General features: G+C 45.9%; 1 long non-coding RNA gene and 1 pseudogene across 1 annotated transcript; both read left to right on the top strand.

Moving 5' to 3' along the window:
- Positions 1–1,929: 1,929 nt before the first annotated feature.
- On the top strand, positions 1,930–10,692 carry LOC139228196 (methyltransferase-like protein 27; annotated as a pseudogene).
- An 11,439-nt stretch (positions 10,693–22,131) lies between these two features.
- On the top strand, positions 22,132–31,523 carry LOC139227770 (uncharacterized). Its single transcript, XR_011587462.1, has 2 exons — positions 22,132–24,491; positions 30,131–31,523. It is a non-coding gene; the product is annotated as an uncharacterized lncRNA (long non-coding RNA).
- The last annotated feature ends 40,566 nt before the right edge of the window (positions 31,524–72,089 follow it).

Raw genomic sequence — 72,089 nt, forward strand, 5'->3', positions numbered from 1 at the left:
ATCACCAGTATGAGTTCTTTGGTTGTAAGTATGCAACTTGGCATTGACTGGACTCAGCTTAGGCTTCATAGCTTTGGTGTCCCACAACTTGTCGAATGTACTTTGGCTCATTATCGACTGACTCGCACCCTTGTCCAATTCTATCGATACCGCCACACCATTTAGTTTCACATTAACCATTATCGGTTTGCTCTTTGTCAGGAACAAACACAGTCCATGCACTTCCTCCCTGGGTATCTCGGGTTGCATATTCAGGTCCGCACTGGACTGGTCGTCATCATCCACGTGGTGAGTCGCAGCACGCTTGCTCAGTTGTGGACACATTTGCTGAAGATGCCCCACTTTCACAGAAACATAGAAACATAGAAAATAGGTGCAGGAGTAGGCCATTCGGCCCTTTGAGCATGCACTACCATTCAATAAGATCATGGCTGATCATTGCGGAAGAGGTTGACGGGACTGGCTCTACAAGGGCCGGGCGTGGAGGTCGTCCTCTCGGCTTACGCCGATGATGTGCTCCTCATGGTCGAGGATCCCGTTGACCTGCGGAGGATGCGTGAGTGCCAGGAGATTTACTTGGCCGCATCCTCCACCAGGATTAACTGGGAGAAATGTTCCGGACTCCTGGTGGGTCAGTGGCAGGTGGACTCCCTGCCGGAGGAGCTCAGGCCTTTTGCCTGGAGCACAACCTATCTCCTCTATCTGGGAGTCTACCTTAGCCCAGATGAGGAAGCCTGGCTGGCAAACTGGCAGGAGCTGGAGGCCAAGGTCGCCGCTCGCCTAGGGCGCTGGATAGGACTGCTCCGAGTGCTGTCCTACAGTGGTCGAGCGCTAGTCATAAACCAGCTGGTGGTCACTATGCTGTGGTACCGGCTGGCCACTTTGACCCCTCCCCCTGCGTTTGTCGCCAAGATACAGAAGAAGCTGGTGGACTTCTAGAACAACAGGAAGCACTGGGTCTCTGCTGCGGTTTTGAGTCTCCCGCTTAGGGAGGGCGGTCAGGCATTGGTGTGCGTCAGCACCCAGCATGCGACTTTCCGTCTTCAGACCCTGCAGGAACGCCTCTACGTCGGGCCCCTCCTAGGTGGCGTGCGCTAGCAACGTATTTCTTCCACCAGCAGTACTGCCTCAATTATGACACGCAGCTCCTGTTTGTGAGCCTGGGGGGCGTCAGGACCGCCCTGTGGGGGCTGCCTGTCTTTTACCAGGAACTCATCAGGGTCTGAAACAGAGTCGCCACCAAGCGCAGCTCTCCCCTGTCTAGAGTGGCGGCTGTCCTGCAGGAGCTGCTGCTCAGGAATCCGTACCTCCACAACCGCGGTTTTAAGTGGCAGGCGGACGAGAGGGCTGTGGCTGGCGAGGTGACCAGGGACCTCCTCGATGGTGGAGGAGCGGGCAGCCTTTACATATGTACTGGTTAAAACGACACTGATGATGACGATGATTGCCCCCACAATGCCAAAAGGCTGAAATCGGATTCGTACCCGTTGGCGGACTTTGAGCAGTTTTCGCATACGCAGTCGAGAAGGCCCTGCCATAAGCAGCTCTGTCATACGACGACACAATCTTATTTACAGTCCTTACCTGGCTCAACTTTATTCGGGCCCAAAGTGCCCACATTACATGGTGGCTTCCTTTATATACCTGGCCCGTGCACACGTGCGTACAGCCCAATGACCTCTGACAGTGGCGCCCCCTGGTGGCTAGTAACCACAAGCATACATACATGACACTGGCCAAGGACTGAAACCACCTCAATATTTGGACAAAGGGCATATCTGTCTCATTTCAATCCGTGTACAGTATTTGTAGGAAGGGTGTATCTGTCTCATTTCAATTCCTCGTAATTGGAATGAAAGGAAGTTTTTGCTGTAATATTTTATTCCAACCCTCCTATTACCGGCTCGTATTCTTTATTTCCATAGGATGGAACAGTCTGGAATAGATGTGGCTGCTGCCACCAAGAACCTCCGCACTTTGTACAGAGACATGGACACAGAAGAAAAAGTGAAATTTTACAATTCTTGGGCTGAGAACTATGAGAAGGTAGTGCCTGTCACCATCTCACAATACTAGCCATAGAACTGCCCTCTGGGGGAAAGAATCTCTCCACCCATCTGTGTAGCAACATGGTCACTGTTACACTACTTGGTGTCTCCACACATACTTTTTAAATGCATTTAAAATTTTGCTACAAATGCCAATTACACAAATGTCCTGCTTGTAGTTATGGAGCCATTACCCATAGCAACCAGAGCAAATTGTTCTCCATCAGATTGTAATGTTACCAATATTTATTTCTGTTTAATGATTAAAGGGGGAAAGTTGTTTCGTGCTGGAGGTTTCTAGACGGTTTTAGTCCAGTGTTGTCCAATAGAAATTGCCGACGTGCCACTACTGGTGTGGCTATGGCAACACCGTTTTAGACACATCTGCCAGCATTCCATAACCAAGGAAGAAAAACAGTCATAAAGATCAAAAAGCACTGTAGGTTAAAGTGCACATCTAATGTTTAACACGTCTCCAATGGTCGAACCCTTCACCGCTGTGAACAATTCCATTCAGACATCCTTGAAATTTATAATCTTGAAACTTAAACTCAACTTGAAGTCTCTTTACTAAAGGAAATAAATTCAATTTCCTTATCATTTTCTCATATCTGAAGTACCTGAAACCACAATCCCTTTTTGCCTTGCCTCTGAACCCTATCAAGGAAGATATCCTTCCGAAGAGTCGGTAACCAGAACAATGCACAGCATTCGTAAGGGGGTTTGATAAACAATGTCTTATAGGTCAGCATTATCGAATCTTTTGACTTGTTCTTTGCCCCTTTACTAATACAAACATGAAAGTGGTTTCATTGTTGTTTTACTGCAGCCCGGCACTATAGATTGATCTACCATCACCCCATGATCTATAGATTAATCTACCATGACCCCTGGATCTACAGATTAATCTACCATCACCCCAGGATCTATAGATTAATCTATCATCACTCCCAGATCTATAGATTAATCTACCATTACCCCCGGATCTATAGATTTTTCTACCATCACCCCCAGATCTATAGATTTATCTACCATCACCCCGGATCTATAGATTGCTCTACCATCACCCCATGATTTATAGATTAATCTATTATCACCCCATGATCTATAGATTAAGCTACCGTCATTAATTGGTAAAAATAGCAAGGTCCCCAAGACCTAACCATTGGGATCCTCTTATGTGACTCTGTAAAATTCCTATTGAAGATGACTGCTATTCCTCTCTTTAAGCTAGTTTCCATCTCCCACAGCACACTTTACCCCTTAACCTCAGTCATTATTGTTGCTAGATACAGTAAAAGACTCAAGTGGGTGTCCATTCGAGCAAAGTGGTGATGTGCTGCAAGAAGGGTAATGGGGTCGGTTAATAACAGGAACACTATGAGTAAAGGGGTCGCAGTGGGGACTGAAAGAGAGAAAAGATGGAATTAAAACTACCAACATAGACAAGGAGGGAGGTAAGATGTAAATAGCACAGGAGGTGGCATCAATATAGTCAGCGCCGTAAAAAATGACATAACCCGACCCAAACTTTTCATGGGGTTAACTTCTTCAGACTATGCTGGGGTTGGGTAACCTCGGCTGTGGTAGGTGTGTATCCGAAAATTCTCCATTTGTTAATTCAATGGGTGGCAAATTGCAGGCCATTCACCTGCGATAATACAATAGGGGCTGGCAGTCACCAGGCTACCCCAACTATTTACAATCTATATTAACGACTTGGAAGAATATACAAAGATGGGAGGAAAAGCAATGTGTGAGGAGGACACAAATAATCTGCAAAAGGACATAGACAGGCTAAGTGAGTGGGCAAAAGTTTAGCACTTGGAGTATCATGTTGGAAAGTGTGAGGTCATGCACTTTGGCAGAAAAAAATCAAATTTATTACTTAAATGGAGAAATATTGCAAAGTGCTGCAGTACAGCGGGACCTGGGGGTATTTGTGCATGAAACACAAAAGGATAATATGCAGGTACAGCAAGTTATCAGGAAGGCCAATGGTATCTTGGCCTTTATTGCGAAAGGGATGGAGTACAAAAGCAGGGAATTCTTGCTACAGCTATACAAGGTATTGGTGAGGCCACACCTGGAATACTGCGTGCAGTTTTGGTTTCCATATTTACGAAAGGATATACTTGCTGTGGAGGCAGTTCAGAGAAGGTTCACGAGGTTGATTCCGGGGATGAGGGAGTTGATTTATGAGGAAAGGTTGAGTAAGTTGGGCCTCTACTCATTGGAATTCAGAAGAATGAGAGGTGATCTTATTGAAACGTATAAGATTATGAGGGGGCTTGACAAGGTGGATGCAGAGAGGATGTTTCCACTGATGGGGGAGACTAGAATTAGGGGGCATGATCTTAGAATAAGGGACTGCCCATTTAAAACAGAGATGATGAGGAAGAATGTCTTCTCTCAGAGGGTTGTAAATCTGTGGAATTTGCTGCCTCAGAGAGCTGTGGAAGCTGGGACATTGAATAAATTTAAGACAGAAATAGACAGTTTCTTGTACGATAAGGGAATAAGGGGTTATGGAGAGCGGGCGGGGAAGTGGAGCTGAGTCCGTGATCAGATCAGCCATGATTTTATTGAATGGCGGAGCAGGCTCGAGGGGCTGTATGGCCTACTCCTGTTCCTATTTCTTATGTTCTTATGTACCCGGTTTAGCGCGTACTCCGTGCTCTAAGATAAGGATTCTATATCAAAACTCTTCCAGGAGCCAGACCGTGTGAATGCAATTTCTTTCTGCCCTCAGCATATGAGTGCGATGGAGTACTAGTCTCCCAGATTCGATGTAGAGACCGTGGACTCTGTGTATCCAGAAGATCGAGGGAGCGCGCTCGTCCTTGATGTGCCCTGTGGAACAGGAATGGTGGCTGAAGGGGTAAGAGACGATGAAACCGTAATCGAATGCCATAGAGATAGTGATATAAACCAGTGCAAATTTCCCTCAGGATTCATCGCTCTGTGCAATAGTGAGACGGTTTTAGAATGTCTCCGTTGCTTATTATTGAACATTGCTGCTATTGTGGGTATGAGTGGAGGAAGAGAAACTGTGAAATGATAACTTTTATTTATATAGCACCTTTTAACGTATTAAAACGTCCCAAGGCGCTTGTGTGAAATGAGTGAAAGTACTGACAATTTCCCCACAAGCATGTTCAAATATCCTGACAAAGATCACTGTATATTCCAGGAAGAATATATCTTTTTATATCTGTAAAACTTCCATTGGAACAAGACAGGCTGAGAAGGGCTTTCCAAAATTGTTTTTTTTTTTAATGACAATCCGGCAGCTTCCAAGATCACTTTTTCTGTTGCCAGCCCACAAATTACAAGATTTAATGAATTCAATTTCCCAACTTGCCCTGGTCGGATTTGAACTCACAACTTCTGGACAGTTAATCCAGCACCTAACCCGCTACTGTCCTGCACACAGGAAATCCAGCTCAGTTGGGCACAGACGCAGGGAAATCTCGGGGTATGAAAAGAAGCGAGCCCATTTTCTGTTCGTAACATTTTTCTATTTTTGGACCCATGAACCATGGTAGAAAGAGAAAAGTCCAGCACATGATACACGAGGCAGAAAAATACTTCTTTTTTTCAGTTAGCTGTAATTGGTGCAAGTGCCAAAAGTGATACCCTCCTGTCCAAATCATGAAGCAGTGTAGATGCTGGAACTCCAAACTGTGTGGCACAATTAACCCTTCATGTGGAGTGTTGTGCCTTTAGATGCTCTGATAATGACTCCTCGAGGCAATGTGTTGTACTTGAACTGTAGTGACCTTAATCCTTTATTGATAATGCCAGAGGATCACACCTGGTGGCTTGCCTTTTATACTAGGCACACCTTGTAACAGTGCAAGCAGTAACCATGTAGGATACATGACATCACTCTCCCCAAGCCTTTCGTGCAAATCGCCTCTGCATTGACTGTGCTCTGGGCTTAGCTCTATCTGGTTGACCCATGGCAGGTCGTTTTTATCTTGGGTGAGTGGTTGGTGTTTCGTTGGCAGTAGAGTGCTGGTGGTTTCTGTTTGTGTGTGTCCTTGACCACTCTATTATCTCTCCCCCACATATAGATTATGCCGGAGGCTCATTACATTCATAAACATTCAAGTCCAGAAAAAAAAGTTTGCATTACATTTGTGGTTCAGTTGTGAGGCAAGTACATTCGACTGGTGAGATACATTATTGATAGGTACTGGGGATCGGTAACCGGTGCGTAAGGACAAGCTAGTTCCAGAACTGCCGGATGGTGTCCAGGCAGTCTGGTGGTGGCGCGGTGCCCAGTGCTGGCAGTGGGAACCCAGTTGGCTTAAGTTGCCTGGTCTCGGGGCGGTTGCCGTTGCTCCTAGCGTCGGGCAGGTTCACAGATGCTGGTGACCTCCCTGTCCTTTCTTTGCACCCTGGGTCGCTGCTGCTCCCTGAGGAGCTGTTGTCTAGCAGTGCACAGGGAACTGCTTGCCTGGGCGATGTTTGGTTTGGGATCCTGGCTGGTCCCGGTCCCCTTTGGGAGAATTGTTGTGGGTGACGCTTCGTTCCCGGGTCTGGCCTTGGTGGCGATGGAGTCTGGGGGCTGCGCTTAGCACAGTTTGCTCTTTCAGGCTCGTGGCAGTGGGTGCCATTGAGTGCCTGAGAGGTGGAGCTGATCAGGGGCAGGATATCGATACCGGCGCCGTTGAGATACCTCCTGAGATCGCTTGTTCTGCAGCTCATATGTATTGGCTGTTTGGGGCCACATCCCATGGTGCATAACTCTGGTCCCAGGGATGCAGGCTACTACATTGGGGAGCTCGCTGGACCTGTGTGCTCCCGATAGGTGTCTGCCCACTGCATTGACTGAGTGCAGTTGAAATCCTACATTGCACAACGTTTTATTACTCATTGTAAATAACCTGTAGCTCCGACCACGATCACACGCCTTTTCTTTGCTTATTGCATGCTCACAATCTGATCATCAATTGCACATTTTACATCTAACTCACAGTTGCTCTTACATTGTTTGAAAATGTGGAACTGTCCCTTTAAGTGTGTTGGGTTGCAGGCCTCCTTTAAGAGAGCCTTGCTTTCTTTACCCCAATCCTCTTCTCCGTTTGGTGCCACGTGTTGCTCCATCAGCGCTGCACCTCCTGGTCTGGCCGCCACCATCTTTTTCTTCAGCGCATCACCTCGTGGTTTGGGGCCATCTTTCCTCCATTCACGATGTCGACTGTGGTGATCCTCTTCTCCCCGGGTTCTGCCACCGAAGCTGGGAAGTCGCCTTTGGATCCGATTTTCTTCCTCCGGAGTCCTGCTACTGGAGCATGGAAGGTGCGTTTGGGTCGTCTCAGCTGGATCATCTCCACGCAGTCGTGCTGAGCGGTCTGTGCCTCGGCTGCTGTGCTGATCTGCTCTCTGGTGCCGGGTCCACCCTCAGGTGAGTGCTTGCTTTGCCTCCGAGCGTGAAGGACGTCGATCGCTGGAGGGATAAAGTCTTCCCACTTCGAATGGATCTTCTCCATCCACCTTCTTCCAAGTAGCATTGGTCCATCACCTGCAACAATCCACAGAGGTAACTTGTGCACCTCGCCATCATGGAGTACATTTACATCCGCACTACCAACGACTGGGATAAGTTCATCGGTGTAGGTATGCAGCTTTGCCTGAACCGGGACCAACTTGGGTCGTTCAGCTTGATTGTCCCATAGCCTCTCAAAGGATTCTTGATTCATTACTGACTGGTTCACCCCGTGTCCACTTCCATGAAGACTGGAATGCCATCTATCTTGACTTCCATCCTCAACGGTGCAGGTAAATATGCTATATACTTTATCGTGGGGCTGAGCTGCCTCTCTGCCTATCGTTTCATAATTTACGCTGGATTCATGGCCATCTGCAGACTCTTCATCAACACAGTGAGTCAAATTTCTCTTACAATTCACTGGAGCTGGCCCTTTGTGCTGCAGCCTTTACACACATAGTTTTTAAAACGGCACTAGTGAGTCCTGTGATTCCCTCCACAATGGCAGCATGGAGCTACCCGACTAGCCCCCCTCGGCGGACTCTGAGTTAAGGGACTCGGGGGCCTGTTCTCTGTTCCCTGAAAAGGTTTGCATTCTACAGTCCAGCCTCTAAAAGGCGCCACTCTGTGCACAGTACTTGCCGAGTTTGAGTCCTGAGGATGAGTCATCTGCCTAGAGCCGTAGGTCGAGGTCATGAATGCTTGGCTCACAGAGATAGCCTTCTGCAGTGTGACTGTGGTGTCCGCAGACAGTAGCTTTTGAAGAAGGCCCTCATGGCTGATTCCAATGACAAAAATGTCCCGCAGTGCTTCGGTGAGGTGGTTGCCGAAATCACATGGTGCCGGCAGCCTCCTTAGGTCTGTAGCATATTTCGCGATTTCCTGGCCTTCTGTGCGTGTAGAACTGATGTCTGGCTGTGAGGATGCTCTCCTTGGGCTTGAGTTGCTCTTGGATCAGCGTTACGAGCTCCTTGTGCGTCTTGGTCGTTGTCTTCACTGGTGCCAGCAAATCCATGACGAGGCCATAGACGATGGGCCCAAAACTGGTTAGCAGGATAGCTCTGCGCTTATCAGCCAGTGTGGCCGGGTTGTCGCTTGCCAGGTCATTTGCTGTGAAGAAATAGTTGAGCCTCTCCTCAAAGGCGTCCCAATCATCACCATCGGTGAACTGCTCCAACGTACTAAGGATAGACATTTTCGCGTGAAGGTCCGTAATCTCGTCGCCAATTGTTGTGTCTTTAGATGCTCTGATAATGACTCCACGAGGCAATGTGTTGTACTTGAACTGTAGTGACCTTAGTCCTTCATTGATATCTCCAGAGTGAGGATCACACATGGTGGCCTGCCTTTTATATTAGGCCAGGCACACCTGTACAGGTAACCTGCAAGTCTCCCACTGCGGTGCCTTCTGGTGGCACACCTTGTAATAGTGCAAGCAGTAACCATGTAGGATACACGACATGGGGCTTGATAAAATACTATGGAGACAAGTGTAATAGACTAGAGGCTTGTTGGATAACACATAATGTAATAATCTGGTCTCTTTAGCTGCAGAAACTGGGATTTAAGAACTTCCATGGAATAGATGGCAGTGAACAAGTGGTGAAGATAGTTGAATCCAAAGGCCTGTATCAGAGTCTGACACATTGGATGGTAACAGCAGATAAGCCATTGCCTATAAAAGCAGATAAACCAGCTAAATAATACCCGTAACCCCCAGAGAACAGGCCCCTTCATTCTGTCCGACAATCTTTGAGGTTTGAGTCCTTGGAAGAGCTCTTGTCTGAATATTTCGGAGACCCTCAGAGTTCCTTTACTGGTAGAGGAGTGGTGTCTTTTTCGATCTGACTGGTTGGGTTTAAAGGGAACTCGACTTATTAAAAAAGGTCTTCTTTCATTTTGTTATATGAAGTCAGGTAACAGTTGGCCTGTGCAGTCTAACAAGCCTCTTTGTTGTTGGATTAAATTGCTGTAGGTACCTATGATTTAGTGACTATTGTTGGTGGACTGGCTCAACAACATCTGCTGTGGGACATCCTTCCAGAGATACTGAGAGTCACCAAATCAGGCGAGTAGAAAGGCCCATCCCCGTAAGTCAGTTCGGCCTGTCATTGTTCGGCATCCACAGGCCGTGCCACCCAAACAAGGTGACTGTCACAAGGCAACAGCTCCAGGGGCAGGTCTAATTCTACACAGAAAGTTCCTTTTACAGACATGTGTCGGCAAACAGAAATATCTAAGTGTAGGAGGGGGATGTTTCAATCATATTGTTCACCTTCAAAATCATACTGCTTGTAGAATAATTGCAGGTAAATGTTCAATCAGTTATACTGCAGGTCCCTGCTGTTAGAGCGGGGACAGAGTGCACTGAGCGATACTGCGGGGTCAGAGTGCACTGAGCAATACTGCGGGGTCAGAGTGCACTGAGCAATACTGCGGGGTCAGAGTGCACTGAGCAATACTGCGGGGTCAGAGTGTACTGAGTGATACTGCAGGTACCTACTGTTCGAATGGCCTGAATCCAATGTTCACTCTAAGCTCTGCTTTGTTGCGCGCTGCATGTTTATTTCAATGCGCGGTCCGTTTAAGTTCTGCATCTGCATGGTATTTCCAATGGAAAGCTTGTGAGCAGCCTTGGCGGTACATGATTACTGCGCGGACGCATACCCACGCAGCTTACATTAAACATTGCCTGAGACTGGTATACTACAAGCGGGTTGTGCAGTATAACTCCATTGTATAACAAGTGATTGTATTACATGGAGCTGTCTGACAGGTACTTGTCTCTCTCGCAGGAGGCTTGATCTGCTTTACATTGAGAGCTGAGGAGAGTGATCACAGAAGTAAACTGCTTGCTTCATTCCAAGAGCTGGTGTGCAAAGGGCAGTGGGAGAAGATTGGCAGAGGGAAATGCTGCCGACCCAGATAGCAGAAGAGTACGTTGATGGGGTTGCGGCTGTCTACAGGAAAAAAGTAATAATGCTATCACCAGTCCCTGGATATTCTGAGTTTTACATTCGCAAACTGTCAATTGAATGAATTTAATATGAGAAGAAATTAGTCAGAATTCACCTGGTGCAAATAATCCAGAGTGATCTTCTCTTTCCGTGTCTCTTTGCTCTTCATTTCTTAGTCTGACATTGCATTATGGGTACATTAAAGCGATGTACTCACATTTATGAGAAATCGTAACAGGCTTCATAAAGGCCAATTGTCTTGAAATTCGTTGGCATTTCATCTGTTTTTAAGGCGCAAAACAGGCGGCTAAACGTCGAATATACCCCACTTTTTACACTGGTGGTGCCGCTCCTGCTATATTGGTATAGGCATCAAAAGAGGCATCCAGAGCCCACACCTGAAACAGGCGCTAGGCTCTTTAATGATGGAAATAGGGCGCCAACTAAGTGGCTTGCTAGGCCATTTCAGTTTGGTGTGGGACTGGAGTCACATATAGGCCAGACATGTAGATCAGAAATAGTATGGGTCCCAGTATCAGTCCCTATGGCACGCCATTTGGTACAATTCTGCAGCCAACCAGCCCAGTTGAATGCAGAGTAAAACTCCCTTTCCTCTCTGCAATCTCATAAGAATTCACAGTATGATATGACGCCATATCCCACACCAGCCACCCGATTGCCCCCCCAACCGAGTGTGCTTTATTCATGCTGTGAGCCCACACCCATTTCACAAGGAACCCATACAAATACAGATTTGCAGCCCATTAGTCTGGGCTTTATTGGAACTTAAGTCTGAGACGTGAAAGGCCACTGCCTATCCTTTGCATCCAAGCAGCTGTTATAAACATACAAGTCTTTTCAGTAAGTATAAATGAGCCTGAACCTATTATAATTCAGTCTGCCAACCCCACCGTCTCATAAATCATGAGACAAACTCTTAAAAATCATGAGATTTGGCAAGAAATCATGTCTTGGTATTTTTTAAGCTTATAAACTTCATTAGTGGCTTAATTTAATCTCCAACAGGTTACAGCTCTTTACAAAAACAATATTACTGCAACTGAAAATGCTTTACAAAATCTTTTTTTAAAATCCTACCTGTTATTGATATGTCCTTACTATACAGTATAAATGCACACGAGGCCCATACTTGAGAGAAGGTCACTCTGTGACCAGTTACCTTTATTACCAAGACCTCAAGAGACAGACGGTGGGTGGAGCTTCCCCTTTTATACCTGAAAGTCCAGGTTAGGAATGTCTCCCACAAGTTCATCACCTTGTGGTCAATGTTCTCAAGGTGTACAACTTAGGTCAGCTTATACATGGGTTACAATGACAGTTGAATACATGACATCATCTCTCCGCAAAGTCTTATTGGGATCACAGGTTAAGTCTCTCTGGTGGTTTACACTCCCTTGTAGAGCGCCTGAGTTGGGGCTCCGGTTGTTGGGCGCTGGCCTGAGTGTCTGCTGTTTGCAGTGCCTCAGGCCTGTCCGGACTGCTCACAGTGACTGGGCTCTCCTCCACTTGGTTCCCTGTGTTCGGTCACCTGTGGTGGAGTGAATTCTATGTCGTGTTCTTCCTCTGCTTCTTCTATGGGGTTGCTGAACTTCCTTTTAGTTTGATCCACGTGTTTGTGGCAGATTTGTCCATTGGTAAGTTTAACTACCAAAACCCTATTTGCCTCTTTGGCAATCACAGTGCCTGCAAGCCATTTGGGCCCTGCAGCATAATTAAGGACAAAAACAGGGTCATTGGCATCAATACATCACGCCCTCGCATTCCTGTCATGGTAGTCACATTGCGACTGACGCCTGCTCTCAACAGTTTCTTTCACAGTAGGGTGTAAAAGGGATAACCTGGTTTTGAGCATCCTTTTCATTATCAGCTCTGCGGGTGGGACCCCTGTGAGCGAGTGTGGTCAGGATCTATTGGCCAACAGGAACAATGCTGTTCTGACATGGTTGATTCCATTGCCTGCCATGAAGTCCTGTAATTCAGTGCTTGTGAAGCACGGGCCATTATCACTGACCAAGACGTCCGGTAGACCATGGGTGGCGAACATTGCCCATAGACCTTCTACCGTGGCAGAGGATGTGCTTGAATTTAAAATGGCACACTCAATCCATTTGAAGTAGGCGTCTACTACAACCAAAAACATTTTTCCCATGAAAGGACCTGCGTAGTCCACATGGATCCGTGACCATGGCTTGGCGGGGCAGGACCAGCGGCTGCTGCTGCTGTTGGGGAGGAGTTTACCTAATATGGCAGGGGGATGGGAACCAATGCAGGGAGACAGAGGGAAACAAATTGGAAACAGAAGCAAAAGATAGAAAAGAGATGAGTAAAAGTGGAGGGCAGAGAAACCCAAGGCAAAAAACAAAAAGGGCCACTTTGCAGCAAAATGCTAAAGGGTCTAAGTGTGTTAAAAAGGCAAGCCTGAAGGCTCTGTGCCTCAATGCGAGGAGTATTCGGAATAAGGTGGACGAATTAACTGCAGATAGCAGTTAACGGATACGATGTGGTTGGCATCACGGAGACATGACTCCAGGGTGACCAAGGCTGGGAACTCAACATCCAAGGGTATTCAACATTTAGGAAGGATAGACAGAAAGGAAAAGGAGGCAAGGTGGCGTTGCTGGTTAAAGAGGAAATTAATGCAATTGTAAGGAAAGACATTAGCTTGGATGATGTGGAATCAGTATGGGTGGAGCTACGGAATACCAAGGGGCAGAAAACGCTAGTGGGAGTTGTGTACAGACCTCCAAATAGTAGTAGTGATGTTGGGGAGGGCATCAAACAGGAAATTAGGGGTACATGCAATAAATGTGCAGCAGTTATCATGGGTGACTTTAATATGCATATAGATTGAGCTAACCAAACTGGAAACAATACGGTGGAGGAGGATTTCCTGGAGTGCATAACGGATGGTTTTCTAGACCAATATATCGAGGAACCAACTAGGGTGGAGGCCATCTTAGACTGGGTGTTGTTTAATGAGAGAGGATTAATTAGCAATCTTGTTGTGCGAGGCCCCTTGGGGAAGAGTGACCATAATATGGTGGAATTCTACATTAGGATGGAGAATGAAAGTTAATTCAGAATCCATGGTCCAGAACTTAAAGAAGGGTAACTTTGAAGGTATGAGACATGAATTGATGGATAGATTGGCGAATGATACTGAAGGGGTTGACAGTGGATGGGCAATGGCAGACATTTAGAGACCGTATGGATGAACTACAACAATTGTACATTCCTGTCTGGCGTAAAAATAAAAAAGGGAAGGTGGCTCAACCGTGGCTATCAAGGGAAATCAGGGATAGTACTAAAGCCAAGGAAGTGGCATACAAATTGACCAGAAATCGCAGCGAACCCGGGGACTGGGAGAAATTTAGAACTCAGCAAAGGAGGATGAGAGGAAGCTTGCAAGGAACATTAAAATGGACTGCAAAAGCTTCTATAGATATATAAAGAGAAAAAGGTTAGTAAAAACGTAGGTCCCCTGCAGTCAGAATCAGGGGAAGTCATAACCGGGAACAAAGAAATGGCAGACCAATTGAACAAGTACTTTGGTTCGGTATTCACTAAGGAGAACACAAACAATCTTCTGGATATAAAAGGGGTCAGAGGGTCTAGTAAGAAGGAGGAAGTGAGGGAAATCCTTATTAGTCGGGAAATTGTGTTGGGGAAATTGATGGGATTGAAGGCCGATAAATCCCCAGGGCCTGATGGTCTGCATCCCAGAGTACTTAAGGAGGTGGCCTTGGAAATAGCGGATGCATTGACAGTCATTTTCCAACATTCAATTGACTCTGGATCAGTTCCGATGGAGTGGAGGGGAACCAATGTAGCCCCACTTTTTAAAAAAGGAGAGAGAGAGAAAACAGGGAATTATAGACCTGTCAGCCTGACATCGGCAGTGGGTAAAATGATGGAATCAATTATTAAGGATGTCAGCAGCGCATTTGGAAAGAGGTGACATGATAAGTCCAAGTCAGCATGGATTTGTGAAAGGGAAATCATGCTTGACAAATCTTCTGGAATTTCTTGAGGATGATTCCAGTAGAGTGGACAAGGAAGAACCAGTTGATGTGGTGTATTTGGACTTTCAGAAGGCTTTTGACAAGGTCCCACACAAGAGATTAGTGTGCAAAGTTAAAGCACATGGGATTAGGGGTAGTGTGCTGATGTGGATTGAGAACTGGTTGGCAGACAGGAAGCAAAGAGTAGGAGTAAATGGGGACTTTTCAGAATGGCAGGCAGTGACTAGTGGGGTACCGCAAGGTTCTATGCTGGGGCCCCAGCTGTTTACATTGTACATTAATGATTTCGACAAGGGGATTAAATGTAGTATCTCCAAATTTGCGGATGACACTAAGTTAGGTGGCAGTATGAGCTGCGAGGAGGATGCTATGAGGCTGCAGAGCGACTTGGATAGGTTAGGTGAGTGGGCAAATGCATGGCAGATTAAATATAATGTGGATAAATGTGAGGTTATCCACTTTGGTGGTAAAAACAGAGAGACAGACTATTATCTGAATGGTGACAGATCAGGAAAAGGGGAGGTGCAACAAGACCTGGGTGTCATGGTACATCAGTCATTGAAGGTTGGCATACAGGTACAGCAGGCGGTTATGAAAGCAAATGGTGGCCTTCATAGCGAGGGGATTTAACTACAGGAGCAAGGAGGTGTTACTACAGTTGTACAGGGCCTTGGTGAGGCCACACCTGGAGTATTGTGTACAGTTTTGGTCTCCTAACTTGAGGAAGGACGTTCTTGCCATTGAGTGAGTGCAGCGAAGGTTCACCAGAGTGATTCCCGGGATGGCGGGACTGACCTATCAAGAAAGACTGGATCTCAACTGGGCTTGTATTCACTGGAGTTCAGAAGAATGAGAGGGGTTCTCTAGAAACGTTTAAAATTCTGACGGGTTTAGACAGGTTAGATGCAGGAAGAATGTTCCCAATGTTGGGGAAGTCCAGAATCAGGGGTCACAGTCGAAGGATAAGGGGTAAGCCATTTCGGACCGAGATGAGGAGAAACTTCACCACCCAGAGAGTGGTGAACCTGTGGAATTCTCTACCACAGAAAGTTGTTGAGGCCAATTCACTAAATATATTCAAAAAGGAGTTAAATGTAGTCCTTACTACTAGGGGGATCAAGGGGTATGGCGAGAAAGCAGGAATGGGGTACTGAAGTTGCATGTTCAGCCATGAACTCATTGAATGGCGATGAAGGCTTGAAGGGCCGAATGGCCTACTCCTGCACCTATTTTCCATGTTTCTATGTTTCTAAGGGGGGCTTCCCTGGGTGCGATTCCTAGCTGAGCATACGTGTTGCAACTGCAAACACAAAGTTCCAGGTCTGCATCTATCCCTGGCCTCCAAATGTGTGACCTCGCAATTGCCTTCATCATGACAATGCCTGGGTACTCATTGTGATGTTCTCTGATAAACACCTCTCTGCCTTTCTGGGGCATGACTACTCAGTTTCCCCACAGTAGGCAATCAGCTTGAATCGAGAGTTCATCCTTGCGCCTATGAAACGGTTTAAACTCCTCAGGGCATGCCCTGTACGTGGCTGCCCAGTCCCCATTCAGGACACATTTCTTAATTGAAGACTTTGATCTGACGGGCTGTCACAGGTGAGCCTTCGCTTTCGAGAGTTTCAACAGCCATGACCATCTCAGAATCACGCTCAGCTTCCCTCTCAGTGGTGGCTAGTGGGAGCCTGCTGAGTGCATCGGCACAGTTTTCAGTGCCTGGTCTGTGCCGAATTGTGTCGTCATAGGCGGCTAACGTAAGTACCCACCTCTGTATGCGGGCCGATGCATTCACATTTATGGCCTTGTTGTCGGCCAAAAGGGACGTTAGGGGGTTGTGATCTGTCTCCAGCTCAAATTTCCTGCCAAACAGGTACTGGTGCATTTTTTTTTTACAACATATACACCTTTATTACCATCCCATAGCCCCTTTCTGCCTGGGACAGACTTCTGAAGGCATAAGCTACCTACTGTAACTGACCATGGTATTCACATGCTGCAACACACATCTGACCCCATAGGACGATACATCGCACGTTAAAACTAGTTTCTTACACGGGTCATATAACGTTAACAGTTTGTTGGAGCATAACAAATTGCGTGCTCTATCAAAAGCCCTTTCCTGGCTGCCCCCCCAGACCCAATCGCGACCTTTGCATAGGAGCACGTGTAGCGGCTCTAACAGTGTGCTCAATTTGGGAAGAAAGTTACCAAAATAGTTCAGCAGCCCCAGGTACGAACACAGCTCCGTCATGTTACGGGGTCTGGGTGCTCTCTGGATCGCTTCCGTTTTGGACGCAGTACGTCTGATCCTGTCTACTGCTACCCTCATCCCCAGGAATTCTACCTCTGGAGCTAAGAAGACGCACTTAGCCTTTTTCAGTCGCAGCCCTACCCGGTCCAGTCTGCATAGCACCTCCTCCAGGTTGTGGAGGTGTTCTTCAGTATCGCAACCCGTGATGAGGATGTCGTCTTGAAAAACCACCGTTCTTGGAATGGACTTGAGGAGGTTTTCCATATTTCGCTGAAAGATCGCGGCGGCAAAACGAATCCCGAACGAATACTCAAACAACCCCTTGTGTGTCGTGATGGTGGTCAGCTTCTTCGACTCACTCGCCAGCTCCTGGGTCATGTAAGCTGAGGTCAGGTCCAATTTTGAAAAAAGTTTGCCACCGGATAGTGTCGCAAAGAGATCCTTCGCTCTCGGTAGCGGGTACTGGTCTTGGAGTGACACCCGATTGATGGTGGCCTTGTAATCGCCACATATCCTGACCGACTCATCCGCCTTGAGCACCGGCACGATCGGGCTCGCCCAGTCACGGAATTCGACTGGCGAGATGATGCCTTCCCTCAGCAGGTGGTCCAATTTGCATTCTATCTTTTCCCGCATCATGTACGGCACCGCTCTGGCTTTGTGGTGTACTGGCCTGGCGTCCGGGTTTATGTGAATCACTACCTTGGTCCCCATGAAAGTGCCGATGCCGGGTTGAAATAATGAGTCAAATTTGTCCAGGACCTGTGAGCATGATACTCGCTGCACAGAAGAAATTGCTTTGACATCGCCCCATTTCCAGTTCATGACAGCAAGCCAACTCCTCCCCAGTAGTGCGGGACCGTCCCCCGGGACAATCCAGAGTGGCAAACTGTCCTCTGAATCTTTGTGGGTCACGACTACCGTGGCGCTGCCTAGCACCGGAATGATCTTCTTTGTATATGTCCATAGCAGTGCGTCAATCGGCAATAATTTTGGCCTCCTGGCCTTGGACACCCACAACCTTTCAAATTGTTTGATACTCATCAGGGACTGGCTGGCCCCCGTGACCAGCTCCATTCATACTGGGATGCCATTGAGGAGCACTTTCATCATCATCGGTGGCGTCCTGGTATATGAACTGTATATGTGCTCCACATGAACTCGCTGAACTTCAGCTTCCAGCGATTTCCCCCAGTATTCATTTGGCCTCGTAGGGCTTACATCGGGCCCGTCCTCCTCGTACATCAACCTGGCTGCAGGCTTCTTGCACATACGCGGCAAGTGACCGCTGACGTTGCAGTTTCTGCAGATATATTGCTGATACCTGCAAGCTCTGGCTGAGTGTTTGCTTCCACACCTCCAGCATAAGCTGGAGGCCCCATTGTTGGAAACAAAAGGTCCATTACTAGTCGATCGTCTCTGACTGTCTCTGTTACTGTCCTTAAGCGCACCATTAACAGGTGTTGATGGCCCCATTACTGGTCGCATTGTCCATTGCGATGGCATGAATCGCCGTTCAGCTAGCCATTGTCTCTGTTGAATTCCCTCTTTGGGTTCGACTGCTTGCTGGGGCATGTCCGATTGCCCTTGTTTGCCTCGAGAACTATGTGTCGCATTAATAATGTTGACTCCTTGGTCGTTTGCCGCATTTGAGCCAAGATTTTTGCCATAAATCATTCTGGTCTCTTCCTCCCCTGAGATAATTGTCTGGGCTATCAGAGCCGCCACTTCCAAGGTCAAGTCTTTGGTCTCAATCAGTTTCCTGAAAACCCCAGCGTGCCCGATGCCCTCAATAAAAATGTCTTGCAGCATCTCCGCTCTGCATGCATCTGGAAACTTACATAGGCTCACCAGTTGCCGAAGATCTGCCATGAAGTCTGGAACGCTTTGCCCTTCTCGCCGCCTGTGCGTGTAAAACCGGTGTCTCGCCATGTACATGCTGCTCGCTGGTTTACGGTCTTCCCCGATCAACTTACTGAGCTCTTCGAACGTCTTGTCCGCCAGCTTCTCTGGCACGAGAAGGTCCTTCATCAGGGAGTATGTTCTGGATCCACAAACCGTCAGATGAGCCCTGCATTTGTCGGCCGAATCCTGTCCCAACCATTCCTTAGTGACAAAACTTTGTTGTAGTCTCTCAATAAAGTCATCCCAATCATCACCAACACAGTACCTCTCTTCTGTGCTGCTAGTGGCCATGCTCACGTGGTTTGAATCCCAATTTCTCGTTGCCAATGATATGTCCTTAATATACAGTATAAATGCACACGAGGCCCATACTTGAGAGAAGGTCACTCTGTGACCAGTTAACTTTATTACCAAGACCTCAAGAGACAGACGGTGGGTGGAGCTTCCCCTTTTATACTGGAAAAGTCCAGGTTAGGAGTGTCTCCCACAAGTTCGCCCCTTGTGGTCAGTGTTCTCAAGGTGTACAACTTAGGTCAGCTTATACATGGGTTACAATGACAGTTATCACTACCCTTCATGAGTTGGGGTAAATTTTCATTAAAAATCACATGTCTTGCAATTAATTTATGAAAGTTAGCATTACTAAATGGAGCATGGAGTGTGGCACCATGTGCAGTGTGCACTGGGGTACGGAAGTGTCACTGAATTGTTTTGGTACAAGTTCATGGCCAATAAACCCCAGGCAACGGGTCCCAATCACATCCACAGGCAAGTACAAGACGAAGAGACAGAGTGAGAGAAAGAGAGACAGAGTGAGAGAAACACAGGGAGATAGAGTGAGAGAGAGACAGAGAGTAAGAGAGAAACACAGGGAGAGACAGAGAGTGAAACATGGGGAGAGTAAGAGAAACACAGGGAGAGAGAGACGGAGTGAAACACAGAGAGAGAAAGAGAATCACAGGGAGAGAGAGACAGGGAGTAAAACACGGGGAAAGAGAAACACAGAGAGACAGAGAGTGAAAGGATCCACCTCCCCCATCTCTGGCTAAATCTGGGCTGTGAGCGGGTAGTTCAATATTTGATGGCGCTGCTCCTCAAATTGTGATTGCACTTCAGTCCTGATCTTTGGGCATCCTGTGCGAGGGGAGCGGGCAGGTCGGAAGGCCTCCTCATAGGATTGCTCCTGGGCATGGCCAAGGTGGCCATCAGCCGGTCCAGGCAGCGGGCGGTCGAGTGGGTCATTCAGCCCAACTGCCTGCCTCTCTTCCGCGGTTGCATCCGAGCCAGGGTGTCCCTGGAGATGGAGCACGCGATGTCCTTCCGCGAGAGGTGGGTGCCAAAGGGACTGGAATGCATCATCGCCCCCGGTAACCAAATTTTAATTTGAACCAAATTTACTGTTAAAAGGTTGATTTGTTTAATTTGTCAGTTTTAGTGACCCCCCTTTAATCAGGGGGCACTAGAGTATTGTTTGCAACAAAATAGTTGTGAGTGGGTAGTTCTAGTTCACGGAGGTAGGTTTTTGACTTTGTGCGATGGTGTGAGTCAAGAGCACGTTTTACATCCCTCCCCACTGATCTCAATATAAATAAAAATGAGGAGATGTAAAATGGGCTGATAACTCGCTATCATCCGCTTCACACTGTGGCACAGAGTCAATATCTACCCCACTGCTTGAAAGGGCACAGGTAACGACGGAGAGAAAATAAAAAAGGGAGAGAGATAATGGCCGTTACACATATCACTTGTGTTTGCGAGCCTCCTCTCCCTTGTAAGCCGCTGGTGCCCAGGGTCGCACAGAAAGCCTTGCTATTGTAATAGCTTCGGGATCCCATTGAAGTCAACTAAAGTGATAATCGGGCGGGCAGTGTAACAGGCGACCGGTGGGATGGGCTTGGCTTGCACTGATTCCTCCCCTCCCCCCTTTCTCTGGTCCTCTCATATGCTAGGTATCTCGCAATGTACAAAATCCTTCCGTCTCGCCCAGCGCCCCATATCTTTCAGACGGCGTCTGTCGGGCAGCTGATAACGAGACGAGCCGCATTTACCCACTCGACTCCCAAGCTCGATCACTCCACGTTGCCCGCCTCAGCTCTGGCCTTCACTCTCCCGTGCCTGCAGAGATCTGATCCGCGCGCCCGCCCGCCCCGAACTCTATTTTTGATTGGCTAGCTTTCTTTTCGCGCCTTCCGCCTGTGGTTTCAGTGCTCGCGCGGGGTGGCTGGATTCAAATGTGCAGCCGTTTGCCGGGGCAGCGGGCGCCGCTCCAAGAGGAAAGTCAGCGCTTCGTGTAGATGACTCGCGAGATCAAGAATTGCGGCAAGTTTTCAATTGAAAAAATCACATGTCTCGCCAATAGTTGGCAAGGGTTGGCATCACTGCCAGAGTGTACTTACTCATTCAGCCATTATGATAGTGCCACGTCGACAAACCAGTTAAATTTTTTTAAATCTTTGAATATTTTGCAAGGTGGAGTGGCCAGCTGCAAATGCTTTAATCGGTTTGCTCCTGTACCTGACTGCAGTTCATCTTAGCTTTGGCAGATAACAGCACATACCAGCCTCCATTGAGCCGTGTTGGGGCCGATAACAGCCCATACACAAGAACATAAGACATAGGAGCAGGAGTAGGCCATTTGGCCTCTCGATCTTGGTTGATCTGATCTTGGCCTCAACTCCACTTCCAGTCCCAGTCCCCCTAACCCATAACAGTTCAAAAATCTGACTATCCACCTTAAATATATTCAATGACCCAGCCTCCACAGCTCTCTGGGGTAGAGAATTCCAAAGATTCACGACCCTCTGAGGGAAGAAATTCCTCCTCATCTCCTTTTTAAATGTGCAACCCTTTTTCCGAAACTATGGCTCCTAGTTCTAGATTCCCACACAAGGGGAAACATCCTCTCAGCATCTACCCTGTCAAGCCCCATCAGAATCTTATATGTTTTAATAAGATCACCTCTCATTCTTCTAAACTCCAATGAGTATAGGCTCAATCTTTCTTCATAAGACAACCCTTTCATCTCCGGAATCAACCTAGCGACCCTTCTCTGAACTGCCTCCAATACAAGTATATCCACCCTTAAATAAGGAGACCAAAACCAGGTGTGGTCTTACCAAAGTCCTGTACAGTTGTAGCAGGACTTCCCTGCTTTTAAACTCCGTATACTTTTTTAATTGTTTTCCTTCAGGGGAGGAGCATGGAATTTTGCTTGTGGATGGAAGCTTCACACATTCACCTTTTCATTTCTGGGCACAAGGTTTAAATCCAGCCCTCATTCATGAGATTGATCGTGCCAATTATCTGATTTTGAACCAAATACTCTGGATATTTCCAAAATATAAACTGCACCACAAAAGTCTACGGTTTCAATATATTTCCATTCTGTGCCTTTAGGTACAAAGGTAAAAAGCCATTAGTTTTGGGTTGACAATGTCTGAATGTATTGTAATCAGCAACAGAGAATGCTAAAGGCATGAACCAACCTTTGCCTACCTTAATTCCAGCCCTTGTTGGCTTTGAGAACACAAGAATTAGAATAAGGAGTTGGCAATACGGCCCCTCAAGCCTGCTCTGCCATTCAATCAGATCATAGAAACATAGAAACTAGGTGCAGGAGCAGGCCATTCAGCCCTTCGAGCCTGCACCTCCATTCAATAAGATCATGGTTGAGCATTCACCTCAGTACCTCTTTCCTGCTTTCTCTCCATACCCCTTGATCCCTTTAGCCGTAAGGGCCATATCTAACTCCCTCTTGAATATATCCAATGAACTGGCATCAACAACTCTCTGTGGTAGGGAATTCTACAGGTTAACAACTCTCTGAGTGAAGAAGTTTCTCCTCATCTCAGTCCTAAATGGCTTACCCCTTATCCTTAGACTATGTCCCCTGGTTCTGGACTTTCCCAACATCGGGAACTTTCTTCCTGCATCTAACCTCTCCAGTCCTGTCAGAATTTGATTTGTTTCAATGAGATCCTTCTCATCATTCTAAACTCCAGTGAATACAGGCCCAGTGGATCCAGTCTTTCCTCATATGATAGTCCTGCCATCCCGGGAATCAGTCTGGTGAACCTTCGCTGCACTCTCTCAATAGCAAGAACATTTTTCCTCAGATTAGGAGACCAAAACTGAACACAATATTCCAGGTGTGGCCTCACCAACTGTAGTAAGACCTCCCTGCTCCTATACTCGAATCTCCTAGCTATGAAGGCCAACATATCATTTGCCTTCTTCACCGCCTGCTGTACCTACATGCCAACTCAATGACTGATGTACCATGACACCCAGGTCTCGTTGCACCTCCCTTTTTCCTAATCTGCCGCCATTCAGCTAATATTCTGCCTTCGTGCTTTTGCCACCAAAGTGGATAACCTCACATTTATCCACATTATACTGCATCTGCCACGCGTTTGCCCAATCACCTAACCTGTCCAATTCCCCCTGCAGCCTTTTAACGTCCTCCTCACAGCTCACACTGCCACTCAGCTTCGTGTCATCTGCAAACTTGGAGATATTACACTCAATTCCCTCATCCAAATCATTAATGTATATTGTAAATAGCTGGGGTCCCAGCACTGAGCCCTGCGGCACCCCACTAGTCACTGCCTGCCATTCTGAAAAAAACCCGATTATCTCAACTCTCTGCTTCCTGTCTGCCAACCAGTTCTCTATCCATGTCAGTACATTACCCCCAATACCATGTGCTTTAATTTTGCACACCAATCTCTTGTGTGGGACCTTGTCAAAAGCGTTTTGAAAGTCCAAGTACACCATATCCACTGGTTCTCCCTTGTCCACTCTACCAGTTACATCCTCAAAAAATCCTAGAAGATTTGTCAAGCAGGATTTCCATTTCGTAAATCCATGCTGACTTGGACCGATTCCGTCACTGCTTTCCAAATGTGCTGCTATTTCATCTTTAATAATTGATTCCAACATTTTCCCCACTACTGATGTCAGGCGAACCAGTCTATAATTACCTGTTTTCTCTCTCCCTCCTTTCTTAAAAAGTGGTGTTAGATTTGCTACCCTCCAGTCCATAGGAACCGATCCAGAGTCGCTAGACTGTTGGAAAATGATCACCAATGCATCCACTATTTCTAGGGCCACTTCCTTAAGTACTCTTGTGAATGTTTAAAAATATATAGACACATTGAAGTTGAGAACGTGGGAATTGTATAGGGACAGTATAAGCTAACAAAGAATTCATGGAGGAATAGCCATGACATCTCAGACTCGAGACTGCGAAATGTTACAACACTAACATGTATTGAAACAAAACCCACAGCTTGCAGAAAAACCTCAAGGTCTTATTAAATCATGATATTAACCTGAAACATTAACAGAAGGTCTTTGTTGAAAATCAGACCATACTTAGGTCGGCTTATGAGTGGACAAAGGGAAAGAGGGATCTAAGAGGATAGGCTGAACTAGGATGTCACTCTAGCCCGATCTTGTTATCTTTTGCCGAAAATGTATAACCATCGTCCCTTTACAATGTAACGTCACTTTGTCCGTAGGAAGTGAGTGCGTTCGAAAAGACTTGCATTCCTTCTGTCTGATAACGTCCCCGATCGGGATTTGCTTTTTAAATAAAAGCTTGCTTTGTTTAAAGCACAAACGGTATTCGTTTCAGTAATTTTGCTGAACCAGATTGAGGTAAAAGAATCCAGGAATCAACATTTGGTGTCAGAAGTGGGATCTCAACGGACGACTGCCGAAAACTTGCGAATTAAGAGCCAGACTGGCCTTGGACGAGACGAGGGGAAAGTGGCCACTGGAGTGAGTATGATTTCAATACTGCTCCAGTTTCCCCCGGTTTCAAAAGTCTAATGAAAGTTTAGCCACTTGCTGGTTCTCAGGTAGTGTCTGAACAAGATCCAGGACAATCTGGTGAATACCTTTCAAACTTAGAATAGGAAAGAAAAGAGACTCTTGTGAACGTCTGTTTAAATGAGAAATGCTTCTGTGATTTTTACTGTAAAAAAAAAGCCGGGGAGTTGTGGTTTGTTTTATCTCCACCTACTTTTTCAAACAGAATGAAAGTTTTTCTCACCCTTCGTAGTGTTGTCCTGTATGTGGGAAGTTTAAGAGTGTGAACCTTATTGAATTACGTATATTCGGATGATAAGTTACGGAGCCAGGAAATGCACAAAGGATAGGTTTGTTGAGTAAAAAAAAAGAAAATATTACATGGTCCCGGTGGTTAAAAAAAAAGGATTTAACATGCTCACTTACTTGTCGAAAGAAAACATTCAGAGAAGGCACAGCAAAACAACTGAGATGGATTCAAAAGGATTAAAAAATATATATTATATTAAATAATACGACCTTGAGGCTGGAACAATTGAGATAACGAAAAGCAGTCCACAGCCTATGTGCCAGACTTCTCTCTAGTTATGGAAAAGACAAAAAAAAAAGTAACGTACTAAATAGGTGCTGGAAAAAAAAAATGTTCTGAGATTTTAAATTATGAGAAAAATTCCACTGCAGTCTAAAAAAAAAAATCACTCCTGTCCAGTTGGCAGAAAAACTCCATTAAATTAGGGCTTTCATTGACTGATTGGATTTAAACTGCGCAGTGACGTGAAAGGATAGGGAAATTTGGAGACTAAAAGAAATTAAATAAGGCTCATAAGAAATCAAATTTAGAAAATTAGGCTCACAGGGAATTAAGTAAGGCTTATGGGGAATTAAATAGAGGATAGGTGTTCAAGTCAGGTGTGACGTCAACCTCGTATATCACTTAGCCCGTCTAGGCACTGATTGAATTTAAATCACGCAGCAACTCGAAAGGTAGGGCTAGATAAGCGCGCGGCGTGGGACGTGCGGCGGCGCGAGCGTGCGGCCGAGTGAACGTGGGCTGATGCAGACGCGCAGCAGCGTGAAACGCGTAGCGACGTGCGGCGGCGCGAGCGCGCGGCCGAGTGAACGTGGGCCGACACGAACGCGCAGCAACGCGAACCACAGGGTGATATCAAAGTCAGTGCTGGTTTCAGTAAGTCTGTTTATTTTAAGTGTTTCAAATCGCGCGGCGACGCGAACCGCGGGGTGACGCGGAAATCAGTGTTAGATTTAGTAAAATTTGTTTATTTTAAGCGTTTCAAATCGCGCGGCGACACGAACCGCGGGGCGACGTGGAAATCAGTGTTAGATTTAGAAAAGTTTGTTTATTTTAAGTGTTTCAAATCGCGCGGCGACGCGGATTTTAAGTGTTTCAAATCACGCGGTGACGCAAACCGCGGGGCGACATGGAAATCAGTGTTAGTTTTAGTAAAGTCTGTTTATTTTGAGTTTGTTCAAAGTCAGTGTTAGTTTCAGTAAAGTCTGTTTGTTTTAAGTTTGTTCAAATCGCACGACGACATGAACGCGTAACGACACGGGACAGCGTGAAAATGGGTAATCAGTTGGATAAAACAACGGCTGCGGATAGTCCGCTACAAAAGTTATGTGAGGAATTCCCTGAAAGAGCTGAAGACTTTAGAAAATTATCAGGAGCCCTGAACAAATTATTAGGAGATGACCAGTGGCCTCTAGGTGGCACTAGAAGCATAGAGGTAGCAAAAAAAGCACAGGGATTAATTTGGAGAAGGGGACGAGGAAAAGGGGACGAAAATTTAATTGCAACATGGCGACACTATTGTCAAAAATTAAAAGATGCATCACTTCTGTCAAGTTGGCAAATAAATGCTATTAAATTAGGACTCTCATTGACAGAGGGAACTCATGTTAAAACTAGACGTCTTAAAAAAAGAATGTGCGCACGAGAAACTTACTAAGAGATCCTCTGGGACCTCTGAGAAAGGTATTGACAGACTACGTAGTCAAATGGCTGGCTTTGCGTTAACCGAGGCTGATGATGAAATTGATGAGTGGTCACTGACTCAGCGCTAAACGGCGCCTCCCGCACCCCCTGGCCCCTTGCTCCTGTCCTCTTCCCAACACCCTCCACCTTACACTCCGGCAAGAGGAGTTAAAAATAACCCCATACCACCAAAGCAACAAACCCAAACTGACTCCTCATCCTCTGATAGCGATTCGGATCCCCAGTTCACAAGCAATATAGCTGAAAGGACCAGATCTCACACTCGAAAGGGCAGAACTATATCTCGATTTCAGTTTATAATGCAGAATCAAGGGACCTGTGGGCCTTGGTAAAGCAAATCTTGAGCCCAACTGAACACACCCGATTTACTCATGATGCATTGTTGGTTGCTCACCCTAACAATATCCAGGATCGCCTAAATGCTATCTTCAATTCTCTCACCACGACCCTTCAGAAGCCCATCAGTATGGCCACAGTATTAGAAACTAAACACAAGCGTGAAGAAACTGCCGATTGAAATATACGGGAGTCAATCAGGAGATAATGCCTTCAGGGCAGGAGAGGATTCTCCTCAATTCTGCGCTATCCTACTTCAGTGCCTTCCCTATTCGGTTGCTCACGCTATCCGGACAAATAATTGGGCAGATAATAGTAAAGCCCAGATGGAAAGGGCGGTTAAATATTATTGGCAGGAAAAGAAAGGAGAGGGGGGAGGTGCGCCCCCAACCGGGTCAAGACTGAATACGTGACTAGAAAGGAAGAGCCGCCTCGGGTGGAAGGACCAAAACCCGACCCAAGGGGATACCAGATGGAACCGCAGTATTGCGTGCAGGATTGGGTGGATAAACAGGGATACGGTTATATCAAACACCCAAATGGCCCGGGCCCTGTTAATTACGGACTGCCCTACTGTCCCCGGCCTGATATGGGAAGAGGTCGGGGCTGGGAAAGACGAGATGGATGCTTTATTTGTGGGCAAGAAGGACATTGGAATAGAAATTGTCCCTCCCGTCAGCACGAAAAAGGAAGAGGAGGAAGAGGAGGGGGGCAAGGGGGGAGAGGACGGGGATCTTACACTAACTTCTCCCAGAACAACCCTTTGGCCAACCGTCCCCCGATTCGTATTGACTACACAGCTTGATTGTGCAGGGACTCTCCCCGGATGACGAACCGATGATATTGTTAAAAATTCGGAATGAGTGGCAACCCTTCTTGATAGATACGGGAGCCTTCATGTCTTCTGTACAATCAAAGCTTAAACTCCCCGCCTTCACTGAAACACAGGGACTGTCAGGATTCCTGGGACAAGTCTCTACATTCCCGGTGTCAGAACCGGTTAAAATGGGTTACCAGGAAGAATCGGTGGAACATCGATTTGTTATCACAACCAATCTGGACTGTAACTTGATGGCTAGAGACCTCCTCTGCAAATTCCAGTTGCATTTGGAGTGTGGAGATGATGGGATTATTGTAAAACAGGGAACCCTTAAGCGGCAGTATACCATTAGAACCCCTCAGTGGTGGTCTCTGGACCTGCCACAGGCACCCTATCACGTGACCCTAGCATACGATCCAAGTGGAAATGGGAAGACCTCTTCACTCCAGCAATCGATGTCCCCCATGCTCAGAGGCAGAGTAAAACCTCACCTTTTCTTAGGCCAGGCACCAGAGAACAGACCAGTGCAGCACCTGAGGCACAGACCATCCATCACGACTGCGTGGCAATGATCCGACTGGAACGATCTAAAAATACCTTCCCAGCTCCAGTGGCAGGACTCCTGGGGAAGAAGATCAAAGGATCAAGGCAGTCGACCTCGAGGACAGAGGCAAGATGGCGTTCCTGCTGCAGCGAGGGGCAGCGTGGTTGAAAAAAGAGCCCCACCACGCTAAAGATTTGGAAGTTATGGTGCGCCAGGCTATAGACGAGGCTGACCCTACCAGCCGGGATGTGCAAATACCTGACTATGTGGATCCTCATGTGTGGGCAGAGGACCACTCCCAAGTGGGTTATACTCCCATTGATCCGATTGAGATCCCAGTGCAGGGCAATGTGGACTGGCCCTCTATCCGACAGAACCCACTGAAATCACAGGCAATCGTAAACTGACCTTTCGGCACTGTACTGCAATTAATCCGGCCTATTTTCTTATTGAGCCACCCCAAGATGAGGAAGAACCCAGTCATGATTGTTTATCTTTAATTTAAGAGGCCACATCAGTCAGGGAAGATTTTGTTGATGTACCAATTGAAGATCCAGACTGTATTATGTATGTTGACGGAATTAATCCAGAAGGTACACGAATCTCAGGATATGCCATAGTAAACCAGGAGAATCAGGTCTTGGAATCTGCCGCTTTTGAAACTGCCTATTCTGCCCAACAAGCTGAACTATTCGCCCTCACCCGAGCCTGTATCTTGGCCAAAGATCTCAAAGTCAATATCTATACCGACTCTTGGTATGCCTTTGGGGTGGCCCATGATTTCGGACAATTATGGAAAAATAGGGGATTCCTAACCTCACAGGGGAATGAGATATCCCATAAACAGCTAGTATCTGATTTGTTGCAAGCCCTCATGTTCCCCAAACGCATTGCTATTGTCAAATGTACCGCCCACACTACCGGAAATTCTCTGGTTGATATAGGGAATCGTTGTGCTGACCAAGAGGCCAAACAGGCCTCTCGTGACCAACAGATGGTAGTGCCTAGAATGATGAGTCAGACTAAAAATCCTGCAAAGGATAAGTTAGCCTCGGAAAAACCAATGCCAACCATCCAAGATGTTATAAAAGCACAGGAGGACGCTCCTGAAAAAGATAAACTGTTGTGGAAATATTATGCATGTACTTATGACAATGTTTCTAAACTCTGGACCACTCCCGCGGAACAGACTTGCATGTCTGACGAGTTGGCTCTATGGGTTATTGATTGTATGCATTTTGCTACTCATTGTGGAGCAAGAACCACGAGTGATACACTTTTGGCTACTTGGTGGCACTCTGGACTCCAGGCGCTCGCCCAGAACATCAGTAGTCGTTGCCTGGTTTGCCAGCAACATAATCCAGGGAAGGGAGTCCCCTGTGATTGGGGTAAAACGCCCCTACCTGAAGGTCCCTTTGAGACATTTCAGTTGGACTACATTGAGTTGCAAAAAGTTCAGTGTTACAAATATGTGTTAATAATAATAGATGTGTTTAGCAGATGGATTGAAACCTACCCTACCCTGGACAATAAGGCTCAAACTGTTGTTAAGGTGTTAATGAGGGAAATTGTTCCTAGATATGGTATCTCAGCTCGACTGATGACCACCTATGTTCTTTCTCTGACTCAGGCTCTGCAACTAGCTCACAACCAGGTTCAAGATGCTCACCTCGACCTCCCAGTTTTACCCGAATTGTCCCTCGTGGCACCAGGGAAGTATGGATTCGGAAGGGATTAGAGCCACAATGGGAGGGGCCTTTTCAGGTGTTACTCACTACCCGCACTGCAGCCAAGATTGAGGGGAAAAGTGCCTAGGTTCACCTGCACCACTGCAAGCTCACCACCCTCTAACGAACCTATTTTACTGGTTATTCTAACTCCTGTTTCTGTTCCAGACTTCCTCTTCTCCATAGCTGAACAAGGCCGTTGGCATCCTAATTGGAACGTGGACCAGTTTGAACTTTTACCCGTAGTGATAGACAGCCAGCTACACCGACAGTGACCTGAGAAGAGAGACGGGAAAACTGAACTCTTTTAATCAGCAAAATAATTGGACTATTTATCTGAATCCTGAGCCATAAGATGAAACTGTCTGTATGCCACAGTCTGTATAATAGTGTTGATATATGACAGTTTCGGCGCATGGGAGGGGAGACAGAGACGAGAGCTCCATGTAAACACCTTTTTGTACATGTCTTATGTTTATGCGCAAAATGGGAACTTTTCTAGATGTTGGGTGTGTTCACATTCCCTATACATTCCCTATAGATTCCAAAGGGGGAGCTCCACAAACCCTAACTGAGACTGTCAGATGGATTCAGAGCCAAACTATCACGAGAGGAGGGGGGCCAATACAATACTGCTGAAGCTCTGGAGGGCATCACAGCTGAAATGGTAGCAATAAGGACCGTAGCATTACAAAACCGAATGGCCCTCAATTACCAGTTAGCTGAGAAAGGGGGAACGTGTGCCCTGATAGGATCTGAATGTTGCACTTACATTCCTGATAGTTCAGAAAACATAACCAATCTCGCTGATCACATAAGAAGGAAGGTGAAGAAGTTATCCACACCAGCAGAAGGATCTAGCTGGTTTGATTGTTGGTTGCCTTAACCTTTGTTGTAAAGTAATGATGGCAAGGTTAGCAAACCCTCTTGTGGTCAAGGGCTCCCGAGTTATGATCCAACGAACTAAAGAACTACTCGACACTAACAACAATGGAGTGTGAACGGATGAATGCGATACTCCTAGAATGATCCTAAGTGTTATCATGGAATGATAAAAGGGGGGAATGTGAATGTTTAAAAATGTATAGAGACATTGAAGTTGAGAACGTGGGAATTGTATAGGGACAGTATAAGCTAACAAAGAATTCATGGAGGAATAGCCATGACATCTCAGACTCGAGACTGCGAAATGTTACAACACTAACACATATTGAAACAAAACCCACAGCTTACAGAAAAACCTCAAGGTCTTATTAAATCATGTTATTAACCTGAAACATTAACAGAAGATCTTTGTTTAAAATCAGACCATACTTAGGTCGGCTTATGAGTGGACAAAGGGAAAGAGGGATCTAAGAGGATAGGCTGAACTAGGATGTCACTCTAGCCCTATCTTGTTATCTTTTGCCGAAAATGTATAACCATCGTCCCTTTACAATGTAACGTCACTTTGTCCATAGGAAGTGAGTGCGTTCGAACAGACTTGCATTCCTTCTGTCTGATGAAGTCCCCGATCGGGATTTGCTTTTTAAATAAAAGCTTGCTTTGTTTAAAGCACAAACGGTATTCGTTTCAGTAATTTTGCTGAACCAGATTGAGGTAAAAGAATCCAGGAATCAACACTCTGAGATGCAGACTATCAGGCCAAGGGAATTTATCGGCCTTCAATCCCATCAATTTCCTTAACACAAATTGCCGCCGAATAAGCATTTCCTTCAGTTCCTCCTTCTCACTAGACCCTTGGTCCCCTCGTACTTTCGGAAGGTTATTTGTGTCTTCCTTCGTGAAGACAGAACCAAAGTATTTGTTTAACTGGTCCGCCATTTCTTTGTTCCCCATTATAAATTCACCCGAATCTGACTGCAAGGGACCTACGTTTGTTTTCACTAATCTTTTTCTCTTCACATATCTATAGAAGCTTTTGTAGTCAGTTTTTATGTTCGCAGCAAGCTTCCTTTCATACTCTATTTCCCCCCTGCTAATTAAACCCCTTTGTCCTCCTCTGCTGTATTATTAAATTCTCCCAGTCCTCAGGTCTACTGCTTTTTCTGGCCAATTTATATGCCTTTTCCTTGGATTTAACACTATCCTTAATTTCCCTTGTTAGCCATGGTTGAGCCACCTTCCCCATTTTATTTTTACTCTAGACAGGGATATACAATTATTAAAGTTCATCCATGTGATATTTAAATGTTTGCCATTGCCTATCCACCGACAACCCTTTAAGTATCACTTGCCAGTCTATTCTAGCCAATTCATGTCTCATACCATCAAAGTTACCTTTCCTTAAGTTCAGGACCCGAGTCTCTGAATTAACTGTGTCACTCTCCATCTTAATAAAGAATTCTACCATATTATGATCACTCTTCCCTAAGAGGCCTCGCATAACAAGATTGCTAATTAGTCCTTTCTCATTACACATCATCCAGTCTAGGATGGCCTGCTCTCTAGTTGGTTCTTTGACATATTGGTCTAGAAAACCATCCCTAATACACTCCAGGAAATCCTCCTCCACCACATTGCTACCAGTTTGGTTAGCCCAATCAATATGTAGATTAAAGTCGCCCATGATAACTGCTGTACCTTTATTGCACGCATCCCTAATTTCTTGTTTGATGCTGTCCCCAATGTCACTACTGCTGTTTGGTGGTCTGTACACAACTCCCACTAACGTTTTCTGCCCTTTGGTATTCCGTAGCTTCACCCATACAGGTTCCACATCATCCAAGCTAATGTCTTTCCTTACTATTGCATTAATTTCCTCTTTAACCAGCAACGCCACCCCACCTCCTTTTCCTTTCTATTTATCCTTCCTAAATGTTGAATGATGTTGGCTGATCTTCAACCTCAACTCCACTTCTCCCACCGTTCTCCATATCCCTTGATTCCCCATGAGTCCAAAAATCTTTCTCTTCTCTTAGGCGGTCCCTCGTATCGAGGATGACTTGCTGCCACACCATAAAGGGATTTCGCAGGTGTTTCGATAAAGGACCTGATATTCCAGATCGCAAAGTACATATTGAAGGGTGGAAGATGCCTGTGCGTGGATTGTTTTAATGTGTTGTGGCCGTTGCACACCAGCCACCACACGGACTCGACAGAGCTAGGTCTTGGTCCAGTGGCAAAGATTTTACCCAAAACGACTGGAGACCAGCTCTGATGCACGGACCTAGTGCGCACGCATATTGCAATGTGGGCTGGCCCGTGCTGCCCCCGGGCCCTTGCCTCTTAGGTAGGAAGGATCTAATTACACATTCCAGAGAAACTAGTGGATGTGTCATGTCCTCCAAGGAAACCAATCAGAGCTTTTGGTGTTGCGAATAAACAGATCCATCACATAATCACTCCTGCCTGCCACCCTATCACAGACCTTCCCTTTTGTTCTTTCAGCCCCTCACCCCTTTTCCCTGCCTCTGTGCTTGCTTTAAACCTGTTACATCTCTAGCTATTGCCAGTTCTGACGAAAGGTCAATGACCTAAATGTTAACTTTGTTTCTCTCTTCACAGAGGCTGCCTTACCTGCTGAATATTTCCAGCATTTTCTGTTTTTATTTCGTATTTCTTGGATTTGCAGTATTTTGCTTTTGATTGGGGATTCCATGATGGTTTGTTGGAGACGGAGCCTTCCTCCACTCCCAAGCATCGAAGGGGATGGGGCCAAGGGCGGGGACTCCCTGCATTGGGATTTCCAGTTCCCTCGGCCTTCAGTGGGATCCAGGTATAGTTGATGAAGGCATGTCTGATTTTACCAAGCATACCTCACAACAGGGGCAGAAGTAGGGCCCATCTGTGGGGTCCTCAATCTGAGCAAGGAACCCTAAAGATTACTTTTTAATAATTTTGTTTGTTTACAAAGGGAAGCATGGGAGAAGTTATTTTTCTTGGGGGAGGCCCAACAACCCCCTCCCCCAGGCCAGGCCACCTCCGCCAGACTTTCCAGTATCAAGACAATGACAGGCATTCCAGTAACACAGGCACCTACTATCGGGATACGAGTCAGGGAACCTCCCTGAAAGTATTGAGGTTAGTGGCAGGCTCAATTCTTGAGTAATGGCCAACATCACAGACACGATGGACTTTTGTGCCCAACACTTATTGTCTGGACTTACTATCTGGCGTCATTTTTCCAGTGTGGAAGTAAAGTATTGCTTTTCCCTCAAAGCAGAAATAACTTCATTTTACACACATTCTTTTTTTCATTTGTCTCTAGTTCCTTGTTTCCTATGTTAAACCATTTTGGGTGAGGCAGCCTTCATTTACCTGGAGTATGACATTGGCTTGTTTGGGTAAGGGGGAAGGGGAGGATGAATCAGCCAGAGTTACTGCTATCCAGCGATGCCGTCTGAAAAATGTGTGTGAAACTTGGGTGAATAAAATTGGTTTTAGCTATGAAGCTTGGCTGGCCCAATAAATGTATGTATTGGTGGGCATAGTCTATAAGACCCCCAACAGTAGCTACACTGTTGGACGGAGTATAAATCAAGAAATAATGGAGGCTTATAATAAAGGAACAGCAATAATCATAGGTGATTTTAACCTTCATATTGATTGGACAAAGCAGATTGGCCAGGGTAGCCTTTAGGTGGATAGTTTACTTGAACAGTACATGGCGGAACCAACCAAGGAGCAGGCTATCTTAGGTCTAGTACTGTGTAATGAGGCAGGATTAATAAATGATCTCATATTAAAAGATCCTCTAGGAACGAATCACCATAATATGGTTGAATTTCAAATTCAGCTGGAGGATGAGAAAATTGATTCTCAAACCAGGGTCCTTAGCTTAACTAACGGAGACTACAAAGGTATGAGGGCAGAGATGGCTAAAGTGGACTGGGGAAAGAGTGGGACGGTTGATGAGCAGTAGCAGTCAATTAAGGAGATATTTCATAACTCGCAACAAAAATATATCCCAATGAGAAGGAAAGACTGTACGAGAAGGGATAACCATCCGTGGCTAACTAAGGAAATAAGGGAGGGTATCAAATTGAGAACAAAGGCATACAATGTGGCCAAGACTAGTGGGAGGCCAGAGGATTGGGACATTTTTAAAAGCCAGCAGAGAAGGATGTAAGGCCAGGAGACTTGTCTGCCTTTAGTCTCATTATTTTACCTAGTACTACTTCATTAGTGATAGTTATTGTATTAAATTCCTCCCTACCTATAGCCCCTTGATTATCCACTATTGGGATGTTTTTAGTGTCTTATACTAAAAAAATGATTGAGAGGGAAGATAGATTATGAAAGTAAACATGCACAAATTATAAAAAAAGAGTAAGAGTTTCTACAGGTACATGAAAAGGAAAAGAGTGGCTAAAGTAAATGTTGGTCGCCTAAGGATGAGACTGGTGAATTAAAAATGGAGAACAGGGAAATGGCAGAGATGTTGAACAAATATTTTGTATTCGTCTTCACGGTAGAAGACACTAAAAACATCCCAATAGTGGATAATCAAGGGGCTATAGGTAGGGAGGAACTTAATACAATAACTATCACTAATGAAGTAGTACTAGGTAAAATAATGAGACTAAAGGCAGACAAGTCCCCTGACCTTTCATCCTCGGGTCTTAAGAGAATTGACTGTAGAGATAGTGAATGCATTGGATATAATCTACCAAAATTCCCTGGATTCTGGGACGGTCCCAGCAAATTGGAAAACCGCAAATGTAACGTCCCTATTTAAAAAAGGAGGCAGACAAAAACAGGAAACTATAGACCAGTTAGTCTAACATCTGTCGTTGGGAAAATGCTGGAGTCCGTTATTAAGGAAGCAGTAGCGGGATAGTTGGAAAAGCATGATTCAATCAAGCAGAGTTGGCTTGGTTTTATGAAAGGGAAATCATGTTTGACAAATTTGCTGGAGTTCTTTGAGGATGTAACAAGAAGGGTGGATATGGGGAGACCAGTGGATGTGGTGTATTTGGATTTCCAGAAGGCATTCGATAAGATGCCACATAAGAGGTTACTCACAAGATAAAAGCTCACGGGGTTGGGGTAATATATTAGCATGGATAGAAGATTGGTTAGCTAACAGAGTCTGGATAAATGGGTCATTTTCCGGTTGGCAAGTAGTGACTAGTGGGGTGCTGCAGGGATCGGTGCTGGGTCCTCAACTATTTACAATCTATATTAATGACTTGAATGAAGGGACCGAGTGTAACAAAGCCAAATTTGTTGATGATGCAAAAATGGGTGGGAAAGCAAATTGTGAGGAGGACACAAGAAATCTGCAAAGAGATATCGACAGACTAAGTGAGTGGGCAAAAATTTGGCAGATGGAGTATAATGTGAGAAAATGTGTGGTTATCCACTTTGGCAGAAATAATAGAAAATCAAGTTATAATTTAAATGGAGAAAAATTACAAAGTGCTGCATTACAGAGAGACCTGGGGCTCCTTGTGCATGAAACACAAAAAGTTAGTGTGCAGGTACAGCAAGTAATCAGGAAGGCAAATGGAATGTTGGCCTTTATTGCAAGGGGGATAGAGTATAAAAGCAGAGAAGTCCTGCTACAACTGTACAGGGTATTGGTGAGGCCACACCTGGAGTACTGCATACAGTTTTGGCCTCCGTATTTAAGGAAGGATATACTTGCATTGGAGGCTGTTCATAGAAACAGAAATTTACAGCACAGAAGGAGGCCATTTCGGTCCATCGTGTCCACGCCGGCCGACAAAGAGCCGCACGGCCCTTGGTCAACAGCCCTGAAGGTTACAGATAAATCTATGAACAATACCGGAACGGCAAAGAGCACCCAGCCCAACCCATCCGCAACTGCGACACCCCTTATACTGAAACATTCTACACTCCATCCCAACCGGAGCCATGTGATCTCCTGGGAGATCTAAAAACCCAGGCCAATTTAGGGAGAAAAAAATCTGGGAAAATTTCTCTGACCCATCCAGGCGATCGAAACTAGTCCATATTCGATTCCCTGCAGTACTTACCATTAATACTGTGCTGGACAACAAAAGGTCATCCAGTCTAATCCCAATTACCAGCTCTAGGTCCATAACCCTACAGGTTATGGCAAATCAAGTGCCCATCCAAAAATCTCTTAAAAGTGGTGAGGGTTTCTGCATCCACCACTCTTACAAGCAGCGAGTTCCAGATCCTCACAACCCTCTGCGTAAAGAAGCACACCCTCAAATCCCCTCTAAACATTCCACCACTCACCTTAAAACTATGCCCCCTCATAATAGACACCTCCACCAATGGAAATAGGCCCTTACTATCCACTTTGTCCAGCCCCTCAATATTTTGTACACCTCAATGAGGTCTCCTCTCAACCTCCTCTGTTCCAATGAGAACAAACCCAGCCTATTCAATGTGTCCTCTTAACTAAGAATCTCCATTCCAGGCAACATCCTAGTAAATCTCCGCTGCACCCTCTCTAGTGCAATCACGTCCTTCCTATAATACGGCGATCAGAACTGCACGCAGTACTCCAGCTGTGGCCTAACTAAAGTCTTATACAATTGAAGCATAACCTCCTTGCTCTTATATTCTATGCCTTGGCCAATAAAGCCTTCTTAACCAACTTATCCACCTGACCTACTTGCAGAGATCTGTGGACAAGCACTCCAAGGTCCCTTTGTTCATCTGCACTATTAAGTGGCCCTTCCTTATTAGCCCTCCCAAAGTGCATCGCCTCACACTTCTCTGCATTAAATTCCATTTGCCACTGCTCTGCCCACCTGACCAGTAGATTGATATCCTCCTGCAGCCCATGACTTTCTTCTTCATTATCAACCACACAGCCAATTTTAGTGTTGTCTGCAAACTTCTTAATCATACTCCCTATATTCAAATCTAAATCGTTGCTATATACCACAAAAAGCAAGGGACCCAGTACTGAGCCCTGTAGAACCCCACTGGAAACATCCTTCCAGTCACAAAAACATCCATCAACCATTACCCTTTGCTTCCTACCTCCAAGCCAATTTTGAATCCAACTTGCCACTTTGGCCTGGATCTCATGGGCTTTAACCTTCTTGGTTCACTAGGTTGATTCCGGAGATGAGGGGGTTGACTTATGAGGATAGGTTGAGTAGGATGTGCATATACACATTGGAATTCAGAAGAATGAGAGGTGATCTTATTGAAACTTATAAGATAATGAGGGGGCTCAACATAGTGGATGCAGAGAGGATATTTCCACTCATAGGGGAAACTAAAACTAGGGGACATAGTTTTAGAATAAGGGGCCGCCCATTTAAAACTGATGAGAAATTTCTTCTCTCAGAGAGTTGTAAATCTATGGAATTCTTTGCCCCAGAGAACAGTGGAAGTCATTGAATATATTTAAGGTAGAGATAGACAGATTTTTGAGTGATAAGGGAGTAAAGGGTTATGGGGAACGGGCAAGGAAGTGGAGCTGATTCCATGATCAGATCAACCATGATCTTATTGAATGGCGGAGCAGGCTTGAGGGGCCAAATGGCCTACTCCTGCTCCTATTTCTTATGTTCTTATAGAATGAAAATATTTTTTCTGGGGGCGGGGGGAGCGGTTATATCTGTTCACTTGAAAAACGCTAAAATATCTATCTTAGCCTTGAATATACTCAACGACTTAGCATCCACAGCCCTTTGGGGTAAAGAATTCCAAAGATTCACAACTCTTGGAGTGAAGAAATTCCTCCTCATCTCAGTCTTAAAAGGCCGACCCCTTATCCTGAGACTATGCCCCCTAGTTCTAGACTTTCCAGACCCAGGGGAAACAACCTCTCAGCAACTATCCATCCTGTCAATCCCCCTCAAAATCTGATGTTTCAATGAGATCATCTCTCATTCTTCTAAACTCCAGAGAGTATAGGCCCAATCTACTCAATCTCTCCTCAAAGGACAACACTCTCATCCCAGGGATCAATCTGGTGAACCTTCGTTGCACCCCCTCTAACGATATGTCCTTTCTCAGATTGCTACCTTCCAATCCGCTGGGACCGTCCTAGATTCTAGGGAATTTTGGAAGATCACAACCAACACATCTACTATCTTTGCAGCCGCCTCTTTTAGAACCGTCAGATGCAGGCCATCAGATTCAGGTGAGTTGTAGGCTTTTAGTGTTATTAGTTTCTCAAGTACTTTTTCTCTACTGACCTTAATTACTTTAAGTTCTTCACTCTCAGCCCCTTGGTTCTGTTGTATATGCAGACTATAGATATACTGTCTGTGTAGTCACTTTTTATTGTTGCATAAGATGGAGACCTATTTACCTGATGTACTTTCAATAAGGTTTACACTGTGTATATACATGCTGGCACCATTAGAGGGTGCAACTGGTGGAGACTGGAGTTTCCTGTCCTGCCCTGGTAGCAGGGGCTGTATAAAAGGGGAGCCACCATGCAGTTGCCTCACTCTGGAGTTTGGACTAAAGAACCAAGGTCACTACAGTTTGAGTACAACACATTGCCTTGTGGAGACATTCATAAGTTCCCCATCATTTTTTGTATGCTTTTCTGTCTTCCACAGATGCAAAATATTTGTTCAAATTCTCTTCCATTTCTTTATTCCCCATTATCATGTCACCTGTCTCGGCCTCTATGGGACAATCACTTAGTTTGCTACTCTCTTCTTTTTTACATACTTGTCCAGACCGGACCTGGCAACGGGCCCTGTGTCAGGAAGTCTGACATGAAATAAATTTGGATATTTATCTCAGGATCAGTCCGAGTGACCTTGGGCCAGTACTTTAACAGCATCTTTAAAAGAGAAGAGGCTGATTTTTAATCAGTTCCTCTGCAACCTTTAATTGCAAGTTGAGATAATTAGCTATTATTTAGAATACAGTCTCACGAACAAACTGAGACAACAGAATGTGCATCTCTGTGTTTTTCAGAAGCTAGTTTTGTTTTACTGAAGGTAGAGTATAATGTCAGCCATGGCTCAGTTTGTAGCAGTCTCGTCTCTGAATCAGGAGGTTGTGGGTTCAGAACCCACTCCTAATCACATGATTTAGAGCACTCTAGATACTTGAGCACCTAATCTAAGCTGGTATTACAGTGCATTCTGAGGGTATGCTGCACTGTCAGAGGTGCCGTCTTTCACAAGGGACATTAAGCAGAAACCCCGTCTTCACTCTCAGATGGACCTAAAAGATCCCATTACACTCTTTGAAGAAGAGCAGGGGCATTCTCCACAGTGTCCTGAGCAACAAATTATCGAGACAAAACCAGTCAACATTGCTGTTTGTGGGACCATTCTATGTGCAAATTGGGTGCCATGTTTCGTACATTACAAGAGTGACCACACGTCAAAAGTACTTCATTGGTTTCAAAGTGCTTAGGTGACGTCCTGGGGTCATGAAAGACCCTATATAAATGCAAGTCTTTCTTTAATGATAACATTGTCATGATGCTCCTGTGGCCCTTTAGGAATTCCTTAGTATGCAGCCTTGAACTTTATTCCCTGCAACAAGGCTTTATTTCCTCATTCACTACCTCCAAAGCTTGTTAGCAATTGATTGTATCTACTATAAAATACTCTACTGAGACATTAAAAACAAATGAATCAGCACTGCTTGTTCCTGCAGTGCTGATTCATTCGTTTTTAATGCCTCAGTCTGAACATGGTGTTCCAGAATATTTCTTCACAATTTACAGTGGTTCATGTGATCCGTGCCTATCAATCAAACTTCAGCATGCGAGGCACAAGGTCACCTCTGAAAACAATATCCTATGTTACTTCATAGAAGATAAATATTGTAACCCCATGTTTACCCTCACGGATTCAGAAAGCCAGTGCACTGCAGGGCTCCTGCCTGCTGGAATGTTAATGATGTTGCCCAAGTCAAAGCTTTGTGCTTGTCTGGATACACATGTTGGTAGAAGTATTACTGTTTTAAATGTTATGGAGAGGAGAATTCACCATTATACTTTTATTTAGCATCAGGCAGAATCGAAAAGGGCCCAGAGGGTCTAACATACACCCCAAGCACTTTGTATCTGCCTTTGACATTACACTGCATGAGGTGTCAAACTCAAGAAGGAAAGAACTTGCACTTAAATTGCACCTTTCATGACCTCAAGTCATTCCAAAGTGCTTTGCTGGAAGTGAAGTACTTTTTTTGTGAAGTGTTGTCACTTTTGTAACATTCCAGCAGCAGCTAATTTATGCACACCAAGGCCCACCATCAGCAATGTGATAAATGACCAGATAATCTGCTTTAGTGAGATTGATTGAAGAATAAGTACTGGCCAGGATGTAATGTATGTACATAAGGTCTGACCACCACCAGGGGGCACTACCTTCAGAGGTCCTAGGGTCACAGGTACACCCGTGCTGGGCCCAATCTATAACGTGAACTTCACCTTTGTATCTTCACTTCTGGAAGCCATTAAAGACTGACCAGGTTACACCTAGTCACTGGCTCAAAGTACAGAGTTCATTGTATCATTTCATACACTACAACTGGCAACAAGGCAGATACAAACCCAGGCAAAAGTATGGCGAGCACAGCACGATCGAGTACTATTGGAATTCTCGAGAGATTCAATGAGGGAGAGGATTGGGGAGATTTCACGGATCGTCTTGACCAGTATTTCATGGCAAACGACCTAAACAAAGACGAGGATGCAGAGAAGCGCAGGGCAGTTCTACTCACCATCTGTGGCCCCACAATCTATGCACTCATCAAGAATCTGCTCTCACCCACTCTTCCTACAGAAAAGGATTACAAAGAACTATGTACTCTAGTTCGGGAACACCTTAAACCCATGGGAGGATGTGGAAGAAAGAATCCATGAATCTATGGCTTATGGAAAAGGAAAGGGTTAAATTCTGTTTTTGCTATGCTTAAAGAAATAATAGGACGAGAAAAATAGCCACGTTTTTTTAGCCTTGAAACTTAAAGATGCAATTAAATGACCATCTGGTATTAAAAGGGAGTCTCCTTTCATTCTGCTTATCAGACTGTGAACAGGGAGAAACTATACAAGGATAGATAGAGTGTGTACCTCCCGAGACGACCTTTGTACTCGCGGGACTAATGAATAAGATTCCTTTTATATTTCTGTATTCAATTTCTGTATAAAGATAGGGACAAGTTGCCTGTACGGCAGAGTTTTCTGCCTTGGTACGGTCCAAGCAGGCCCTCCGAGATATCTCGCTTTTTAAAATACAATTCTCTCGAAGTGCAGTTCTGAAAGTCTCTGCCTGAGTTAATTTAAGCTAATATTTCCTCGACAGATTCTGGCGTAGTCAGGCAGGATCTCTAAAAAACGAGATCCAAAAGAACTAAATTTAACTTTTAAAGAGAAAAGAGGCATTTTAAGGACCTTCCTAGCTGAAAGAAGGAAGGTGCCTAGGCCGTCCTAGCAAAAGGGGACGGGCCGCCGAGATCCCCTAGGGGGTGAGGCATAAGGTAGCTACCGCAAAGAAGCTAAAATAACAAAAAGGCAAAAGGAGATCCCGAGCTGAGCAGAAAGGAGAACACCGGTGAGCGCTTTGTAAATTATTGTATATTTTGTAGGATTGTCCTAACTCTCATTTCAGAAAAGATCGCGAGACGTTGCAGCCGGAAGAATGGGAAACGGCTCTAGTCGAGCAGGGCGCTCGCGCCCAGCTCCTAGAAAAGGAAAGAAGGACGACCTCTCAACTGAAAGAATGAAAGTACATCCCAAGACTGAGAAAAGAATCAGTAAGGTAATAAAGCATCGAGAGAAGGTAGGAGATCCCATTGTGCCGCCCGGCTCGCCGGCGGACACGGTCATTAAAGAAACAGGAGACGACAGATACGCGGTAACGTTTTGTAGCGATTTGTACGGTTGGTCTGATGGGGATTGGCCATATGGAGGAAGTTTTAAATTGTCCTTAATTGAGGAATGGAGACAGACCACCAAAAATGGGACAGGGGACCCCACTTGGGATAAAGATTATATGGAGAATTGTTTTAAAAAAATATATATATATCAGCCGCCCCTAATCCTGTTAAGAAGCCAGTAGCCTTTCACAACTGGCTTGAGCAAACCTGTACCATTTATAACCCCCTCCCCGGAGATGTGAAATTATTACTGCAGGCAGCATATGGGTCCTCTTGGCAAGGGGTAAAAGATGAACCTTTGGCAGTGCAAACCTTGTTAAATTGTATGTTGCCACAACAAGCAAGAACATACAAAATAAAGGTTTTGGACTGGCAAGGAAAAAGTTGGAAAGAGACAGTTACAGTACTGGCTAACATGGATAGAGAGGGACTATTTACCTATAAGGAAAATAAGGCTAAAACAGCAGGTCAGTAAATCAGCAAAAGGGACGAGGACAGGCACAGAATAATCAGCATAGGGATACCCCGTAGGCTTAGTGGTACAGGTGGCAGCCCTCCGCTTATCGGCAGACATAGAAGAAAACCTTCTGGCAGTAGTAAAAGTAGGAGGCACTTATGTGAAATTCCTGGTGGATACCGGTGCTACTATGTCTTCTGTACCATCCTCTGTGGGATTACCTGTAAGCAACACCACCGTCTTAAGTATGGGTGTGGCCGGTATCCCCATGAAAGAATTTTTATCTGAACCTACCAAATTGATAATTGAAGGACAATCAGTTAATGATGAGACTTTGATAGTCTCTAAAACAACACCTCTCCCTTTATTGGGAAGACAGACTTTGTGCAAACTAGGAGCCACAATTTATTGCACAAAGGAAGGAATGTTCATGGAGCTCCCTCCAAATAAAATCCATCAGTTCTTTAATGGGATTAAAGAAGAGAAAAGGGAGGATAACAAAGAAAAGGCTACCCTCTATTGTTGGCAATTGAATGGCAACTTCTATTCCTCCTTGATACATGAAGTTATACAAAACTTAAAAGCTAAATTTGACTCTAATACTGAAGAATTGATGTATATAATTTTGACAAGCTTTGAGGCAGTTCAGCTTCACTGTACAGCCTGGTACACTCGACAAAAAGCTGAAACTTACCAGTGTTTGGTACAATCCTTTTTAAATAGAGAAGAAATAGTAGAAGCTACACCCCACATTTATTTTGGACCAGAAGGATTGGGGGTAGCCATCGATTTGACACCCTTACAGCAACAGCGGTTCAGAGAAGCGAACTCGACACCCCATCTGACATTGGCTTTAAAACCGCCAGCGAAACCTAAAGATATGGGTCTGATTATTGTAGGAATGGAGATTTGTGAAGATCTGAGAGCTATTAATAAGATAGTAGTCCCTATCACCTGTGGTACCGGACACCAACATTATACCATCTGCTATACCACCAACAGCAACTGTCTTTACTGTAATAGACCTGTGTTCAGCTTTTTTCTCCATCCCGTTAAATCAAGAGAGTCAGTATCTGTTTGCTTTCACCCACAAGAAGCAGCAGTACACATGGACCAGGTTGCCCCAAGGATACACCGAAAGCCCCGCAGTATATGCAGCAGCAGTAAAAAGAGACCTCGAAGACTGTTCATTATCAGACCAGTCTGTACTGCTGCAGTATGCGGACGATTTGCTTGTGGCTTCTAGCCACGGACACAGGTGCATGCAAGATTCCCTGAAACTGTTACAGCACCTATGTGAAAGAGGGCACCGAGTGTCGTTACAAAAGTTACAATTTTGTCAGACTCAAGTCCAGTACCTGGGTTTTCACATATCTCAAGGGCAGAGGCAGCTAGGACCAGAAAGAATTCAGACAATTATCGAGAATGGGATGCGGTCCTAAGATCAGCTGCCCTAAATGATGCCCCACCCAAGGTGGAGTGGACCCTAGAGAGAGAGGAGGCATTTAAACAGTTAAAGAAAGCCATTACTAATGCTCCGGCGTTGGGACTTCCGAATTATGGTAAACCTTTTCAGATGTATGTGAATGAGAAAGAAGGATTTGCAACAGCAGTACTAACCCAAGAACATGGTGGGGGAAATAGACCAGTTGCTTATTATTTGTTTTTGCTGCCTCCAGTAGTAAGGGGAATGCCAGCATGTCTACGTGCTATAGCTGCTACTGCGGTCATGGTGGAAAAGTCGGTACCTATTGTTTTAGTACCTATCCATGTACTGTCATTACAGCCCATGCTGTGTTATTACTTTTGAATTCAGCTGCCACACAACACTTTACAGCGTCTCGAAGAACAGGTTATGAAGTATTACTGCTGTCACACCCTAACTATACCTTTCGACGTGCACCGGTAGTGAACCCAGCCACCTTTCTTCCTACTAAAGAAGTAGAGGATCCAGACCAGCATGATTGTCTGTTAACGGTGGAAGTAGCCACCTTACCAAGACCAGATTTGCTCACAGAGCCCATGGACAATCCTGATCTTATTCTCTATATGGATGGATCATCACATAGGCCGTCGGATGATTTGTTTTTGGCAGGTTATGCTATTGTAAATCCCCACGAAACTGTTGAAGCATTCGCCCTGCCTCCCGGAACCTCGGCTCAGGCTGCTGAATTGTTTGCCCTCACTCGAGCTTGTATAATAGCTAAAGATCAAACTGCTAATATCTATACTGATTCTAGATATGCATTCGGTGTGGTCCATGATTTTGGACAACTGTGGAAAAACAGAGGCTTTATCACCTCTGGTGGAAAGCATATTAAGCACTCTCAACTGGTGCTTAATCTATTAGACGCCATTCAGTTGTCAAGTAAGGTAGCCGTTATCAAATGTGCAGCTCACACAACCGGTGAGGATGAAGTATCAGTAGGAAATAGGAGGGCTGACGAAGCAGCCAAACAGGCCGCTTCGGCACAGGCAAACTGCCTTCAAACAGTCTCAGTTTCCCCTCCACAGGTACTTGACATCCAACAACTTAAAACAGCCCAACAACAAGTTACCATGCAGGAAGGAAGAACTTGGGAAAACCAGGGTTGTTTTTTAAAAAACGACATTTGGTATCACCCTGATGGGCGAACTGTTTGCCCTAGATCTCTATTTTTGCCCCTGTCTCGCCTAGCACACGGTCAGGCTCACATGGGTAAAGGAGGGATGATACATGCTATTAATGCACAGTGGTATGCACCAGGAATAACAGTAGTAATTGAGAAAGTTGCTAGAACATGCCAAATTTGTCAACAAAATCATCTACCCCAACCAAGTATGCCCTTTGAAAATTTGCAAATTGACTTTGTCCACATGCCTCCAGTATCAGGTCTTAAGTATCTATTAGTTATAGTAGATATGTTCACAAGGTGGGTAGAAGCGTACGCCACTAGGAAAGACAATGCCCGAACAGCAGTAAAAATTCTATTTAAAGAAATAGTACCAAGATATGGGATACCTATGGGAATCAACTATGACAGGGGAACCCACTTCATCGGAAAAATAGTGCAAAACCTTGCAGAAGCGTTAGGGTTCCAGTGGAAGTTACATATACCATATCAGCCACAGTCCTCGGGAATGGTAGAAAGAGTAAATGGGATAATAAAATCTACCCTTACCAAGGTATGTCAGGAGACTGGACTGAAGTGGCCAGAAGCCTTACCATTAGTATTGTATACAATGAGAAACCAGAAAAACCGAAACACTGATTTAACACCACATGAAGCCTTATTGGGAAGACCAATGCCTACTGGCGTAAAACCACCACTGGCAGATGAAAAAATAACATTAATTTGGAATGATGAAAAATCACTAAAGTATGCTCAGGCCATGTGTGAAATAGCAAGAAGTCTGCATGAACAAATAAAGCAGACACAGGTGCCCCCGTCGGAAGGAAATATGCACCCTCTCAGACCTGGAGATCAAGTGTTAGTAAAAACATTAAATAAAGAATCCTTTTCTCCTAGGTGGAAAGGACCGTATCAGATAATTCTCACAACACGAACCGCTTTGAAGTTGGAAAAGCACCCGAACTGGGTGCATGCAACCCGCTGTAAATATTATTTCCCCGACGAATTACAGCCGAAGGAAAATGCATTGAACCAGGACGTACTACGGTCGCCCGACTAAGAAAACAGCTATCTTCTCGCTGAAGAACTGTACCTGCTCTTGTATTAAATATTTGGACTTGAAAATATTGCCCAAAATTCACGGACGGATGTCAGAGCCCAGTTTCGGCCTTTATTATTTGGGTCACTGTTACTATCGTGTGGACGTGTTGTTATTGTAACAACTTAATTCAAGTGTGGTATGGAAACAAACAAGAAAGGGAAGATGGGAAGGGACTCTTGGAAAAATTATAAATGGACGTTAGGTATACTGATCATTTTAGCGACAGGGAACTCCCGGCAGGAGGAAGAAGTCCTAAAAGAAGGAAGAGTATGGAAGGGAAATATGGTATGGGAAAGAAGTAATAGTATGAGGCAGCAAGGCAATTTTATATGCCCAGTCGGCCAAAGTTGTAAGGTAGGGAATTTTACGGCACGATGTGAGGCATGTGGAATGAAGGAAGAAAGAGGGGAGTTCCAGTTTATATTAGGGAAAGGGTATCAGTTGTTCATAGAATACCAGGCCGATGTGTGGATGAAGTGTACCCGGAGCACAGGAAAAAACAAGAGATGGGGGTACATAGGAGGGCCGGACGAGAGAAAAGACTTCCTCCGTTATTCATATACAAGTATGGTAGAAGGGCAGCGGATGTTGTGCATGAATAACACCCTGGTGAATGGAGGAGACCCATTCGTGGTAAAATGGTCAGTAAAAGAATCCGGCCACCCAGAAGACCGGGACCCGGGACATCTAAAAAGGATACTGACCACTTGCATCCCAGTGGTAAGATCCCCAGATGTATTAAATCTAACAATACGAATTAAATATCCCCCAAAGAAAGAAGATGGTTGCCACACAACCAGTGTTAAGGTATCTTTTGAAAAAGAAAGACCCCAAAGAAAGAAACGGGATGTATTAAAGACTGTGTTAGGTGGAGTGGGAACAGGAATAGGAGCATTGAACTCCATGGATATCGAGACCCTACAAAATAAAATCCAGGCCGTCGGAGGACTGGTAGGGGAAGATATAAAAATCTGAAATGCCTGGGATGAAGGATTACAGCAATTACAGATATCAGGTTACGTCATAAATGAAATGACCTGGCAACAGAATGAAGGGATAGAGAAGGAAATAGAGAACCTAATGAAAGAACAACAGGGAGTAAACAAGTACACCCATTGCCTGTTTAAAAGAAATGATCAGACAGCTATTAAGAGGGAGTTAGAAAGGAAAATATTATCCTTACATGCTAACACAAGGGAAAGGTTGCTGGAAATTAACAAAAGAGATAAGCTTCTTAATTTAACCATTAGCCCTCAAAAAAAAAGATATACCAGTTGTAATCTGGATGGAATTTTGTATAAACCCCCCATTAATAAATGTGTGAGAAGAGTCTACACCCTGTATGACCCTGAAGTAAAAAGAACTTATACCTTTGGGCAGTGGCAAAATGAAGAAAAATATCTGTCTATGCACAAGATTGAACCCTTACCCCCTGTAATTAATTTGACCAGACTGCACAATTTGATACGGAATGACAAGAAAATTGAGGAAGCTCTGTCAAAGCAAGGCAGAGACATCCACCAATTTAGAGTCGAAATGAGTTACAAGAAGGGGCAGCTAGTGAGAATCGCAGATGAAGTCACCTCTTTGACAATACACCACTGGTGGAATGTGTTTACCGGATGGTCCCCAAAAGCTACAGCAGTACTGAAGCTTGCTATACACCCCATAGTAATCGTAGGCGTGGTTATGTTTGTATTATTAATAATCCTTTGCGGAATGTGGATAAAATTAAAAAATGTAATTAGTCAAGTAATAAACCCCCTTTTGCTCAAGAAGAGAATATAGGAAATTGTGTTGATCTAAAAAATAAAAAGATCAACAAGGAGGGAATTGTGGAAGAAAGAATCTATGAATCTATGGCTTATGGAAAAGGAAAGGGTTAAATTCTGTTTTTGCTATGCTTAAAGAAATAATAGGACGAGAAAAATAGCCACGTTTTTTTAGCCTTGAAACTTAGAGATGCAGTTAAATGACCATCTGGTATTAAAAGGGAGTCTCCTTTTATTCTGCTTATCAGACTGTGAACAGGGAGAAACTATGCAAGGATAGATAGAGTGTGTACCTCCCGAGACGACCTTTGTACTTGCGGGACTAATGAATAAGATTCCTTTTATATTTCTGTATTCAATTTCTGTATAAAGATAGGGACAATTTGCCTGTACGGCAGAGTTTTCTGCCTTGGTACGGTCCAAGCAGGCTCTCCGAGATATCTCGCTTTTTAAAATACAATTCTCTCGAAGTGCAGTTCTGAAAGTCTCCGCCTGAGTTAATTTAAGCTAATATTTCCTCGACAGAGGAATCCTCATATCCAGATATCGCTTCTATATGCACATTCGTCCAAAAGACCAGACGTAGCGGCATTTGTTGCCGACCTGAGACGTCTTGCAGGGCCTTGCAAATTTTGGCCTGCGTTGGAAGACATGCTGCATGACTTTTTCATGATCGGAGTCAACCACGAGGTGATCTTAAGTAACTGCTGGCTGCGGAGACACCGGACCTCAGCAAGGTCATCACCATCGCCCAGGCTTGCATGTCCACGCAGAAAAGGACGAAGCAGATATCGTGACAAAACAGGAACTCCATGGCAAGTACTGTGTACAAAATTGTATCGATGGCCGACAGAGCTGCACATGGCAGGGCCTACTCGACTGCGCCTGCAAGACCAAGAGCCACTCAAAGTTCGTCATCGAGGGCCTATTTGACTGTGTATGCGAGAACGGGAGCCGCGCAAAGTTTGCCATCGAGGGCCTACTCGACTGCATATGCGAGAACAGGAGCCCCTCAAAGCCTGCCATCGGGTGCAAATCCGAGCTCAACGTGTTGGCGTTACAGGGCCAATCACCAATCCCATCAGTGTCGCTTCAGGCAGTATGCATGCAGCGGGTGTGCGAAGACGGGGCATCTTCAGTGGACGTGTCCGAGGCGGAGCAAGCGAGCTGCAACACACTACGAGGATGATGATCAATTCAGCGTGGATCTGGTGATGCAGCCCAAGGCATTTGAGAGTTCCGAGGAGGAAGTATATGGCGTCGGTGCGTTTCTAACAAAGAACCAACCGATAATGATGGAGGTAAAATTAAACGGCGTGCCGGTATCCATGGAATTAGACACGTGTGCGAGTCATAAATAAGAACATAAGAATTAAGAACAGGAGTAGGCCATCTAGCCCCTCGAGCCTGCTCTGCCATTCAACAAGATCATGGCTGATCTGGCCGTGGACTCAGCTCCACTTACCCGCCCGCTCCCCGTAACCCTTAATTACTTTATTGGTTAAAAATCTATCTATCTGTGATTTGAATACATTCAATGAGCTAGCCTCAATTGCTTCCTTGGGCAGAGAATTCCACAGATTCACAACCCTCTGGGAGAAGAAATTCCTTCTCAACTCGGTTTTAAATTGGCTCCCCCGTATTTTGAGGCTGTGCCCCCTAGTTCTAGTCTCCCCGACCAGTGGAAACAACCTCTCTGCCTCTATCTTGTCTATCCCTTTCATTATTTTAAATGTTTCTATAAGATCACCCCTCATCCTTCTGAACTCCAACGAGTAAAGACCCAGTCTACTCAATCTATCATCATAAGGTAACCCCCTCATCTCCGGAATCAGCCGAGTTAATCGTCTCTGTACCCGCTCCAAAGCTAGTATATCCTTCCTTAACTAAGGTGACCAAAACTGCACGCAGTACTCCAGGTGCGACCTCACCAATACCCTGTACAGTTGCAGCAGGACCTTCCTGCTTTTGTACTCCATCCCTCTCGCAATGAAGGCCAACATTCCATTCGCCTTCCTGATTACCTGCTGCACCTGTAAACTAACTTTTTGGGATTCATGTACAAGGACCCCCAGGTCCCTCTGCACCGCAGCATGTTGTAATTTCTCCCCATTCAAATAATATTCCCTTTTACTGTTTTTTTTTCCAAAGTGGATGACCTCACATTTTCCGACATTGTATTCCATCTGTCAAACCTTAGCCCATTCGCTTAACCTATCTAAATTTCTTTGCAGCCTCTCTGTGTCCTCTACACAACCCGCTTTCCCACTAATCTTTGTGTCATCTGCAAATTTTGTTGCACTACAATCTGTCCCCTCTTCCAGGTCATCTATGTATATTGTGACAGTTGCGGTCCCAGCACCGATCCCTGTGGCACACCACTAACCACCGATTTCCAACCCGAAAAGGACCCATTTATCCCGACTCTCTGCTTTCTGTTAGCCAGCCAATTTCGGTCCATGCTAATACATTCCCTCCGACTCCGCGTACCTTTATCTTCTGCAGTAACCTTTTGTGTGGCACCTTATCGAATGCCTTTTGGAAATCTAAATACACCACATCCATCGGTACACCTCTATCCACCATGCTCGTTATATCCTCAAAGAATTCCAGTAAATTAGTTAAACATGATTTCCCCTTCATGAATCCATGTTGAGTCTGCTTGATTGCACTATTCCTATCTAGATGTCCCATTATTTCTTCCTTAATGATAGCTTCAAGCATTTTCCCCACTACAAATGTTAAACTAACCGGCCTATAGTTACCTGCCTTCTGTCTGCCCCCTTTTTTAAACAGAGGCGTTACATTAGCTGCTTTCCAATCCGCTGATACCTCCCCAGAGTCCACAGAATTTTGGTAGATTATAACGAATGCATCTGCTATAACTTCCGCCATCTCTTTTAATACCCTGGGATGCATTTCATCAGGGCCAGGGGACTTGTCTACCTTGAGTCCCATTAGCCTGTCCAGCACTACCCCGCTAGTGATCGTGATTATCTCAAGGTCCTCCCTTCCCACATTCCCGTGACCAGCAATTTTTGGCATGGTTTTTGTGTCTTCCACTGTGAAGACGGAAGCAAAATAATTGTTTAAGGTCTCAGTCATTTCCACATTTCCCATTATTAAATCCTCCTTCTCATCTTCTAAGGGACCAGCATTTACTTTAGTCACTCTTTTCCGTTTTATATATCGGTAAAAGCTTTTACTATCCGTTTTTATGTTCTGCACAAGTTTACTTTCGTAATCTATCTGTCCTTTCTTTATTGCTTTCTTAGTCATTCTTTGCTGTCGTTTAAAATTTTCCCAATTTTCTAGTTTCCCACTAACCTTGGCCACCTTATACGCATTGGTTTTTAATTTGATACTCTCCTTTATTTCCTTGGTTATCCACGGCTGGTTATCCCTTCTCTTACCGCCCCTCTTTTTCACTGGAATATATTTTTGTTGAGCACGATTAAAGAGCTCCTTAAAAGTCCTCCACTGTTCCTCAACTGTGCCACCGTTTAGTCTGTGTTTCCAGTCTACTTTAGCCAACTCTGCCCTCATCCCACTGTAGTCCACTTTGTTTAAGCATAGTACGCTCGTTTGAGACACTACTTCCTCACCCTCAATCTGTATTACAAATTCAACCATACTGTGATCACTCATTCCGAGAGGATCTTTTACGAGGCGATTGTTTATTATTCCTGTCTCATTACACAGGACCAGATCTAAGATAGCTTGCTCCCTTGTAGGTTCTGTAACATACTGTTCTAAGAAACAATCCCGTATGCATTCTATGAATTCCTCCTCAAGGTTACCCCGTGCGATTTGATTTGACCAATCGATATGTAGGTTAAAATCCCCCATGATTACTGCCGTTCCTTTTTCACATGCCTCCATTATTCCCTTGATTATTGTTCGCCCCACCGTGAAGTTATTATTTGGGGGCCTGTAAATTACGCCCACCAGTGACTTTTTCCCCTTACTATCTCTAATCTCCATCCACAATGATTCAACATTTTGTTCATTTGAGCCAATATCGTCTCTCACAACTGCCCTGATATCATCCTTTATTAACAGAGCTACCCCACCTCCTTTCCCTTCTTGTCTATCTTTCCGAATTGTCAGATACCCCTGTATGTTTAATTCCCAGTCTTGGCCACCCTGCAACCACATTTCTGTAATGGCCACCAAATCATACCCATTTGTAATGATTTGTGCCGTCAACTCACTTACTTTATTTCGAATGCTGCATGCGTTTAGGTAGAGTGTTTTAATACTAGTTTTTAAACAATAATTTTTAGTTTTGACCCCTCCTGCTGCCTCTTTATATTCATACATATTTTCCCTTCCTATCACCTTGTGGTTTACACTTACCCCAGTGCTACTCTGCTCTGTTGCCTCCTGCCTTTTGCACTCTTTCTTTGGGTCCTGTTCAGATGAGCTCTCCCCCACTCTAACTAGCTCAGAGACCTCTCCTGGGTTCCGAATACTCCTCGCATTGAGGCACCGAGCTTTCATGCTTGCCTTTTTATTACACTTTGACCCTTTAGAATTTTGCTGTACAATGGCCCTTTTTGTTTTTTGCCTTGGGCTTCTCTGCCCTCCACTTTTACTCATCTCCTTTCTGTCTTGCTTCTGTCTCCATTTTGTTTCCCTCTGTCTCCCTGCATTGGTTCCCATCCCCCTGCCATATTAGTTTAACTCCCCCCCGCAACAGAACTAGCAAACAGTCCCCCTAGGACATTGGTTCCGGTCCTGCCCAGGTGCAGACCGTCCAGTTTATACTTGTCCCACCTCCCCCAGAACCGGTTCCAATGCCCCAGAAATTTGAATCCCTCCCTGCTGCACCACTGCTCAAGCCACATATTCATCTGAGCTATCCTACGATTCCTACTCTGATGAGCACGTGGCACTGGTAGCAATCCCAAGATTACTACTTTTGAGGTCCTACATTTTAATTTAGCTCCTAGCTCCTTAAATTCATCTCGTCGGTCCTCATCCCTTTTTTTTTACCTATATTGTTGGTACCAATGTGCACCATGACTACTGGTTGTTCACCCTCCCTTTTCAGAATGTCCTGCATCCGCTCCGAGACATCCTTGACCCTTGCACCAGGGAGGCAACATACCATCCTGGAGTCTCGGTTGCGGCCGCAGGAACGCCTATCTATTCCTCTTACAATTGAATCCCCTATCACTATCGCTCTCCCTCAGTCAATCGATAATGAGCCAGAGGACTTTCAAAAAGCTGTGGGAGACCAAGGCAGAGAGACCCAAGCTGAGTCCGATAAATGTGAAGTTGCGTACCTACACCAAAGAGCTCATACCAGTGATCGGTAGTGCAGCAGTAAGAGTATCGTACGAGGGATCGGTTCATGATCTACCATTGTGGATTATCCCGGGCAACAGCCTATCATTATTTGGCAGGAGTTGGTTCAAGAAAATAAAATGGAAATGGTACGATATCAAAGCTTTGTAATCAGCGGATGATGATTTGTGTGCTCAACTGCTGAGCAAATTTCCCTCACTGTTTGAACCGGGAATTGGCAGCTTCAAGGGAGCGAAGGTGCAGATTCACCTCGGCCCAGACGCAAGGCCCATCCATCACAAAGCCAGGGCGGTCCCACACATGATGAGAGAAAAGGTCGAGCTCGAATTGGACAGGCTACAATGCGAGGGGTTCATCACACCGGTTGAATTTAATGAATGGGCCAGTCCCATTGTTCCAGTGTTAAAGAGCGACGGCACAGTCAGGATTTGTGGAGACTACAAGGTCACGATCAACTGAGTTTCGAAACAAGATCAGTACCCGCTACGGAAAGCTGATGACCTGTTTGCAACACTAGCCGGGAGAAAATCGTTCACCAAATTGGATTTAACGTCGGCCTACATGACACAGGAACTGGTTGAATCATCAAAGAAACTTATGTGCATCAACACGCACAAAGGGCTGTTTATTTACAACAGGTGCCCTTTTGGCATTCGTTCGGCGGCAGCCATATTTCAGAGAAACATGGAGAGCCTATTTAAATCCATCTCCAGGACCGTGGTATTCCAAGACGACATCCTAGTCACAGGTCGTGACACTGCCAAGCACCTGCACAATCTGGAAGAGGTTCTGTTTCGTCTGGCCAAAGTGGGATTCAGGCAGAAACGTTTGAAGTGTGTTTTCATGGCACCAGAGGTCGAATTCCTTGGTCGAAAGATCGCTGCAGACAGAATCAGGCCTACAGACTCAAAAACAAAGGCCATCAAAAATGCGCCCAGGCCCCAGAATGTGACGGAGCTGCGTTCTTTCCTGGGTCTTCTCAACTATTTCGGTAACTTCTTATCCAAATTGAGCACAGTATTAGAGCCTTTGCACAAGCTGCTCAGGAAAGGAGACGACTGGGTGTGGGGTGAACTTCAAGACAGAGTCTTTAAGAAGGCTAGAAATCTGTTGTGTTCCCACAAGCTACTTGTACTGTTTGATCCATGCAAGCATCTAGTTTTGACCTGTGATGCGTCGTCCTATGGGGTCGGCTGGGTACTCCAGCAAGCCAATGAGTCAGGCAAACTACAACCAATTGCATATGCCTCTCAAAGCCTGTCCAAGGCGGAAAGAGCTTATGGCATGGTAGAGAAAGAGGCTATAGCATGTGTTTATGGGTAAATAAAATGCACCAGTACCTGTTTGGGCTTCGCTTCGAGCTGGAAACCGATTACAAGCCGCTTATATCGTTGTTCTCAGAACATAAAGGAATCAATGCCAACACGTCGTTCCGCATCCAGAGGTGGGCGCTGACATTATCTGCCTATGATTATGTGGTTCGCCATAGACCAAGCACCGACAACTGCGCTGATGCATTGAGCCGATTACCGTTGCCCACACCGGAGGTGGAAACGCCAATGCCCACAGAGCTAATCATGCTCATGGATGCCTTTGAGAGTGAAGGGTTGTCTGTCACTGCTCAACAAGTTAAGACCGACACCAGCCAGGATCCGTCCCTATCTGTTGTAAAACGTTGTGTTCTTAATGGGGACTAGTCGACCATCCCCAAGGAAATGGGTGATGAAACCAAACCGTACAGTTGTCGCAAAGATGAGCTTTTCATCCAGTCTGACTGTTTACTGTGGGGTAATCGTGTTGTAATGCCCAAGAAAGGCAGGGCGAGATTTGTATGGGAGTTACATAGTACGCATCCCGGTATTGTCATGATGAAGGCCATCGCCAGGTCTCATGTTTGGTGGCCTGGAATTGACTGGGACTTAAAGTCATGCAATGCCCCAAAGGAAGCTCCGCTCAGTCTGTGGTCATGGCCATCTAAACCGTGGTCTAGAATCCACATCGACTTTGCGGGCCCCTTCCTTGGTAAAATGTTTTTTGTTGTGATGGATGCATACTCCAAATGGATAGAATGTGTGATCATGTCATCCAGCACTTCCACTGCCACCATTGAGAACCTGAGAGCCATGTTTGCCACACATGGTCTGCCAGACATCGTTGTCAGCGACAACGGACCGTGTTTCATGAGCCTGGAGTTTCAAGAGTTCATGAAACGCAACGGCAAAAAACATGTGAGGTCAGCCCCGTTCAAAACCGCGTCCAATGGTCAAGCAGAGCGGGCAGTTCAAACCATCAAGCAGAGCCTGAAACGCGTAACTCACGGTTTCTTGCAGACATGCCTGTCACGCATACTGCTCAGTTACAGGACAAGGCCACACACGCTCACCGGGGTCCCACCTGCGGAACTATTGATGAAGAGAGACCTCAAAACCAGGCTCTCTCTAGTCCATCCTGACCTTAAAGATCATGTCAAAAGCCGACATCAACGCCAGCAGTGGTATCACGACTGCGCCGCAGTGTCACGCGACACACTGGGTCATTTACAGATATATGTACTTAACCATGGTCAAGGGCCTAAGTGGCTCCCGGGCAATGTTACGGATAAGGAGGGTAACCGGGTGTATATGGTTAAGCTCAAGAATGGGCAGATGTGCAGGAAACACATTGATCAAATCAAGCTAAAACACACTGACGAACCGAAACAGTTGGAAGAAGACACCGTGAGCTTAGACGACCAAACAACTCACGTCCAGCCATCAGAAGAACCCACTGTGGTCAACGCCCAGCCCCAAGTCGTGAGAGACTCAGAAAGCACTGGGATTGTACTGAGACAACTAGAGGGGCGGGGGATGGGGGGGGAAATGATGTAATGTATGTACATAAGGTTTGCCCACTAAACAAGGGGCACTACCGTCGGAGGTCCTCAGGTCATAGGTACACTCGTGCTGTTCCCGGTATATAACCTGAACTTCACCTTTCTATCTTCACTTCTGGAAGCCATTTAAGATTGACCAGGTTACACCTAGTCACTGGCTTACAGTACGGAGTTCATTGTATCATTTCATACACTACACAGGACACCGGGACAAAGTCTTCTGCTCTCTGCAAATAGTGGCACCTATTTACAATTCATATTAACGACGTGGAAGAAAGGACTGAGTGTAATGTAGCCAATTTTTTTGACAATACAAAAATGGGAGGAAAAGCAATGTGTGAGGACTCAAAAAATCTGCAAAAGGACATAGACAGGCTAAGTGATTGGGCAAAAATTTGACAGATGGAGTATAATGTTGGAAAGTGTGAGGTCATGCACTTTGACAGGAAAAAATCAAAGAGCAAGTTATTATTTAAATGGAGAAAGATTGCAAAGTGCCGCTGTACAGCGGGACCTGGCGGTACTTGTACTTGTGCATGAAACACAAAAGGATAGTATGTAGGTACGGCAAGTGATCAGAAAGGCCAATAGTATCTTGGCCTTTATTGCAAAGGGGATGGAGTATAAAAGCAGGGAAGTCTTACTACAGCTATATAAAGTATTGGTGAGGCCACACCTGGAATACTGCGTGCAATTTTGGTTTCCATATTTACGAAAGGATGTACTTGCTTTGGAGGAAGTTCAGCGAAGATTCACTAGGTTGATTCCGGGAATGCGAGGGTTGACTTATGAGGAAAGGTTGAGTAGGTTGGGCCTCTGCTCATTGGAATTCAGAAGAATGAGAGGTGATCTTATCGAAATGTATAAGATTATGATGTGGCTTGACAAGGTGGATGCAGAGAGGATGTTTCCACTGATGGGGGAGACTAGAACTAGAGGGCATGATCTTAGAATAAAGGGCTGCCCATTTAAAACAGAGTTGAAGAGAAACATAGAAATGAGAAAATAGGTGCAGGGCTAGGCCATTCGGCCTTTCGAGCTTGCACCGCCATTCAATAAGATCATGGGTAATCATTCCCTCAGTACCCCTTTCCTGCTTTCTCTCCATACCCACTTGATCCTCTTAGCCATCAGGGCCATATCTAACTCCCTCTTGAATATATCCAATGAACTGGCATCAACAACTCTCTGCGGCAGGGAATTCCACAGGTTAACAACTCTCTGAGTGAAGAAGTTTCTCCTCATCTCAGTTCTAAATGGCCTACCCCTTATCCTATGACTATGTCCTCTGGTTCCGGACTTCCCCAACATTGGGAACATTCTTCCTGCATCTAATCTGTCCAGTCCTGTCAGAATCTTACAAGTTTCTATGAGATCCCCTCTCATCCTTCTAAACTCCAGTGAATAAAGGTCCAGTTGATCCAGTCTCTCCTCATATGACAGTCCAGCCATCCCTGGAATTAGTTTGGTGAACCTTGGCTGCACTCCCTCAATAGCAAGAACGTCCTTCCTCAGATTAGGGGACCAAAACTGAACACAATATTCCAGGTGAGGCCTCACTAAGGCCCTGTACAACTGAAATAAGACTTCCCTGCTCCTATACTCAAATCCCCTAGCTATGAAGGCCAACATACCATTTGCCTTCTTCACTGCCTGCTGTACCTGCATGCCAACCTTCAATGACTGATGAACCATGACACCCAGGGCCTCGTTGCACCTCCCCTTTTCCTAATCTGCCGCCATTCAGATAATATTCTGCCTTCGTGTTATTGCCCCCAAAATGGATAACTTCACATTTATCCACATTATACTGCATCTGCTATACATTTGCCCACCCACCTAACCTGTCCAAGTCACCCTGCAGCCTCTTAGCGTACCCCTCATTGCTCACACCGCCACGCAGTTTAGTGTCAACTGCAAACTTGGAGATATTACACTCAATCCCTTCATCCGAATCGTTAATGTATATTGTAAAGAGCTGGGGTCCCAGCACTGAGCCCTGCAGCACTCCACTAGTCACTGCCTGCCATTCTGAAAAGGACCCGTTTATCCCGACTCTCTGCTTCCTGTCTGCCAACGAGTTCTCTATCCACGTCAGTACATTACCCCCAATACCATGCGCTTTGACTTTGCACACCAATCTCTTGTGCGGGACCTCTTCAAAAGCCTTTTGAAAGTCCAAATATACTACATCCGCTGGTTCTCCTTCGTTCACTCTGCTAGTTACATCCTCAAAAAATTTAAGAAAATTCGTCAAGCATGATTTCCCTTTCATAAATCCATGCTGACTTGGACTGATCTTGTCACTGCTTTCCAAATGCACTGCTATTTCATCCTTAATGATTGATTCCAACATTTTTCCCACTGCTGATGTCAGGCTAATTACCCATTTTCTCTCTCCCTCCTTTTTTAAAAAGTGGTGTTACATAAGCTACCCTCCAGTCCATAGGAACTGATCCAGAGTTGATAGACTGTTGGAAAATGATCACCAATGCATCCACTATTTCTAGGTCCACTTCCTTAAGTACTCTGGGATGCAGACTATCAGGCCCCGGGGATTTATCGGCCTTCAACCCCATCAATTTCCCGAACACAATTTCCCGCCTAATAACGATATCCTTCAGTTCTTCCTTCTCACTAGACCCACTGTCCCCGAATACATTTGGAAGGTTATTTGTGTCTTTCTTCGTGAAGACAGAACCAAAGTATTTGTTCAATTGGTTTGCTATTTCTTTGTTCCCCATTATAAATTCACCTGAATCCGACTGCAAGGGACCTACATTTGTCTTCACTAATCTTTTTCTCTTCACATATCTATAGAAGATTTTGCAGTCAGTTTTCATGTTCCTTGCAAGCTTCCTCTCGTACTCTATTTTCCCCCTCTTAATTAAACCCTTAGTCCTCCTCTATTGAATTCTAAATTTCTCCCAGTCCTCAGGTTTGTTACTTTTTCTAGCCAATTATATGCCTCTTCTTTTGTTTTAGCACTATCCTTAATTTCTCTTGTTAGCCACAGTTGAGCCACCTTCCCCGTTTTATTTTTACTCCAGACATAGATGAACAATAGCTGAAGTTCATTCATGTGATCTTTAACTGTTTGCCATTGCTTATCTACCGTCGACCCTTTAAGTATCCTTTGCCAGTCTATTCTAGCCAATTCATGCCTCAAACTGTCGTAGTTACCTTTCCTTAAGTTCAGGACCCTAGTTTCCGAATTAACTGTGCCACTCTCCATCTTAATAAAGAATTCTACCATATTATGGTCACTCTTCCCCAAGAGGCCTCGCACAACAAGATTGCTAATTAGTCCCATCTCATTACACATCACCCAGTCTAAGATGACCAACTCCCCAGTTGGTTCCTCGACATATTGATCTAGAAAATCCTAATACACTCCAGGAAACCCTCCTCCACCGCATTGCTACCAGTTTGGTTAGCCCAATCAATATGTTGATTAAAGTCGTCCATGATAACTGCTGTACCTTTATTGCACACATCCCTTATTTCTTGTTTGATGCTGTCCCCAACCTCACTACTACTGTTTGGTGGTCTGTACACAACTCCCACTAGCGTTTTCTGCCCATTGGTATTCTGCAGCTCCACCCATACCGATTCCACATCATCCAGGCTAATGTCCCTCCTTACTATTGCATTAATTTCCTCTTTAACTAGTAATGCCACCCCGCCTCCTTTTCCTCTCTGCCTATCCTTCCTAAATGTTGAATACCCCTGGATGTTGAGCTCCCAGCCTTAGTCACCCTGGAGCCATGTCTCCGTGATGCCAATTACATCATATCAGTTAACTGCTGTCTGCGCAGTTAATTCGTCCAACTTATTTCGAATACTCCTCGCATTGAGGCACAGAGCCTTCAGGCTTGCCTTTTTAACACATTTTGCCCCTTTGGAATTTTGCTGTAATGTGGCCCTTTTTGTTTTTTGCCTTGGGTTTCTCTGCCCTCCATTTTTACTATTCTCCTTTCTATCTTTTGCTTCTGCTTCCATTTTTTTTCCTTCTGTCTCCCTGCATAGGTTCCCATCCCCTTGTCATGTTAGTTTAACTCCTTCCCAACAGCACTAGCAAACACTCCCCCGAGGACATTGTTTCCGGTCCCGCCCAGGTGCAGACCGTCCAGTTTGTACTGGTCCCACCTCCCCCAGAACTGGTTCCAATGTCCCAGGAATTTGAATCCCTCCCTTTTGCACCACTCCTCAAGCCACGTATTCATCTGAGCTATCCTGCGATTCCTACTCTGACTAGCATGTGGCACTGGTAGCAATCCTGAGATTACTACTTTTGAGATCCTACTTTTTAATTTAGCTCCTAGCTCCCTAAATTCGTCTCGTAGGACCTCATCCCGTTTTTTTACCTCTATCGTTGGTACCTATGTACACCATGACAACTGGCTGTTCACCCTCCCTTTTCAGAATGTCCTACACCCGCTCCAAGACATCCTTGACCCTTGCACCAGGGAGGCAACATATTATCCTGGAGTCTCAGTTGCGGCTGCAGAAACGCCTATCTATTCCCCTTACAATCGAACCCCCTATCACTATAGCTCTCCCACTCTTTTCCTGCCCTCCTGTGCAGAAGAGCCACCCACGGTACCATGAACTTGGCTGCTGCTGCCCTCCCCTGATGAGTCATCCCCCTCAGCAGTACCCAAAGCGGCGTATCTGTTTTGCAGGGGGATGACCGCAGGGGACCCCTGTACTGCCTTCCTTGCACTGCTCTTCCTGTTGTTTACCCATTTACTATCTGGCTGTGTACCCTTTACCTGCGGTGAGACCAACTCGTTAATGTGCTATTCACGTCATTCTCAGCATCGTGCATGCTCCAGAGTGAATCCACCCGCAGCTCCAATGCCGCAATGCGGTCTGTCAGGAGCTGGAGGCAGATGCATTTCACGGACACATAGTCATCAGGGACACTGGAAACATATACAGGAGGAGCATAACACGTGTCCGAGCTGTCCTGCCATGACTTAACCTTTCGATTAACTTAATTTGCAACAACAATGCTAAATGTTACTTCGTGATAAAGAAAAGAAAAAGAAAAACTACTTACCCATCACCAGCCAATCAACTACCCCCTTCGTTGTGAAGTCACCTTTCGATTTCTTTCTACTTCTTTTTTGCCTTCTCCCTGCAGCTGCACCGGCTGGCCTCTCCGAACTCCCGACTGCTAAACTCGTGGCCTTTTTATAGGCCTCCGACCCCGGACTCCCGCCTCCTCCTCAACGAACTCCCGACTGCTGAACTCGTGGCCTTTTTATAAGCCTCCGACCCCGGACTCCCGCCTCCTCCTCAACGAACTCCTGACTGCTGAACTCGTGGCCTTTTTATAGGCCTCCGACCCCGGACTCCCGCCTCCTCCTCAACAAACTCCCGACTGCTGAACTCGTGGCCTTTTTATAGGCCTCCGACCCCGGACTCCCGCCTCCTCCTCAACGAGAAATTTCTTCTCTGAGGGTTGTAAATCTGTAGAATTTGCTGCCTCAGAGAACTGTGGAAGCTGGGACACTGAATAAATTTAAGAAAGAAATAGACAGTTTCTTAAACGATAAGGGCTTATGGGGAGCGGGCGGGGAAGTTGAGCTGAATCCATGATCAGATCAACAATGATTTTATTGAATGGCGGAGCAGGCTCGAGGGGCCGTATGGCCTATTCCTGTTCCTATTTCTTATGTTCTTATGTTCTTAAATAGGCAGACAGGGCTTCGGCTAATGCCTCACGAGGATGCAGCCCTTGCCACCACAGATTCCGTGACCACTTCAGGAGCAGAAAGAAACTCATGCCATTATATAACGCCTTTCATGACCACCAGACAGCCAATGAAGTACTTTTTGAGTGTAGTCACTGTTGTAATGTGGGGAACGCGGCAGCCAATTTGCACACCGCAAATTCCTGGTCACAGCTGCCCATTAAACAGTGGGACTTGAACCCACAACCTTCTGACTCAGAGGTAAATGTGCTACCCACTGAGCCACTGGCTGACACTAAAGAGGAGGAGGAGGAAGTGGAGGAGGAAAGCAGGAGGCGGGCAGCAGATTTCCATTCCAGAGGGGCTGTCCATGAGTGCCTCATCAGAACCTGGTTCTAATGAATGAAACCCTAGATCTCCATTGCTCACCACTTCCCCATGTTACCATCCCTCTGTCACAAAACATTGCAGCATCCACTTGGGCACAAAGTTGAAGTAAGAGCAACCACAAAATAAACATTCCAGATATAATTTATAAATTAATCAATGGCAAACTACACAACATCAACTAATTACCCTTGCATTCCCTTAGTGTCCATCTTTCATGCTCCTGTGTCTTCTCTAGTGCTCCTACTTAGTGCTACCCCAATGCTATTCCAGCGGCTGCAGCATGGCTGGTGGAAGGCTGCTGACTTTTAGTGTGGGAGACCGCAGATGGTCTTGCAGGTCGACCTCGAGCTGCTCTGGGCCTAGAAAGCACAGCTGTAGACTGCACCACCACGGAATGGGTGGCAGCAGCAAGGGCAATGATGGAGCAACAGGGGTGGGAGGATGAATGCAGTCACCCTGAGAGAGGTATAAGTGGTTTTCCTTAGGTGTTTTTGAAGCACTCCCACTTTACAATAGTTTTAACGCTGGAATTACTGTACTGACAGATGAATGAGTCAGGGACGAGTACCTTGGTCCGAGTACCGGCAATGCTTTTTATTTAAGTTAAAACACACACCTGCACCCAATAAAACCACACACACCCTGGTTTGTTTTATGATTTACATGTTTGTTGTTGACTCCAGGGGAGTTGTGGAGCTGTTGGGGGCGTGACCTAATCATTTGGAGCCTGGAGCAGTGAGGGAAGGAGCTCCCTGCTTGGGCTCCTGCCTGAGGCCTGTGTGAACCCTGAGACCAGCCTAGAAAGAGGAGGAAGGGGCTTGCTACTCTACAATTCATCCAGAGGGAGAGGAGGAGAGCAGAATTCCACAACTTTACGACTGCTGCAGAGATTTGGAGAGAGGGGGAAATAATAACACCCTGGTTTGTAAAACAAACAAATGCAGTACAATACCCAGTTTGGCTTGTCTAAACAGGCCCCTAATGCAAAGTACCCACGTCTAAAACACCTCTCTTGAAAACCCCTAAAGCTTGGTTGGGACACACGACATCGTTTCACACTATGCAGTGGTCTTAAAGATGCGTGGGCTGCGATAAATGCTCACCAATTACCCCTCTGGCTTCTCCCGATGAGGCGTATCTTCTGGGTCCGTACCAAACTATGGTATTCAAGTCCAGTCTCAAGATCAGCCGCCCAGTTGAAGTAGCAAGGCTCTCTTGGCTCGTAGATGGTGGTTTCATCTCTTCATTCCCGATGGAGTGCACGGTCCTTGTGCGTTGCAAGCAGGCGTAGAAGAGGGGAGAGAGAGATGGCTTCCAACTGCCTTCTCTTATACCTATAAGACTGCTAAAGGTCCAACTGCCCTTCCCGCCTGAGGCTGTCCAACTGAAAAGCAAAAACCAAGTCTTTGCCTGTCCCTTTGTCAAACTGGGCTGTCCCTCGATGGATGGCCAATCCTATATACTTTACTTTTAACACCCTGAATACATCCCTGAAAACATCCCTGAAATACAACAGTACATCGCACTGTTACCATATAGATACAGAAACTTATATTCAAGGTTTGTTAACTATGGCCTCCCATCGACTTCAGAGCTCCTGACTTCGCTTTTTACCAGAAATACACAACAGGTAAACAACCTTTCTGTGAGAGGGTATACCTCCACAGGTCTGGCTTCATCAAAAACACACTCTGTAAAACACGAAACTGAGAAGGAAACTATATACACCGCCACCCGTCTCTGGGTGGCCCCGCTAGGTCTCCATGACCCTGGCCTTTTCCGGCTCCTCGGCGGTGTGTAAGGAGGAGATCACGGCGTTCTCGGCCGTGGGATCCTGCTACTCCTCCTAACCATCACCACCACGGGCTCCTCACTGTCCCAAACTATGGGAGGAAGACCCGTGTCCACCATGCTGCTTACAGCGCCTTGGTGCTTCTTTCTGTTTCTCGCTCTTTCCCCCGGGTTAAACAACTTGCACTGGTTCACATGGAACCACTTTGTGCGCTTCAAAAGCTTAATCGCGTACACCATGGGACTGGCCTTATCTACGATGCTGTAGGGCCCCATGTACAAAGGCTCAAATGTGCCCACCTGAGCATAATTGCGGACCATGACCTGATCCCCTACCTTCCACTCCCATGTTCTCCGGGGCTCGAGCAGCAACCAATTGCTCCGGTGCTGCTTCCCCATGTTGCTGGCAGCTTGCCAATGAATCTGTTTCAAGTGCTCAAACAGATTCTTAACAAACTTGTCCCGGTTTACCTCTCTCACCTGCCCCGCTGTGAGAACCGCCGCCAGAACATGGCTGGGCGTGCGCATGACCCTACCAGTCATGAGCTCATGCAGGGAATACCCTGTGCGTCTGGAGAGGCTGGCTCGGACTCCCATCAGATCAAATGGCAGGACTTCAACCCACTTTTTCAGGGACTGTCCTGTTTCCTTCTGCAGCCTTTCTTTGATGGTCCGATTAAGTCACTCCACAACCTCCGATGACTGTGGGTTATGAGCCACATGCCATTTCCCTTCTATCTCTAGCACTTTCAAGGTACCTGCACGACCTGCCCGGTGAAGTGGCTCCCCTGGTCGGACTCCACGATCTGTGGCAGTCCCCACCTAGAGAACACTTCCCTCACCAAGATCCTTGCCATCTCCAATGCTGTGGCTGATCGGCAAGTGAAGGCTTCAGCCCACTTCGAGAAAACGTCCACTAAGACCAAACAGTACTTGTAACCCCCCCTGCCCCGCCTTTGCAGTGGGCAATGGTCCAATGTAATTGACCTTTACCGACTGCCTTGGTCCTTCTACCTTTCTCGTGTGTCCCATGGGAACCTTTCTTTTCTGGGGATCGGGGTTGTATGCTGCACACACCAGACAGTCAGCGCAAAAATCGCGGATATCCTCCCTCAGTTGCGCCCACCACCCTGCCTGTTCTATCCTCTGCCAGGTAGTCTCCGGCCCTGGGTGTCCCGCTCTTGGGCCCCCATGGGCTATCTGGAAGAATTCCCTCTGATGCTGTTCTGGGACCACCCACTGATCTCCCCTGAAAAGTATTCCCTCCTTTAAGGCCCGAATGGGCCTTCTACCTTTTCTCCCCTAGCCAGCTGCTCTAAGACAACCTTGAGGACAGGATCCTATGCCTGGCTTTGACTTGGGGGTCTGTGAATTTTCACAGAAAGTCTAAATGAGCCTGTTTGAATACTCTCTCAATTGGAGTATCCCCGTTCTACATCTGTGAGGACCCTTGATGAGTACACCATGGGCCTCAGTTTGCCGTGCCGCTCCTGCACCAGCACCGTGCTCAAACTGTCCCCGCTGGCTGCTACTTCTAAAAATAAGTCTTCCCCACCATTAATCACCCCTCGTGCAGGTGCCGTCTGCAGGTCTCCCTTGAGACGATTGAACGCTGCCGTGCAGTCCTCATCCCACTCCCATCCGACTCGCTTGCGGAGGTGCCAAAGTAGAGAGGCTGCCGTGGGCAGCGTAATCCTCAATAAAGTCCCTGCAGTACCCTGTGAGCCCCAGGAAGGATCTCACCGCCCCCCCCCCCCCATCACGGTCTTGGGGGTTAGTAAATCCTGTAGCGCCTTCCATTTGACCTCCTCTATAGCCCTTTCCCCAGCCCTTACGTTCAGCCCGAGGAATTTGACTTCCCTCTGACCGATCTGAGCTTTCTTGGAATTGACCTTGAACCTGGTGTCCTTCAACAGCTCCAGCAGCTCGGCCAGCAGCAGACCATGCTCCTCCCCCTCGTCGGAGAACAGAAGCAAATCGTCCACATACTGCACCAACTGCTGGGGTCTGCTGAAACCCTTTAAACTGTTGGCCATACACTGGTGAAAAATGGAGGGGCTGTTGTGGAAACCCTGGGAAGGCACGTCCAGGTATACTGTTGCCCTTTAAATGTGAATGCGAACTTGTACTGGTCATAGAAACATAGAAACATAGAAAATAGGTGCAGGAGCAGGCCATTCAGCCCTTCTAGCCTACACCGCCATTCAATGAGTTCATGGCTGAACATGAAACTTCAGTACCCACTTCCTGCTTACTCGCCATAACCCTTGATCCCCCGAGTAGTAAGGACTTCATCTAACTCCCTTTTGAATATATTTACTGAATTGGCCTCAACTACTTTCTGTGGTAGAGAATTCCACAGGTTCACCACTCTCTGGGTGAAGAAGTTTCTCCTCATCTCGGTCCTAAATGGCTTACCCCTTATCCTCAGACTGTGACCCCTGGTTCTGGACTTCCCCAACATTGGGAACATTCTTCCTGCATCTAACCTGTCTAAACCCGTCAGAATTTTAAACGTTTCCATGAGGTCCCCTCTCATTCTTCTGAACCCCAGTGAATACAAGCCCAGTTGATCCAGTCTTTCTTGATAGGTCAGTCCCGCCATCCCGGGAATCAGTCTGGTGAATCTTCGCTGCACTCCCTCAACAGCAAGAATGTCCTTCCTCAAGTTAGGAGACCAAAACTGGACACAATACTCCAGGTGTGGCCTCACCATGGCCCTGTACAACTGTAGCAACACCTCCCTACCCCTGTATTCAAATCCCCTCGCTATGAAGGCCAACATGCCATTTGCTTTCTTAACCGCCTGCTGTACCTGCATGCTAACCTTCAATGACTGATGTACCATGACACCCAGGTCTCGTTGCACCTTCCCTTTTCCTAATCTGTCACCATTCAGATAATAATCTGTCTCTCTGTTTTTACCAACAAAGTGGATAACCTCACATTTATCCACATTATACTTCATCTGCCATGCATTTGCCCACTCACCTAACCTATCCAAGTCACTCTGCAGCCTCATAGCATCCTCCTCGCAGCTCACACTGCCACCCAACTTAGTGTCATCCGCAAATTTGGAGAAACTACATTTAATCCCCTCGTCTAAATCATTAATGTACAGTGTAAACAGCTGGGCCCCAGCACAGAACCTTGCGGCACCCCACTAGTCACTGCCTGCCATTCTGAAAAGTACCTGTTTACTCCTACTCTTTGCTTCCTGTCTGACAACCAGTTCTCAATCCACGTCAGCACACTACCCCCAATCCCATGTGCTTTAACTTTGCACATTAATCTCTTGTGTGGGACCTTGTCGAAAGCCTTCTGAAAGTCCAAATATACCACATCAACTGGTTCTCCTTTGTCCACTTTACTGGAAACATCCTCAAATAATTCCAGAAGATTTGTCAAGCATGATTTCCCTTTCACAAATCCATGCTGACTTGGACCTATCATGTCACCATTTTCCAGATGCACTGTTATGACATCCTTAATAATTGATTCCATCATTTTACCCACTACTGAGGTCAGGCTGACCGGTCTATAGTTCCCTGTTTTCTCTCTCCCTCCTTTTTTAAAAAGTGGGGTTACATTGGCTACTCTCCACTCCATAGGAACTGATCCAGAGTCAATGGAATGTTGGAAAATGACTGTCAATGCATCCGTTATTTCCAAGACCACCTCCTTAAGTACTCTGGGATGCAGTCCATCAGGCCCTGGGGATTTATCGGCCTTCAATCCCATCAATTTCCCCAACACAATTTCCCGACTAATAAAGATTTCCCTCAGTTCCCTCTCCTTACTAGACCCTCTGACCCCTTTTATATCCGGAAGGTTGTTTGTATCCTCCTTAGTGAATACCGAACCAAAGTACTTGTTCAATTGGTCTGCCATTTCTTTGTTCCCCGTTATGACTTCCCCTGATTCTGACTGCAGGGGACCTACATTTGTCTTTACTAACCTTTTTCTCTTTACATACCTATAGAAACTTTTGCAATCCGTCTTAATGTTCCCTGCAAGCTCCTTATCGTACTCCATTTTCGCTGCCCTAATCAAACTCTTTGTCCTCCTCTGCTGAGTTCTAAATTTCTCCCAGTCCCCAGGTTCGCTGCTATTCCTGGCCAATTTGTATGCCACTTCCTTGGCTTTAATACTATCCCTGATTTCCCTAGATAGCCACGGTTGAGCCACCTTCCCTTTTTTATTTTTACGCCAGACAGGAATGTACAATTGTTGTAATTCATCCATGCGGTCTCTAAATGTCTGCCATTGCCCATCCACAGTCAACCCCCTAAGTATCATTCGCCAATCTATCCTAGCCAATTCACGCCTCATACCTTCAAAGTTACCCTTCTTTAAGTTCTGGACCATGGTCTCTGAATTAACTGTTTCATTCTCCATCCTAATGCAGAATTCCACCATATTATGGTCACTCTTCCCCAAGGGGCCTCGCACAATGAGATTACTAATTAATCCTCTCTCATTACACAACACCCAGTCTAAGATGGCCTCCCCCCTAGTTGGTTCCTCAACATATTGGTCTAGAAAACCATCCCTTATGCACTCCAGGAAATCCTCCTCCACCGTATTGCTTCCAGTTTGGCTAGCCCAATCTATGTGCATATTAAAGTCACCCATTATAACTGCTACACCTTTATTGCATGCACCCCTAATTTCCTGTTTGATGCCCTCCCCAACATCCCTATTACTGTTTGGAGGTCTGTACACAACTCCTACTAACGTTTTTTGCCCTTTGGTGTTCTGCAGCTCTACCCATATAGATTCCACATCATCCAAGCTAATGTCTTTCCTAACTATTGCATTAATCTCCTCTTTAACCAGCAATGCTACGCCACCTCCTTTTCCTTTTATTCTATCCTTCCTGAATGTTGAATACCCCTGAATGTTGAGTTCCCAGCCCTCCAGTTCTTGTTGAGCACCCGTTAGTCCATGGCGGCCCTCCACGACTGGTCCGGTTTCCGAACCGGCCAAAGTGGAGAGTTCACATGTTTTCGCCGAATCTTACAGAGGACAGCAGGTGCTTGCTCCATGCGTGGCAGCAAGCTGAGCCTGCACGACAGAAGTCTGAGCTTCCATTGCAGCACTCAGACATTGGGTCGCTTCTGCTTGTGCTGCAATGGAAGCTGCAACATCACCCATCACACCAAGCATCATAGTTGGGTCCACAAGTGTCCTAATGTAGTTGCCCATCCTGGAATTCCTGGACTCCTAGCTCTGTGCAAAGCCCTGTGCAATGTTGGAGCCAGACTCCTCCATGCTTCTTGACACTGACAAGAGTCTCTCTGGCAGGCTTGCCAATGCAGCAACTATTTCTGTGTGCGTGCCCATCACCCTTATTCTGAAGGCCACCCCATCGAAGTCATCATCTGAGTCCTGTGCATCAGAACTCGTGCGCGAACTCGTTCTCTGGGGAGTTGGCCCCCCGAGTTATCCTTTCCCTTTGGCTTGGCTGCAGCCCATTTGTGCCTAGTGGCTCACCACGTGCAGATCCACCTCTATACTACCCTCTAAAGTCTGCGCAGTGCCATTTTCTTAGTTCGTGCCTGGGAATGTCAGATCGAATAACCGTGCCTCTTCTTCACCTTCAATCTCCTACTCCACAACATCAAAACAGGCTGTGCTGCTGGCAGTTCTTGGGTATCTGAAAGTAGAAAGACACAAGGGTCAGGTTGTGTAAGGGGAGGAAGGAGAAAGAAAGATGTGCATGGTTACACCATCAGCAGCTTGTAAGTGAGACGAGATTGTGGGATGAGGGGGAAATGGGATGTGAGAAGGATTAGGTATGAGAAGGATTAGGTATGAGCATACCGTTATCATCAATGCTTTCAACCTCACTGCTTGCCTCAGCCTCAGTGACGAACCCTTCAATGATCTCCTGCACTGTTTCCTCCAGCTCAGTCAGGTTCTGAAGTCAGGCTTCCCCTCTGCCTGTCTGCTGCTACTCACAGCGGTTGCGAGCCACCTTTACATGCAAGAGAAAGGGGAGTATGTCAGTGAGTGTAGTGCAATGTGGTTGGGTTATGTGCCTGCCATGGATGAATGTGCAGCGTGTGCAAGGTGTGAGATATGGATGTGAGTTTTGCAGCACTGGTAAGTGTGTGAGGGTGAGGTGAAACTAGGATTGTGAGATATGATTCACGATTGCTAGAGATTGTTGGCAGGTGAGTGATGGGGATGTGGTGCATTGAGCAGTGTGTGAGGCTAGTGGTGCAGATGATGGGATATGGCATTTGAAGTTGCATTCAATGACCGCTTATGTGAGGTCATTAAACTTCTTTGGGCACTGGATCCAGGTCCTGGCGACAACACTCGTGGCACTGACAGCTTGTGCAATTTCCACCCACAGCCTTCTGGTGTGCTGCCTGGAAGGCCTCGTGCCTCCCTGCTGGTAGAGGACCTGAAGTCTTCTGTCTACCCTAGGACCAATGCCTTCATTGCCGCAGCTGAGAACCTCCTTGCCCTCGTTATTCCCTGCTGGCCCATGGCTTCAGATTGACAATGAGGTACTTCTGCAACAAAGCACTTCCTGGTTAACTAGTGCAGAGTGCCTAGGCCAAACATTACTGGCCAGTAGACTGCACCCTATATTGGTCGCCCCTGTTGAGCGCGAAGGCAACCAGCAGCATGTTTAGTGCTGAGATCAATGCTCCAATCATTATAATGAGCAGACAGTAGGAATTTTTATCATCATTTTTATTGGGCATGGGCAGATCACGCTCTGCACTCCCCATGCTCGTTTTTGAGTTTTAACCAATTTCATCCCTTGTCTCGGGGATGGATACTGAATCCATCTTCTTTTCGCATCCTGTAGCTGATTCCCAAAATAAGGCAGAAACAAGTGGCACCAAAGAACTTGGCACATCACAGCACCTTATGCCAAGCACCCTACCAGCTCCAGCACAGATAAAGGGACCTTGGAGTCTACAATTGGTAAGCTGCAAGAAGGGGCACTGGATCAAACGCAAAGCACAATTGAGGAGGAGCCAGTGAAGACAGTAGGAGAAGATGCAGAAATATTGGCGAAAGGTTACAGATGGATATAAAAGCACTGGACAAGGTGCAAAAATGATTTACACCAGAACTGAGAGGCTACAGCTATCATGAAAGACTGGGACTATTTTTTCTAGAAAAGAGAAGGCTGAGTGGTTAACTTGATCGAGGTCTTTAAAATTATGAAAGGATTTGATAGGGTAGATGTAGAGAAGATATTTCTACTTGAGGTGGAACCAAAACTAGTGGGAGAAATTGCCTTGCACCCTGACTGGGGGCGGTAACCTGCTCAGGGTGGTTCTTCCTGCACCCGGAGCAAAATCCCACCCCGGCCGCGGAATTGGCTTTA

Source organism: Pristiophorus japonicus, chromosome 17 (assembly GCF_044704955.1).
Source record: "Pristiophorus japonicus isolate sPriJap1 chromosome 17, sPriJap1.hap1, whole genome shotgun sequence".
Classification (NCBI taxonomy): Eukaryota; Metazoa; Chordata; class Chondrichthyes; family Pristiophoridae; genus Pristiophorus; species Pristiophorus japonicus.